This window comes from Desarmillaria tabescens (genome assembly GCF_030435595.1).
Source record: "Desarmillaria tabescens strain CCBAS 213 chromosome Unknown EV420scaffold_4, whole genome shotgun sequence".
Lineage (NCBI taxonomy): Eukaryota > Fungi > Basidiomycota > Agaricomycetes > Agaricales > Physalacriaceae > Desarmillaria > Desarmillaria tabescens.
Genome location: NW_026848303.1, coordinates 1 through 54,174, shown reverse-complemented (window position 1 = coordinate 54,174; position 54,174 = coordinate 1). Strand labels below are relative to the sequence as shown.

At 47.7% G+C, this 54,174-nt stretch overlaps 18 protein-coding genes across 18 annotated transcripts; 9 read left to right on the top strand and 9 right to left on the bottom strand.

The window, feature by feature from the left end:
• Positions 1-5,741: 5,741 nt before the first annotated feature.
• EV420DRAFT_1240735 (uncharacterized protein) lies at positions 5,742-6,171 on the top strand (the record flags this gene model as incomplete). The annotated part of the gene is given in 2 exon segments (XM_060466633.1): positions 5,742-5,977; positions 5,997-6,171. Coding segments are annotated over 2 exon segments (411 nt in total), but the record flags the coding sequence as incomplete, so codon positions are not given.
• A 2,801-nt stretch (positions 6,172-8,972) lies between these two features.
• On the bottom strand, positions 8,973-10,310 carry EV420DRAFT_1709134 (uncharacterized protein; the record flags this gene model as incomplete). Its single annotated transcript, XM_060479582.1, has 6 exons — positions 8,973-9,263; positions 9,311-9,591; positions 9,668-9,746; positions 9,814-10,067; positions 10,103-10,144; positions 10,196-10,310. 6 exons carry the CDS (start codon positions 10,308-10,310, stop codon positions 8,973-8,975), a joined length of 1,062 nt encoding a protein of 353 aa, XP_060336697.1.
• A 671-nt stretch (positions 10,311-10,981) lies between these two features.
• Positions 10,982-12,852, bottom strand: EV420DRAFT_1474695 (uncharacterized protein; the record flags this gene model as incomplete). Its single annotated transcript, XM_060469232.1, has 3 exons — positions 10,982-12,046; positions 12,083-12,360; positions 12,540-12,852. The coding sequence occupies 3 exons, from the start codon at positions 12,850-12,852 to the stop codon at positions 10,982-10,984; spliced, it is 1,656 nt and encodes a 551-aa protein (XP_060336696.1).
• Positions 12,853-15,980: 3,128 nt separating this feature from the next.
• EV420DRAFT_798596 (uncharacterized protein) lies at positions 15,981-18,121 on the bottom strand. The gene is made up of 21 exons (XM_060483486.1): positions 17,967-18,121; positions 17,826-17,904; positions 17,758-17,771; positions 17,610-17,708; positions 17,545-17,554; positions 17,472-17,489; positions 17,388-17,413; positions 17,312-17,337; positions 17,216-17,253; positions 17,134-17,158; positions 17,067-17,078; positions 16,997-17,012; positions 16,900-16,939; positions 16,740-16,846; positions 16,631-16,690; positions 16,554-16,581; positions 16,440-16,497; positions 16,371-16,395; positions 16,179-16,323; positions 16,080-16,120; positions 15,981-16,028 (listed from the first exon to the last, which is right to left on the bottom strand). The coding sequence occupies exons 1-21, from the start codon at positions 18,026-18,028 to the stop codon at positions 16,019-16,021; spliced, it is 939 nt and encodes a 312-aa protein (XP_060336695.1). The 5' UTR covers positions 18,029-18,121; the 3' UTR covers positions 15,981-16,018.
• Positions 18,122-19,429: 1,308 nt separating this feature from the next.
• On the bottom strand, positions 19,430-20,286 carry EV420DRAFT_798379 (uncharacterized protein). Its single transcript, XM_060483485.1, has 5 exons — positions 20,169-20,286; positions 20,001-20,107; positions 19,852-19,947; positions 19,496-19,799; positions 19,430-19,449 (listed from the first exon to the last, which is right to left on the bottom strand). The coding sequence occupies exons 1-4, from the start codon at positions 20,178-20,180 to the stop codon at positions 19,565-19,567; spliced, it is 450 nt and encodes a 149-aa protein (XP_060336694.1). The 5' UTR covers positions 20,181-20,286; the 3' UTR covers positions 19,430-19,449; positions 19,496-19,564.
• Positions 20,287-21,852: 1,566 nt separating this feature from the next.
• EV420DRAFT_1636417 (uncharacterized protein) lies at positions 21,853-22,477 on the top strand (the record flags this gene model as incomplete). Its single annotated transcript, XM_060476584.1, has 2 exons — positions 21,853-22,243; positions 22,305-22,477. The coding sequence occupies 2 exons, from the start codon at positions 21,853-21,855 to the stop codon at positions 22,475-22,477; spliced, it is 564 nt and encodes a 187-aa protein (XP_060336693.1).
• A 951-nt stretch (positions 22,478-23,428) lies between these two features.
• On the top strand, positions 23,429-24,352 carry EV420DRAFT_1474691 (uncharacterized protein; the record flags this gene model as incomplete). The annotated part of the gene is made up of 4 exons (XM_060469231.1): positions 23,429-23,597; positions 23,649-23,838; positions 23,949-24,194; positions 24,280-24,352. 4 exons carry the CDS (start codon positions 23,429-23,431, stop codon positions 24,350-24,352), a joined length of 678 nt encoding a protein of 225 aa, XP_060336692.1.
• A 539-nt stretch (positions 24,353-24,891) lies between these two features.
• Positions 24,892-26,420, bottom strand: EV420DRAFT_1759185 (uncharacterized protein). The gene is made up of 6 exons (XM_060480579.1): positions 26,224-26,420; positions 26,131-26,172; positions 25,850-26,076; positions 25,719-25,797; positions 25,359-25,669; positions 24,892-25,311 (listed from the first exon to the last, which is right to left on the bottom strand). Exons 1-6 carry the CDS (start codon positions 26,336-26,338, stop codon positions 25,021-25,023), a joined length of 1,065 nt encoding a protein of 354 aa, XP_060336691.1. The 5' UTR covers positions 26,339-26,420; the 3' UTR covers positions 24,892-25,020.
• Positions 26,421-27,079: 659 nt separating this feature from the next.
• Positions 27,080-29,528, bottom strand: EV420DRAFT_1261445 (uncharacterized protein; the record flags this gene model as incomplete). Its single annotated transcript, XM_060467066.1, has 3 exons — positions 27,080-28,596; positions 28,650-29,274; positions 29,325-29,528. 3 exons carry the CDS (start codon positions 29,526-29,528, stop codon positions 27,080-27,082), a joined length of 2,346 nt encoding a protein of 781 aa, XP_060336690.1.
• A 297-nt stretch (positions 29,529-29,825) lies between these two features.
• On the top strand, positions 29,826-30,959 carry EV420DRAFT_1636414 (uncharacterized protein; the record flags this gene model as incomplete). Its single annotated transcript, XM_060476583.1, has 8 exons — positions 29,826-29,911; positions 29,968-30,079; positions 30,133-30,170; positions 30,217-30,251; positions 30,319-30,402; positions 30,447-30,562; positions 30,615-30,707; positions 30,750-30,959. 8 exons carry the CDS (start codon positions 29,826-29,828, stop codon positions 30,957-30,959), a joined length of 774 nt encoding a protein of 257 aa, XP_060336689.1.
• Positions 30,960-31,896: 937 nt separating this feature from the next.
• Positions 31,897-33,694, top strand: EV420DRAFT_798336 (uncharacterized protein). The gene is made up of 4 exons (XM_060483484.1): positions 31,897-32,257; positions 32,304-32,366; positions 32,414-33,229; positions 33,281-33,694. Exons 1-4 carry the CDS (start codon positions 32,114-32,116, stop codon positions 33,458-33,460), a joined length of 1,203 nt encoding a protein of 400 aa, XP_060336688.1. The 5' UTR covers positions 31,897-32,113; the 3' UTR covers positions 33,461-33,694.
• Positions 33,695-33,870: 176 nt separating this feature from the next.
• On the top strand, positions 33,871-35,268 carry EV420DRAFT_1636411 (Clavaminate synthase-like protein; the record flags this gene model as incomplete). Its single annotated transcript, XM_060476582.1, has 5 exons — positions 33,871-34,014; positions 34,064-34,126; positions 34,181-34,786; positions 34,841-35,055; positions 35,109-35,268. The coding sequence occupies 5 exons, from the start codon at positions 33,871-33,873 to the stop codon at positions 35,266-35,268; spliced, it is 1,188 nt and encodes a 395-aa protein (XP_060336687.1).
• Positions 35,269-35,777: 509 nt separating this feature from the next.
• On the bottom strand, positions 35,778-38,249 carry EV420DRAFT_1508343 (cytochrome P450). The gene is made up of 12 exons (XM_060471437.1): positions 37,834-38,249; positions 37,448-37,772; positions 37,247-37,395; positions 37,081-37,196; positions 36,926-37,031; positions 36,854-36,867; positions 36,612-36,801; positions 36,478-36,559; positions 36,301-36,426; positions 36,227-36,237; positions 36,047-36,176; positions 35,778-35,998 (listed from the first exon to the last, which is right to left on the bottom strand). Exons 1-12 carry the CDS (start codon positions 38,243-38,245, stop codon positions 35,920-35,922), a joined length of 1,740 nt encoding a protein of 579 aa, XP_060336686.1. The 5' UTR covers positions 38,246-38,249; the 3' UTR covers positions 35,778-35,919.
• A 2,179-nt stretch (positions 38,250-40,428) lies between these two features.
• Positions 40,429-41,243, top strand: EV420DRAFT_1474686 (uncharacterized protein; the record flags this gene model as incomplete). Its single annotated transcript, XM_060469230.1, has 4 exons — positions 40,429-40,623; positions 40,738-40,773; positions 40,940-40,977; positions 41,036-41,243. 4 exons carry the CDS (start codon positions 40,429-40,431, stop codon positions 41,241-41,243), a joined length of 477 nt encoding a protein of 158 aa, XP_060336685.1.
• A 597-nt stretch (positions 41,244-41,840) lies between these two features.
• On the bottom strand, positions 41,841-44,973 carry EV420DRAFT_1508327 (cytochrome P450). Its single transcript, XM_060471436.1, has 13 exons — positions 44,661-44,973; positions 44,285-44,609; positions 44,086-44,234; positions 43,918-44,033; positions 43,767-43,872; positions 43,701-43,714; positions 43,462-43,651; positions 43,326-43,407; positions 43,149-43,274; positions 43,072-43,082; positions 42,891-43,020; positions 42,804-42,830; positions 41,841-42,352 (listed from the first exon to the last, which is right to left on the bottom strand). The coding sequence occupies exons 1-13, from the start codon at positions 44,854-44,856 to the stop codon at positions 42,298-42,300; spliced, it is 1,527 nt and encodes a 508-aa protein (XP_060336684.1). The 5' UTR covers positions 44,857-44,973; the 3' UTR covers positions 41,841-42,297.
• A 2,344-nt stretch (positions 44,974-47,317) lies between these two features.
• EV420DRAFT_1709052 (SCP-like extracellular protein) lies at positions 47,318-48,159 on the top strand (the record flags this gene model as incomplete). Its single annotated transcript, XM_060479581.1, has 5 exons — positions 47,318-47,386; positions 47,436-47,462; positions 47,518-47,673; positions 47,734-47,942; positions 47,996-48,159. The coding sequence occupies 5 exons, from the start codon at positions 47,318-47,320 to the stop codon at positions 48,075-48,077; spliced, it is 543 nt and encodes a 180-aa protein (XP_060336683.1). The 3' UTR covers positions 48,078-48,159.
• A 534-nt stretch (positions 48,160-48,693) lies between these two features.
• Positions 48,694-50,081, bottom strand: EV420DRAFT_797973 (uncharacterized protein). The gene is made up of 2 exons (XM_060483483.1): positions 49,709-50,081; positions 48,694-49,660 (listed from the first exon to the last, which is right to left on the bottom strand). The coding sequence occupies exons 1-2, from the start codon at positions 49,773-49,775 to the stop codon at positions 49,002-49,004; spliced, it is 726 nt and encodes a 241-aa protein (XP_060336682.1). The 5' UTR covers positions 49,776-50,081; the 3' UTR covers positions 48,694-49,001.
• On the top strand, positions 49,906-50,874 carry EV420DRAFT_1508316 (uncharacterized protein). Its single transcript, XM_060471435.1, has 4 exons — positions 49,906-50,081; positions 50,135-50,321; positions 50,374-50,726; positions 50,780-50,874. The coding sequence occupies exons 1-3, from the start codon at positions 49,966-49,968 to the stop codon at positions 50,722-50,724; spliced, it is 654 nt and encodes a 217-aa protein (XP_060336681.1). The 5' UTR covers positions 49,906-49,965; the 3' UTR covers positions 50,725-50,726; positions 50,780-50,874.
• The last annotated feature ends 3,300 nt before the right edge of the window (positions 50,875-54,174 follow it).

Below are 54,174 nucleotides of genomic sequence, written 5' to 3'. Positions count from 1 at the left end.
TGAGGGTTTTTGGTTTATTCCCAAGTGACATAGGTTCAAATCCTGTGGCTTGTGGATGTGTTTCTGTGTTTATGTGTCTCTGGATCACATAGGTTTGAACCCTGTGGGTCTACAAAAAGGTTCGGAAGTGTTTCTGCTTAGAGTGCGAGGCTTTAAGTCATGTTTAGTTCATTTGATGGGTTGTGGCCATCTATGTGTTGCATGCAACATCATTTGAGGGTTGCACATTCTTGTGAAACATTTGTGGGCTTGCAGAGTATTACTTTTGCCTTGAGGCTGAGCGATACATATTGTTCACCTCCTGTCCTAAAAGCATTTGGACTTAGAGAATTCTTTTGAGCTAGCATGCTATTATATCTTGACAAGCACAAGAGATCTTTTAATTTTAGTGTTATTGTGTGCTTGTATTGCACATCTCCCCTGAACTACTGAGATTTTGTGTGTGTATATGAGTGTGAGAGTGGGTGTGTTTAGTGTTTCCACGCTATTGCATTTCTAGCTTGGCATGCACAGAGCCTCTTCAACAGATCTCTCTTCTGCTTTAAAACAGTTTGATGTCAGATCTGCTGTGGTTTGCTGACCACAGGTTTCATTTCTACCTGTCTTGCCTGGATCCCTAGCATGAGCCCTGCCTTCTTCAAGTGGACAGCTTGGCGTGGCTGGTTGGCTAGGGCTCACCTTGTGCCAGTTAGGTCATGAAACCTCGAGTTGTTCGATGAATGAGCCTTGTGGGCAAGACAGGGTTTCATTCTCTAGAGTGCCTGTTGAACCAGCTAGAGGGAGATGGACTGTCAGTGCTCCTCAGGAGCATGCATCTCTTACTCCGCTGTCCACAGTAGGACTTGGTGGGACATCAGGGTCCTCTCTCCTACCTTTGAGCTCTGTTATGCTGGAGAGTCCAACTGACAATCCTGGCACTTCATGAGGTGCCTTTCCCAAGCCTTTAACCATTAGGCTAATCATGCTCGTTTTTGGTTTTCTGACTCAAGGGGGTTCCAACCCTGGTTCCTTGATGTGGGGTTCAGTGTTCTCAGAGTGGTGGGAATCCACATCTATACCATGTTCTTGCAATTCCTTCATGATGCAAGATGAAAGCAGTGTATTGTTACAAGTACCTACAGGTATAACATAAGCATGAGTATTCATAATGTGAGGTGCACCATGATAAGTCTTAGCCAGCAAAGTAGAATTGCTTATTTCTATGCCAGCATCTCTTTTACCTCCTTGACTCCTGTTGAGTCTGCAAGGTCCTCCTCTTCCATCTCAGCCAGGATAGCTCTGAGGTGAGTCATGAGGGGTCGTGTCGATGGTTTTCTCAGCTTGATTAACTATTTTGACTTGTCAGATGGGCACTTGTTGTCCCATCCCAGGTGTCCAATGAGTCTGCACTGGAAGCATCGCCTCTCTTTCTTGAGATGGTTGATGTCCATGGGCTCTCCTTCACCACTGTATGTGGTTCTGGTGAGGTCCTGTTTATCGCTCCTCGAACTAGTTGAGGAGCCCCCTGCAGCTCCAGGCCTGAAGCCTGCAGTACCACTGGGATACCTGCCACCTTGTGCAACATGAACTTGATAGTTCTCATCCATGTGGCTGACTCTGTCCTTCCACTCCCAGTAGGTGGTAGGGCATCAATTATCTCCAGCCATAATGATCTGTTTGACATTAGGCCGGACTGTGAGGGCAATGACTTCCTCCATTTCCTCGTTATTGTGGAAGTGCTCAGCTTCCATGGCTATTTCTTCAAATTTCTCGAAGAACTTCATGGCCATCTTAAACTGCAGCTGCTGCAGTTTCTTCCATTGGACACATTTAATCTGGACTTCCACTACTTCTTGGAAGCATCCTTGGACTTCTTCCTTGAATGCTGCCCAAGTGGATACTTGATGTCTCTGGTTGTGCTTGTCCCAGTAGTGGCACTGCTGATGAACCCACCATTGTTTCACATTTCCTCCAAATAGGGAGGATGCAAAGGTCACCTGGTTGGGACCATATCCTCATGCAGCATTGAATGCAAAATACTTGGGATACATCTCAAAGTAGTATTTGCAATCTGTGGAGAATCACATAATGTTGCTGGCTCCTCTGGTGAACTTGGCAGGGAGCTGTGCCAGAACAGGTTTCACATCACCCCAGGGGTTTGGTTGTCTGTCAGCAATCTCCCAGCCTCCCAGCAGATCAGGCAGCAATGGGGGATTGGTGCCACAAGAGAGTGATTGTAGTCTTGGATCACTGCAAGACAAAGGTGGTGCAGCAGGAGGATTGGCTGATGGTCCTCCACTGCCTCCTCCTCCTCTGCCTGGTCCTCTGCCTCTATCTCCTGATGGTGCTGGCCCACCTGGTGCAGGTTTTGAGGGCACTGACTGCTTCCTTGTCCCTGAGTTCCTTGTGAACTTCACAGGTGGTAGTCCAAGCCCTTTCCTCCTCTGAGGAGTTTGGATGGTACCCATTGCATGTCCTGGATAGGGTTTATCAGTCCTGCACCTATGAGTGATTCCCTGTCTGAGGATTCTATTCCTGCTATGAGGTACTGTTTTTCTATCAGCATTCTTCATTCGGGATGTAGCCTGTTCCAATATAACACAGCATGATACCCTGTTTCAATGGCTCGGATTCTCTCTTCAAGGTCCAAGCCTGCAATTGCCCTGCAAAAGGCTTTGCCTTGTGGGGACATGATCCAGGTCACCTCATATGGTAGGCACCTCCATGTTCAATCTACCATCTGTCTCTACAACAGATTATAGATTTCTTTGTCTGTTAGCTCCTGTGCTGGAGCCCTGGATAAACTCATCTCCGTCGATGTGGCCTCCCCTGCCATAGTCAGGAGGAGCATTGATCTGCTGGTTGATGGCCATTCCAGCTCTTGACCAGAGATCTGTGTTTGTGTGGTCAGCAGAAAAGAGGGTCCAGTCTTTAGAGAAAATTGTGTCTCCATCAACTCAGATCTGGTTCCAATTCCATACATCCTGGAGATACTCTTGGTATGCTGCCCAGATTCTGATGCAGTTGGGATGCTCCCAGACCCAGGGCCATAGTTCTCTGAGAAGGATGAAACCTTCCTTGTATCCATTGGATAATCTGCCATTGTCTGGAATGAGGAGTGGCTTAAGTCCTGGAGAAGGGTAGACTGAGTCATACTCTGTTCAGGCCATATTCTGGAGTTGTCAGCAGATAGCACAGTTACAGTAGGTGTATGGGTGGTCTGACCAATCGAGCTCCTCCAGGATGTGGTTCAGAAGTAGGATTGGGTCCAGAAAGGGTAGTCTCCTGCAAACCACTCAAGAATTCTGTCTCCCTCAGGTCCGTCTCTGGGGGAGATAACCCACCCCCTAGGCTCAGTGGGTGATGGGGAGTTTGAGTGGGCATAGTACTCTGGGAGCTCTTCACTGTTTGAGGAGCCCTCCTCATCAGTGGTGTTGGATAGTTGGTCATGATGGCATCAGTATCTCCAACAATGGTTGACGAGTCATCGGCAGGCATAACAAAGTACTGGAGGTCAGCAATGGTGATGAGGAACCTGAGTAGGACTTCTGAGTCTGGCCAGGCTGGCTCTTGATGCTCGTCTGTCCAGCCAACTCCCTCAACCCACCCATTTTTGTCCCAGCTTGCAACTCTATCCTCTCCCCAACTCGAGCCCCAGCTAGGGATGGGCTCATCATCGCTCCTGTTTGAGCCCATGCAGACAGGGTCTCTAATTCTTAGGTATGGCGAAGGAATGCATGGGAGAGTGTCAATTCTCCAGGCATGTTGAGTCCCTCCTGGCAAGTACCAGGAGGTGGAAGTGTAGGAGTCAGAGATTGGGGAAGTTGGGGCTGTGTGCCAAATGAGCTCCTCCGATTCATCTCCTTGATGTTCTCCGGTGCTGCTCTCTCCAGGAATGCTTGGTACATCTTGTCCCAAGTCTTCTCCCCAGACAGGGAGGAATGGGTCCTTGGCCAGTTTGAAGGTGGTTCTTCACCTTTGTGCTGTATCTGTCACCCTCCAGTCTGTCATCTGGAGGGATTTGGAGTCATCTGAGGTCTTCTTCCTGAAGGGAAGTCCTGTCTTCACATTCTTTGCCATTTGGCTGATCCTCAACTGGATGCTTGAATGGGAGGGTGTGGTTTTCTCTGTCAGGTAGGGGTCTCGAAGTGCTGTTTGTCTGCAGGGCCCTGGTGTGATGGTGCTGAGCCTGATGGTGCTGCCTGTCTGTGATGTTCCTGTTGATGCACCATTGAGCCCACCTACTCTCCCTCTCATGGGGGTTGGTACTCTGCAGTGGTGTTGGCAGGGTCTGGTGAAATATACTGCTGCGTACACAGTTAACAGTATTAAGATACTGAAGGTACTTCTGAAGGTGATTGCAGCACAGTCTGAGAGGGTGAGGAGCATAGAGAACATTGTACCACAATGAATGTCTATGATCTTGAGGTACAGTAGGTGCTGTTTTATATATAATGGGCTGAAGTTTCTTTGGAAGTATGTCTGACAGTGATCTTGAGTCAGTACAGTTACCAGTGAATAGTCAGTGGTAAGGGTAGTAAGGGCAAGCTTCAGCTAAATATTACGCACTAACTCTAATCTGAACCACATGTTGTTCTCTCATACTGACACTCATGTTTGGTGATTCAGTATTGAGAGCAGTGTAGCAGATTGTAAGGGTTAGGGAGTAATTTAGGTAGCAAGAGCAAGAAGCTTGTAAAAGTTAGGAGTGTATAATCTTAGCCGAAGCTGGGGATTATAGCCACAGCTGAGGCTAGCTTGTTGGTCCTACTCTATTAATAGCCTATTGTCCATCTCCTGGTCAGAGAAGTACAGTCTCTAGCGAATGAACATGAAGGGCCCTAAAGGAAGTATGCCTTCAGTGAATAAGTGTAAAGAGGGTCTGTCACCCACATGGTTGCTTGAATGGGACTATTCAGGGAGTCAGTCACCTGCATGGTCATGGGACTTGGTCTGAATAGTCCTCATTCCATGGACCACCTTCGACTGGTGGTCTGCAGTCATTGAACCACTAAGGACTGTGATGCCATCATGAGAAGCATGATAGTGCATGAGAGTCACTGATCAGCTGGTGGTGTGGGCAGGTGATAGCATGTCAGAGGGGACATTGTAGACCTGGGAGATAAGATAGGGTTGAAGATGTTTCAGGAGATAAGGATAAGATAAGATAAAGAAAAATAGGGGTAAAGTCATAACAATAGTAATCATGCGATGTATTATTCCCAGATTCTCCTTGTTTATCTATCAATGTCTTTCATTTTGCCTTATGATAGACTTTTACCAATGTTTCACTGAATGCTTACTTATATGTCATTTATTTGTTGTCATCATATCAGCCACAAGAGTTGAAATGTGCTATTTCAGCATGCGACTATTTGGGCTCACAACCAATGTTGATCATGAGCCAATGTGGCTGCTCATCATGCTGTGTGAAACAAGTGCTCAGCATTGGAAATGGTACTCTGGGACAGTACTCCGAATTCATTGACATCAGGAGCACTGACACCATCACTACAAAAGGCCCCATTCTGCTTATCTTATCATCACAGAGTAACTCTTGTCTCCCTCCCTCACCTCTAACTACAACCACCACCACCCACCACCCACCAGTGCCTTTTCCACTAGATGAATCTTCACTGCTTTGTCATGTCAGTCATCTCTCTCTCCAAGGCTGTCTCCAACTCTTCCATCATCAAGTCTGCTGGCACAGATAAGGATGCCAGTGCACCACTCTCCTCATCCTTCCCTTCCTTGCTGACCTCAAGGACCAACAAGTGTATGAGCACAACTGCCAGCATGTCAAGAAGGCTGCAGATGTCATCAAGATGAGACAGCAGAAGTGGTCAGGTTCACCCTTCTTCAAGCTAGATAGGGGCACCATGTCAAAGAAGTACAAGAAACTCAAAGCAAACAACATCAACCTGCTGGATGGTGTCTTCATCAAGAGCATGCATTGGGATGATACCCCACCTTTGCCCAAGTTGCCTGAGATGAAGCTGTCAGATCTCATCATTCAGAAGCAAGATAGGAAGAAGGGTGGGTCCTAGGTCTGTTTCATTCTGGATGTATTGCATACTTATCACCTTGCATTTGACAGAGTCAGATTTCAAGGTCATCCCCCACATCCATTCTGTTATTGTCCTTGATGATTTTACTTCTAACCTTGCCACAGATGAGCCTTGGGAGCATATTTATGGTGAGAGCAATAGCAAATCTGGCAAACCGGTGAAGAGGCTCTGTGCAAGCCAAGCTCAAAATGCAATAGCATAGATACACTAAACACACCCACTCTCACACTCACACACACACAGAATCTCAGTAGTTCGGGGGAGATGTGCGATGCAAGCACATAATAACAATAGAATTAAAAGATGTCTTGCGCTCTTCAAGATATAATAGTGTGCTAGCTCAAAAGAATTCTCTAAGTCCAAATGCTTTTAGGACAGGAGGTGAGCGATATGTACTCAGCCTTGAGGCGAAAGTAATATTTCACAAGCCCACAAATGTCCCACAAGAACATACAACCCTCAATTGACGTTGCGCACAACACACAGGTGGCCACAACCCATCAAACAAATTACACACGACTTAAAGCTTTGCGCTCTAAGCAGAAAACACTTCAGAAACCTTTCGTATGGTGCAAGGTGCTTAGTCACCACCTCTGATAAGCAGTGGCCAAATTCCCGAAGGGAAATTTTTTGAAAACTTTTATGCTGATTTGCTGAAACTGGCAGTAGATTCAGTGAAAAATATACAGATGAGATACCCACACCAACGTCTGCCCAATTGAGGGAGAAGCCCATTCATCCAGAAAGCAAAATAATGCCTAATACAATGTTAAGTCAAATTTTGGGTCTAGCGGGGTCCCCGGCCTGTCCGGAGCATTGGAATCTCATCCGAGTTAGCATATTTAGGCCTAAAATCGGCCATTTTGCTGGACACACCTTGCTGGGAGCTTCCCGGAGCCTACTTAACAGAGCATCTAATGAGGCTATGGCCCGCTGATTGGTCGTGGCCAAATTGGATGTGGATGACATTCTGTATCCTTCTGTATCTCACGCTACATGTATTTTTATTGAAATTCCTCTTGCCAATTGTCTTATCTTATCAAAAGAATGTGTTTGGCAAGAGCAAAAAAAAATCGGTCAACCCCAAGTTTGGTGCCTGACTTTGCACATTAGAGGCGGTGACTAGGCACCTTGCACCATAGATCCACAGGGTTCAAACCTATGCAATCCAGAGACACAGAAACACAGGAACACGTCCACAAGCCACAGGGTTTGAACCTATGCTACTTGGGAATAAACCAAAAACCCTCAAAGAGTATTGACAAGCCAAAGGGTTTGAACCTCTGCCACTTGCAACAACTCAGAATTCACAAGCATGTTCCACAAACACAAATGCACATTCAAGTTATCACAATACAATATTTCTCCGAGTTGAGCACAATCAATTATTGTCCAGAATCAAGCTAAGTGTCGCGCATGAGCAAGGCATGCCTCATGACCTCTCAAGAGTTTCAAAATAATTCTAGATCCAATAATATTCTCTTGCTCGAAGCTACAAACACAATTCCTTTGGTTGCACACTAGGCTCTCTGCTTCGTGTCACAACTGTGGGGGTTCAAAAGCTTGCTACCTACTTCTAATTACCGCACTTTTATCTACAGCTAATTATATAAATAGAAATATCGAAAATAGATACGCTCTACCCTGGAGCCATTTCCTCTCCGTGATGCATGAACCGCATGGTCACTAATTAATATCCTGAGTCAGTCATCCGAGTTAGTGCTCGATAACACGCTGCTCTTTCTTCTTGGCAAGGTCTAGAGTTGCCACATCATGTGGAATATTTCTCCTAATTGGCCCCTTGTTTTTAATTCCTCTGTCGCGCACATCGCTAGTGAGTTGGTATTTATATTTGGTTGCTGCACAACCTTTTCTTAGTTTAATATTTCATTCTGGGTACAGGGTTTCTCTCGTGTTGGCTGAAGCCCTCTCAGGAGGCTCGGACTGGGTGGTCCTCAGTTCTGAATGACGTCTCTCAGTGATTGCTGGATTGGCAGGGTTCATGCATCATAGATCAATGTCACGTGAAGCTCCATAAATATATTATCTTTTCAGTGTATTTTATTTGAGCAAGATGCTGCTGAGGAATGCATAGGGTGTGAGTCAGGGCACTGAGACTCCACACTTAAATGACACCAGTGTGCCACTCTAAGTCTAAGCCATGCGCTCCACTCGGATTATTTTATTATATGCTGCTTCTGCCTCAACAGGTGTCACTCCATGCTGGGTATGCACTCTAATATTACTTAGTGGATTGACGCACGTTTGGATTCACAGGATTCGCAAAATTACACGTATGAACGTGAAGCGCGCGTGTCACCGGTTTCCAAGATGCTTTCCTATGCTTAGGTTCTTGTTTCCAATTAATTTATGCAATATACTATATAACCATATCCTCCCTTGTTATCTTGCCATTGCTACCCAATCAACTTAATTATATCTATAAGCCAGGACTAGATTGTAATCTACTTTATGCATGCCATCATTTATGCACTCCTTGGACCATTTGTGTTGCATGTATGATTATACATATTTTACTAGAGTCGATGTCATGATATCTATGAATTACATGAGCTTATGATATGTCTCTTAAGGTTAACATTGTGAAGGTATCAATGTAGAGTTAAAATCTTGAGTTTCAGAAAACAAACTTTCTTCAGTCCAAGTCAGGCTTGGTCTTACAGATGGATGATTTTATTTGTCTGTTTGTTATACTGGCAGTGTCTGATGTTAGTGACAACTATGAACATATCATAATGTGAGAATCTTTGGCTGAAGATGATCAACAATGCAGTCAGTATTCATGACAATTTAATTTAATGTACTCTAAGTCTCTTCTGTTGGATTACTAGCCTTTCCATGTTATCAATTCTATCTAAATGGCATGAGGAGCCAGCTCCTTGCCCATAGGATCTTTGTGTGTGATCAAACATGTTCTATGCTGCTGCTCCCTGTCTGCCTGGAGTTATTTCCACCCTTATCAATGATACCTTCCTGAGAGTCTATCACAGTCTGATGACCATACTCATCATCATGATAACTCTCCTGCTGAGCTTCAAGGTCTACACCTGTCATAGAATCCTGCTGATCAGAGCTCTGACTGTTGGAATGCCCTCCAAAGCGAAGTGACCCTGATATCACACTGCCCTCTTGAGAGTCATCTGGGTGGGTATGACCTGCTGCTACTCGTCCAACAAGAAGTGTTGGAGCAACTCCCTACAATGCTTGTTAGATGTGAAGATAGGAAGATAATAGGAACATACCCTTGAAATTGCTGCTAGACGATCTAAGTAGAGCAATATGACATCATCAAGGGCATTAAAGACCACAAATATGATCAAGATTATGGAGTAGAGAGCTGATGATTCAACTAGAATCTTAATGACTTGATGGTAAGCCCTGAGTCTATTCCCTGCTGCAGCTCCTTGTGCAACAGTGACAATATGGTAAATGATAAGCAGGGTACACAATACAGTTGAAGCAAGACTAAAGGATGGATAAAGTGTATCATATGTGTGATAGTCCCCATTTGGATTGATGTACACTTCATATACACTAATAATTTTGATTATTACAAGCCTTGGGTAAATTGGCAAATTGATAGAAGATCTAGATCTTACCAATTGCAGAAACAAGAAGAAGAACAGGAAGTAGAACAACTCGCCATTGTTGTCTCCAGATCATCCAGCAATGCCAAATCTACAGTCCAAATGACAGTAAGTAAGAGGCAGTGAGATGTCTCAATTGACACTCAATTGACACTTACCATGATAGTGTCTGCAAGAATAGTACAAATGATACTTATGCCACCTTGTATCACTCCTGATTGTAGGCATGGAATGGAATAATATACCATATAGATTGTCCAGAAATTCCATCCATCATTGAAAATTGAAATATAAAGTTGTGACCAAATGAGAGCAAAGGAAATAATAGAACCAATATAGAGCATAATTATAACAATGACCATGGGTTGTCTGATGGAACGAGACTTGTTCATGACTGTGCAATCCACTTTAGCTTGTATAATATAGCAAGGAGACATGTCTCCTCACAGATACTTCTTATTGTGACAGCAGTGATTCCAGTGTATATTCCTACATGCAGCCATATTAGACACTTGTATCTGGATGAGTAAGTGCACATACCAGACAGTAAAGAGGCAAGGATTGTGGAATTCAGAATAGCATCAAGGATATGAAATACAATGGCTTTATCAGCATCAGTAAGATCTGGTGGAATACTACTGGTTGGAGTAGCCATCAAGAAGTCTAGGAGAAGGTGGTATAATAGGAGAGAGGGAGTAGTCTGGAGATAATAAACACTAACCAGTCATTATATAGCATATAGGAGAATCAGAAATGAATATCTGACAGCATTTAAAAGCTTAGTAGGGAGGCAGACAAATATCATGATCTGCACCAAGATGATCTGATTCTATTAAATATCATTTACATTGTCATAGCAAAGAAGGAAGTCAGATATAACAGTTACTCAACATAGGTGACCTTCCTGGTGATAATCAGATAGAAAAATCACATACCAACTCAACTGTCTTCCCAAACAATAGAGCATAGCAACCTAGTATATGTGTACTTATCTTTGGGCTGACTATTCCCAAAGAGTCCTACCAGTCAAACATTCCCAGTAGAAATTTGATCATCTTAGCATTTCCTGTTAGTAAGAATTGTGGAATTACCTGAGCAGTGATGTAAACCTACCTTAGCACACCACTGCTTGCTTTTGGTGCCCAGCAGTAGGATTATATGGATTTTACTTTCAAGTTGTGATAATGATGAATTACATGAGCTTATGTATGATACGCATTAGCACCACATTTCGAGAGCATTCAAGACATGAATAATTATATTAAGATCAATACATAGATATCAATAGAAAATATTAAACAGTCAAACCTCAATAAATACCACCCCTCAATCCAACTCGGGTAAATGAACCGCCCCCAGCCACGCCAAAATAACCTCCACCCTCGGTCTATGAAGTGGGATATTAATCTGCAATAGCTTCTTCTTCGCACCTGCAGCCTTATCAGCAGTGGCCCTCTCCACGCGTTCCCGTTGGCGGTTGACGACAAGTGCCAACAAGATCCTCGCACAGTCCAGAGCTTCGTCCGCGTCCTGGCGGCCCGGAGGGGACGGTGGTGGAGACCCGGTACCAGATGACGGACTATCATCACGAGAACTCCCAGCCCCAGTTGAGGAGGACCCTGTGTTTATCAGGATGGGAGAAGGCGGAGGCGGAGGGGTTACCGGTCGAGCCTCGATAGCCAGTCTTCCCTTCGCCCTGCCCTTGGAGAGAGAATGAGGCTGGATACCGTTCTTCCATCCACCAGCGAGTCGCTCCAGAACCTCTGCTTGGGCCATGGATCGAGGGGGGAGGAATACGGGGTATCCTTCAAGCCCATCCACGAGAGCTGCAGTACGGATGAACCTCTTCAACAGCCCCAAAAAGTCGGCAAGCATCAACTGACAGATGAGAACGCTGAAATGGCTTTCTACGAGCAACGGGTTGTACGTTGTGAACATTGCTGGCGTATCAGATAACGGGAAAGGCGAGGATCCGTTCGAGTGGTTCCCAGGCCGGATGGACTCTGAGAGTAAGAACGCATACTCGACCTGCTTCGCCAAGTCCCCTTCACTATCGAACAAGGAATTGGGCGACTCGAGGGTGTCAAAGTGAGCTAAGAACTTGCCATGGTCCCGGATACTCTTCTTCAGCAATGAAGTGACCTGGTCCTTGAACCTGCCTTCTCCAAGTGCATCCCTATATGCCCTCGCCTTCGCACCTCCCATCTCCCCAAGCGGACCATCAGGGTGCCCAATCTCTACTCCACCGTATTTCCCGTTCTCCAGATAACACAGCCTCAGCTCATCACCATCGATGGACGGAGCCTTGCGTATCCCTTCGAGCTGCAAGACAGCACCTTCAATGAGGTGGACCGCGTGTTGCAGATATGCCGCTCCGCGCAGAAACAGCAACTATGGCCCAATCAGATCCGGGGCATCTGGGAGAACAGATGGGTGGATCAGGAGCGGCTCCCCATCTGGTCCGTCAACTGACGAGTCTATCGTACTCGTACCGCTCGGTGGGGCTTGCCCATTGGTCTTGCCACCCCCGCCCTTCCTTTTCTTCGTACTCTTTGTTCGTGATTCGGAGGGCCCTCCACGGTCGGTATGGGCTACCTTGGCTTTACGCGCAGCTCGAGACTCCTTGAGAGCGTGTGTGAAGTCTCTGGTCGCCTCTGGGTACTCATCACGGAAGCAGCGAACGATTCCACGCGTACGGTAGAATTCTAATCGTTGAGGCTGAGCTCAGATAAGCTCGTCGAGGACTTGGGTCGTAGTAGATTCCGCTAATTGATGAGAAGGTATTTTCTCGTGAAAGAAATGGACGTATTTCGCGTCCGCGTCATTGGGGTCTGTTCATTGTACCTGTAAATACTAGAAAATAATATAGATGATAGGCACGCACCAAATTTGAGCACTCGTTCCGCTACATCTTCGAACACGCTACCACCTTGCATGACCATGACACTCGACGCGATCTCGTCTGCCTCGTATGCCTGTGCGAGCTTCTGCACCGCCAGTGCTCTCAATCTGTGGATGCGCATTGCAGACATTGCAACATTCCTCCCATTACCACCCATGTTGCCTAGGGGATTGATCCCGAGCGTCTGAGCAGCAGCCCAAGGGCTCCCACCAAGTCCTACAGAACCGCCGCGCATGGAACCCAATTCGGCTGCCTCGTCGATAAGTCGACGTATCGAAGTAACATTACGAAACATCCCTGGGTCGATAGGCGGTGGGGTTGCCCTGCCTGGTTTCGGTGGAGGAATTGGCGGCGGTAAGGGTGGACTGGCAAGTGATGCTCGTGGAGAGTCGGGAGGCGAAAAGTCATTCAGGTCTGCGGTCTCGGATATGGTTGGTACTGGAATTAGGCGTCGGGGAAATTGACGGTATCCTTGGCCCTGTAGCTGACAGCGTTGCAGAGCACTAACAGTTTTTCAATAGGCAGTTGTAGCCAAGGTCCCTATATTCTCATAAGTTCGAAAGAAAATATAGCAGAACAAAGCGACGCACATAGCTGTTGTATCTTCAATGCTTGTTCCTGCTAATACAGAGGACAGTCTTCATCTGAATCCACCGTCAGCCACTAAACACTCTGAACAAGAAGCATGCTCACCCTCGCTTTACCCAAATCAAACCTTTCCCTCCCTCGTCGACAATGCTGCGGGCACGATGTCAATCACAGCAACATCCGCCCATCCCTACTTATGCATAGCGATCGTCTTCAAAGAGTGTGTGCAGGTGAGAAGGTCGGGCAATGAAAGGAGGCGTCCCTCCGGCGATGGAGGTGTCTACATGAAAAGAGCATGAGAGCTGTACCGGCTCGGTCCGGCACTGCCGCGTTAACACAAGTACATGCCCCGACCGAGATGAGTATATGAGAGGAGAGAATGTATGAAGAGGAAGGAGGAAATTGCTAGCTGAAGTTCAATCGTGGTGGAAGGATAAGTGCTGACACCGGAAACTTCACAACGCGTCAGCCACGTAGTACCACTTCCTTCTGTTCTTAGTATCCATGCTCATCGATATTCCCTTCTGCCTCGACGCTCAGTAAGCTACTCGTCAAGTCCATTCTCATCAATGCAAGAACACGAAACTTCGACATTTCAGCAAAATGGATTTAAGTGTGGTGTAGACTGTCAAACGAACTGCGGATGTCAACTTGTTGGCTTTCTTCAATTCATATCTCTGCCTCGTCCTTTCCTAACCTCCGGGTCAGCATCAGGTTCGCATGCTCTGGATTGCAACCAATTACTTTTCGACCTGCCAACTTCATGCTTTTAATCGAAGGCGCCGTTCCAACATTGAATCTAATACCGTCGCATTTGGGGAGGCCGTCTCATTTCACTGGTTCGAATTTCGGAGAACGACATTTGTACCCTGCTCGCCTACGTCTAGCCATTGCCCCAGGGGAAAGGCAACATGAAGAACCATTAGGTGGCGGATTCCGAAGGGGATACGGTGATGAATGTATGCTGCTAGACTGAGAGAACCCCAAAGTGAGTTCTGTTTCTCTCATGACATGCAAATGGCTCGTAGTTATGTTTTGATCCATTTGTTGAAGGAAAAGCCTATTTTATTCGCAAAATTTGCTATACGAGACTGTTTAATGATACTACGCTCCCTCTTCGCCCCCAAAAGTAAGCTTCTGTCAAATTTCCGTGTCAAACATTCCTAATTTACATTGCCTACACGTTCAGACGACTTCAAATTCTCACGCGCGGACCTGGAAATCTCTAGGTGAAGCCGGGATCCAATGACTGCATCTACCTCTATCGCGAACGGATCTTTATTGGACCTGGATGTCTCTCTGACCATGCCCTATCTTCTTCGTTGATCATTAATGTCGTTTGAAGCAAGAACCTGCAAATCGGAGTCAGATATCAGCGTCCACGATGCTCAAAACTCACTCGTTAGAGCGCGCACACCCCATACTCGCAGCACTCCTTCGAAGGAAACAGCACTACGGGAATATTTGCGGCTCAGCATTTATCCATCTACATTGATACGTCGAGCCCTGGAAAGGCCACAATCTGCCGAATACATTGAACGTAAGCAGCATCTCGTGTAATTTGGAATTGAAACTGACTTCTGAGCAGGAGAACAAAACGGGAGTGTTTACGCTCGTTTCTAAGCGTCGCATATGCCGTCAGAGGGATAATTTGATCAAGACGTACTGCAGACTCAGGGGCTCAGTCTCCCATCAGCGCCGCGTCTGACTTGGCCCCAGAATATTGATAGTAGCTCTTCCTTGCTCTCACCGCCCTCGACAGTCTTCAAGTTTGGTCCTTCGAGTCGACGTGGGCGTTGATGCTCAGATCGGGATAGACTCGTGTGGGCGCACTTCCTTCTTTCCTAACCTCTTTATGGTAGGCCTTTTCGTTCTTCGTTCGCTATGTTCTAAGCTTACTTTCACTTCTGTAGACTATTGCCCATCCTGCACACGACTACACTGTTCGTCTTTGCTGAGCCGTTCTCTCCTTGGACGCCCGGGCCTCCAGAAGGCTCAAATTTTCATCTCAGATACCACACACCGAGCCAACCCTCCGCGTCGTCGCGTGAGGAAGGAGGGATCTTGCGTCCACTTCTCAAGGTCAGTCTATTCTTTCTCACGTACTGTTTGGAAGTGAACTGAATTATAGTCTCTACTGATACAACTTCAAAACTGAAACCCTTCCAGACAGCCGTGGTCATATCAAGAAGGCTTTCAATGAGAACCAGATGCCGCGTCGTCTTGATACCACATCTTCGAGCAGCCGTGAGTCACACATTAAGCCGTCTGCATTCTAATCATTATCCATATACTCATCATAGAGAATACAGGATGGTCTAGTGACGACGTATCGCCGTCCGGTGAGCGAGGTAGGTTCTCAGATAGTCTTGTCCTCCTGATCGTTCTTATCATCTTGCGTAGCTTAAAGATCACCCTTGCGGAGCTTGTCGCGTGCTCGCAAACTCGTTTAATTAAGAGACGCCTCCTCGCTAACCCAGTTTAGATGCGATGCCAAATACCTGTTCCCCAGGGTCGACGACTACGTAGAATGTAAGCCTTTTAGGATTTGTCGAGAGTTCACATCACTCCCATGGAATAGATATCTTGGCTCTGTATTTCCTACCACTCCTGAAATGTCTTTTGCATTCATTGAATGGAAATAGGCAAACCAGAAAGCAGTGAATCTACGGGCAATCAAACAGAAGGTAATTTCTCAGTAGTCGTACAACCGCTCTCGGTGAAGACGGAGAATAGCTTCGCAAGAATAATGTCGAAAACCCCAATCGGAAGTAAGGAAAGGTTCGAACCGACCTGAACAGACTTCGTTTCTGAATATATTCATATCTGTTATACATCGACAAGATCCTAATCTATGCCTGGGACATTCGAACTTAACAAGGACTATCCAGAGTCTGAGCCTTTATATCTAGCACATGCATCGGTTCCACTGACGATCTACTGGAGCGTAGCTCGGCCATTGGTACACTGATGTCCTATAAAGAAGTTATGAGGCCTCCGCTCCCGGCTGAAAGATTGGGAACTAGTATTCACCTGCTCCTGAGTTTGTATATCAGTAGCCACCGTACTCCGAGCTTTGAATCTCATAGATTCCAAAACCGTACTTGGTAGGGACCTGCTGGCACCGCCGCTCGTAGATATCACGATATTTTCTTGGTGTGTATTTCGTAGGTTCAGCCTAGGGCAAGCGTAAGCCAGGGTACGTGCCGAAACAGAGTTATGTACATTGCTAGTAGTGAGTTGAGATAAACTTGAAAGTGTTAGTAAGGACAGACATATAACTGGAAGGAATACCTCTTGGTAGAGGAGTCGCGATTCCTGCAGCTACGAGTGAGTTCGGCATAGACACAAACTATGGGGTCTTTGCGTCAGGTTGTCAGATTCATGACAAGAAGAGAGTATAATAACCGTAATAAGAATTGTCAATGCACATATACTGGGCGGCTGTCAGTCAGGGTTTTAGAGATAATCTGCTCAAGACTTACGTAGTAGCCAATCCGGACACAATAACAAAGCGCGATAGTATCAGGAGCGGCTTCGTCGTCCTGCATTGATTGTAAGCATTCCACGAATCTTAGACGAGAGCAGATCAACCTGGAAAAATTCAAAACTGATCGACTTTTGAGTAGATAGTACGACATGGCACCGCATATAATGATATCGACTGCTGCAGTTGTAGCCAAGAGCGCTTCAATCGATTTCTATTTTTCTTTTAGCGAGTTGAAAGAGATGATAAAGGTATGGATTTCCGCACAGAGACCGTCTCAGCGTCCAGGTAAGTTTTGATCGTAAATCTGTTCAGTCGCAAGATTGAGTATGCTAGTATAACCGGAGCAGATGAGGGGCCTTACATAGCATGGATTTCATCTTGCGCGAAAACAGTGATAAGTACCAAGTATGCATCCTGAAGGAATGACTCACTGATAACAACAGCTACCGAACCAGAAGGGTAAGACACCGATACCATGATGAGTTGACGGCGACGTACCGGATGTGCCTGCGATGACAACAGCCTGAACGAACCCCGATCAGAATTGAAGTTCCATACAAATTGGGATGTTGTGACTCACAACCAACCATGGGATTGTCTTATGGAAGAAACGTCCTACTAGAAAGACAATTGAGTTATAGTACCGTTCTGTAAGTAACTTGATGGGCACACGCACACATCCATATTCTCACCGCGTAAACACTACAACGAAGTGGTTAGCGCTGGCCGTACGGACGATGAGAGACTCGTACATATCTACGAGAAGGATCTCCAGACCCTGAACGAACCAAGTTAGCGGACGGGGAACAGTGTCCAGAACGAATCGGTATAAGTACCAAGAACATGATGTCTGTCTGATAAAGAACGCATCAGACGATCAAACAGTTTGATAGACGCATAGTTGATCACCTTAAAGCTCCTTGAATGTCCTCCAAGTCAAAATCGGGGGCAAGAAGAAGAGATGGCGAACGTACCACACAATAGTCAAAAGTGCTTCGGGATGCCCAAAGTTTTTGATCAGATAGTAGTAGAGAGCATGCGCATAGAAAATGAGATAAAGCGTGTCGACGATCCTGGAAAACGCATTATGCTGGTATACCGTAACCTTACAAATCGACGTACCAGAGAAGGCCAACCTATTTCGTTAAAAAAATCAAATTATGAGACGAGTAAAAGTAAAGATGCCCTACTGCGAACCGATAGAACCACCAGTCATTTGGGAATCTGCTGAAATATGTCATTGACTGCATGGCTGTGAGACCCCAAAGCCTGCGGCCGGGGTAAATGATCGTAAGCCAAGAGGTCGAAGGCAGGAGATCATAATAACATACGCTGTAGCCACTGTAGCGCCTATGTAGATCGCTCCCATAGTCGAAGCAATATCAGGAGACATGACGGATGATGTTGATAGAGATCAAGAGAGCTCCTTTGGTATTTATACTAGATCACCGGAGTTACTGAAGTGATCATCAAAAACTCAAACGACTCCGCCTGATGACTGGAGAGCGCTCGAGCACGGCCATATCTGATTCTTGTTTCATTGGCGTTACGTTCAGCAAGGACGTCCGGTCATAAGGAGATGCAGTTGTTTTCTTTTGCTGAACGCCAAAAGTGGAGGATTGCTGAGACGACCTAAGTCAAGATTCGGTATCCGGAAAGGCTCTTGGAAAAAGATAGACAGACAATTCAGGAATATCTTCTGATTGTTTTCTTCTGTGCACCATGTGGACAAATCCTGAGAATGCGGCTAGTAGACTCATTTTCAAGCCTAATGGATCTCTTGAGCATTCGGTGGCGTGTTCCTGTCACGAGAAAATGGAAACAAATGATAATCTCCACAATCCGTTTCGTCCTAAGAGATCAATATAAGCTTTTGATATTGGCCACCTCCTTGGTATATAAAAGACATCAGACCTGGGGAATTATACTCCATGGTTAATCGAAATTTGCGGCTCCGTGTTTCGTTGGCGTAAGTTCGCTTTGCTGAGTTCCTGAATCCTGCGAATGTAGCTGGAAAAGCCAAGTCAAAACCTTGAGAGCGAGTAGGGATACCCACCGTCTCTGTATAGCAGCGAATATGGACACCGTACCGTCAGACCCTCAGACTTCTGGTTTACGGTGTGGCTTATGGTACAGGTATGGCCGTATGTACGGCTTCGGCTTTATGGCCGTAATCACGGCATCTCCTTTAGGCAATGCAAGTGGCTGTGCACCACTTCAATTATTTTTCCAAAATGAAATCTTCGGAACCTGGTCCTCAGAATGTAAATGCAATTTCCGAGGCTTTTACTTCCTGTATATTCATTGACTGCCGTCTTTTCTTGCTTGCATTTAGTGGATAGCACCATAAGAAGATGCATCCATGCGATGTATGAAAGCTTTTACTACCTATCTTCCTTCCAGAGAAAGCAGAGAGCTAGTTCACATACTAAGTTGAAGCGATCTGATCCTCGCAGGAAGATGCTATCACAACGCGTAATAGTGTAAATCACCTTCTCGGAATGTGGATCGTATTGACAACCATCTTGGTTGTGGGTATATTCGTAGTCCCCTGACGTTGTATGCAGGTGACTGTTTCACGCTAACCTCGCAGATAGACCTTTACCATGAGAGGACGCAAAGTATTTCATTTGTTGTCGTAGGTACACCTCGTAAATTGATAGACGTAACACGAAAGCGCGCGCCTAACGAACTTGAGTGAAGCATCACCGAGACGACCAGCAACAGTAACGTCCAAGCCCCCAGTAGCTTCGTATGATTCTTCCTGTAACTTGGATCCCTGGCTGAGCCGAGGCGAATGATACTTGGCCTAGACTGCAGAACGTATCAGAAACGGCAAGCGCATACCAACATAACATACCTTTGAGTCCGGTTTGATGACGCTCTCAGAAACAAAGAGTACTATCTTCAAATAGCACTTCGCGGCCTTCTACGCGCTACCTAAGAATGTACCAGTGCCTTCCACCGATGTTTGATCGTAGTAATGGTATTCCTCTAAGAGGCGGTGGTTGATCTGTTGATATTGAGCGTCAGGTAAACCAGAGCCGCCGCCGCGTACCTCCGTCCTCTGTGTGATTTGGCAAAACTTTGTGGTCTCTGTTGGAAGAGTAGGGTCGATGATCGTCGCCATCACGACCCACCAGGACGACGAAAATCGGTTCCGGCTTGATAGTCCTCATTAGTATCATCGACTGCATGCAAAATATTGGCGCCCACGTTGATATTTGGGTATGGAAACAGTTTACAGAGCTAGAACGCGTAGACACGGAGTTGTAGGGGAATGTAGGGCGGCGTGGATCAGGTTGCTGGTGACTATGGGGACATATGAGCATATCATGATGAACTCCCAGCGTAGTGAGCCTCACCTGACATCAGACATCCAGACAACGAGTAACCCAACGCCCGTAAACCATGATTTGCAGGACAAGGGTATGAGGGCTGGCTGGCGAAGATATCTCGGTGTGTGAGGCAGCTACGCACAATACGAATCTGAACTCTTCGCACCCGAATGCAAAGGAAAAAGAAGGACGCACGATGGTTTCCATGGTTATCCCCCAAACCTGCCTTGAACTACACTTCTCGCCTCCGCTGAGACTTCAACTGACTGACCAGCCAAGCCACCGTGCTCACGATCGTAGGTATTTGCCGGATGGCACGTCCAGTAGCTGGTTGCTACCCAAGGCGCTCTAAAACTGGCGGTAGTACATCGATCCTTCGTACTGGCAGAGAAGACGGGTCTTCGCTATTAGCGTTGGTAACTATTCCTTGTTAGGCCCACGAAAGGAACGGAAATCGCGATTGAGGGCGAAGATGAGGACAGAGTCGTAGACGCGATTGTCAGTGCTGACGAGAGACCGTATTCCAAAGCTTTGGATCTGGGAGTAACAGTATACTGTAAGAATACGTGGAAAATATGCGAAGAGCAAGACTCACCAAGGTGCTTTCGAAAGGGAACGAAAGAGGAGAACAGAAGTGCCCGGCGGCGGTCATGATGGCAGGACGGTCACTTTGATTGTCACCGGCTTGCTCTCTAACCACGACCACTGCTCTGGCTCATCTTCTTTCTAATTCAGTACTCGTCAACCTTTGGGGAGAGACCATTCGATATCGACACGACGGACGTACAAAGCTGTATGGAATAATGTTGACGCGAGACCACGTAGTCCGGCTGGGCTTATTAGATCAATGAAGGCGACGACGAGCGAATGAACACAGGTCAAAAGTACGCCCCTCGTGTGTTTGAGCTATTCAGTGTGGTATTGACGCGCATGTATTACGCCTAGTCCCGGTGCTGACGTAGCCTGGCGCCAGGACCCATCGAACCCAATAAGCTTCTCTTCCCTCTTCGTCCATCTCTCTGGCCCCCTGCTCGGCGACCCACGTCTATTAAAGTGCTAGACATGCGCTCAGGGCGCGCTACATGCAGCCTGGGCAATACGGTAGTCGGAGTCGGCAATAAAATGGGATCGATGCAATGAGTGCGTGCTCCGTAGTGCCATATCGTCCAATCACAGCTAACCGTTTAGCTTTTCTCCAGGCCACCGATGGATCGTGGAACCGAACGGAAAAACGTCTTGCACCGATTTTTTCGCGGCTCTTATCTATGCATTTTTCTCGGCGTCAAAAGCGGCTCTGTCATGATACGACTTCGACGGGACGAATGGGCTATTTATCCGCTTTCCTACATTCTCCGGTGACAACCCTTCTGGCCTAATAGCAGCAGGTTCTCAAAAATGGTGTAGCAGGCGCCGTATACCCGCACAGTAATCATGCAGTGTATTGTTCCCGGAATCCTCTTGTCTATCTATCAATATGTCTTTCATTTCGCCTTATGATAGACTTTTGCCAATGTCTCTGAACGCCCACTTGTACGTCATTGATTCGTCGTCATCATACCAGCCACAAGAGTTCAAACGTGCTATTTCAGCATGCGACCATTCGGATTCACAACCAACGTTGATCACGAGCCAACGTGGCTGCTCGTCATGCTGCGTGAAACAAGCGCTCGGCATCGGAAACGGTACTCTGGGGCGGTACTCCGAATTCGTTGACATCAGGAGCACTGACGCCATCACTACAAAAGGCCCCCTTCTGCTTATCTTATCATCGCGGGGGTACTCTTGTCTCCCTCCCTCACCTCTAACTACAACCACTACCATCATCACCACCACCACCCACTAGCGCGTTTTCCATTAGACGAATCTTCATTGCTTCGTTATGTCAGTCATCTCTCTCTCCAAGGCCGTCTCCGACTCCTCCGTCGTCAAGTCTGCTGGCGCAGATAAGGACGCCAGCGCACCACTCTCCTCGTCCTTCCCCTTCTTGCCGACCATCAAGGACCAGCGGGCGTACGAGCACAACCGCCAACGTGTCAAGAAGGCTGCGGATGTCCTCAAGATGAGACAGCAGAAGCGGTCGGGTTCCCCCTTCTTCAAGCTAGATAGGGGCACCGTGTCGGAGAAGTACAGGACACTCAGAGCAGACGACATCGACCCGCTGGACGGTGTCTTCGTCGAGAGCGCGCATCGGGATGAGACCCCGCCTTTGCCAAAGTCGCCCGAGGTGAAGCTGTCGGATCTCATCGTTCGGAAGCAAGATAGGAAGAAGGGTGGGTCCTAGGCCTGTTTCGTTCTGGGTGTATTGCGTGCTTATCGCTTCGTGTTTGACAGAGCCGGATTTCGAGGTCATCCCCCACATCCGCTCCGTTATCGTCCTTGATGACTTTACTCCCGACCTTGCCGCGGATGAGCCTTGGGAGCATATTTATGGCGAGAGCGATAGCGAATCTGGCGAACCGGTTTCCAAGACGCCTTCCTATGCTCAGGTTCTTGTTTCCAATTAATTTATGTGATATACCATATAACCATACCGTCTCTCGTTATCTCGCCGTCGCTACCCAATCAACTTAATTATATCCATAAGCCGGGACTAGATTGTAATCTACTTTACGCATGCTGTCGTTTATGCACTCCTTGGACCATTTGCATTGTATGTAGGATTATATGTATTTTACTAGAGTCGATGTCATGATATCTATGAATTACATGAGCTTATGATATATCTCCTAGGGTTAACATTACCTTGCTGAAAAGTAAGGTCAACCCACAGTCATAAAGTTTCCTTTTCCGTCGTCTGCCAAAAGCAATTAAGTACAAATAGGTGGCTGTGCTCAATCCAGCAGTCCTCTTCCTACTCTCGCATCTGCCAAAACCAAACAAATACAACGTAGCCGTGCAGCATGTCAAGACTCAGTACTCAGTACTCAGCCGTTTACCATCTCGACTCTATCGCACCTGCAGCACTAGCTTCAAAAAGTCGCCTCGCACATTGAATATTGAACGTTTGAACCTGAACATCTGGGGAATTGCTTAAGAATTGGATCGTGAGTGACTAATACCTTCTCCGTATTTCCCTTCGCTGATGCTCATGCGTCGCACTTTATAGTCTGTTCCACTTACGAGGACTAGTACTACTCGCTGTGCTGTCCTAGCACAATTAACACTGCATCTGTCCTTCTTGCCACCAACAAGAAGCACACTTTCTAACTTCGTCTCTGGACACTTGCAGAGGGAAAGTCTCCCTTTGGCATCCCATGCTCAATACACGAGAACATTGTACCCAACAAGATCATTATCACGTATATCAGCCCGCAAGACGAGGATCGGTACAAGCTTGTAAAAGGACCACAAGGTGATAGTCGAGGTACTAAAGGAGCTCGTCCAGGGGGAAAATACAGGAAAAGGCGAGGCAGAGTGGAAACTGAATGCTTTTCTGGCAGAGGGAATAGCCAAGGATGACCAGGACCGCGGAGCTAGGTGTGATCGCCTGGACCACCTATCTCGTAAGCCTATATGGGAATGAGCTCGCCCATCTACTGTTCATGGTCCTGATGAAGCTTTCAGCCGCCATCGATATATTATATTCAGGTTTGCGCATGATGCACGCAGTCCAATATGATACTGGTGAGTACATCTGTTAGTGCTCTACGCCATTGATCCTTATCCGTTCACTAGATTCTGCTATTCTCTCCTCCCACTTGCCACGTATCTACCACACTATGACAAATCGACATCAACCCCAACCCAACGACCCATCCCCACGACCCTCCTTCAGTCGGACATTCCCTTCCGATATTGCGTCATCCCCTACCACTCAACGACGTCTACCTGTTCCCGCTGCGCTGGTCTTTCAATGGCTAGTAACGTGCGTTGTTGGAAAGTAGAAGAGGACGTTGCCTCCTGTCTGGTGCGAGGAGGGAGTGAGTATGCCTGGAGACTGCGCGAAATATGACCCCACCCCATCCTGGTGTGTAGGTGTCCGAGTTTTGGCTGGAGACAATGGATCGTCTTCCGGCAAGCAAGACGTCTGCGCCTAGACGATGTATTCAAAACCGGTGAACACACCCACGGCGAAACTTCGCATAGGGTAGGGACGGCAGGTAGTCTTAGGAGGGACTGGTTTTACCTCGACGCCATGTATCGACGTCCGGCAAGCGAGAGCATGGCGTCGGGGTATTGTTGGGGATACAAGGAGTATAGGGCTAGGGTAAACTGGACATAGTACGCACGTCGCACGATGTCGACTGTCTTCGTTACGGATCGAGATCCTTTGCGTCTAGCTGTTATTGTACACCTCGCACCCCAGCCTCTCCCTGGACGACGACTTTTGCGCGGACATGACGTATCGACATCTGGCGAACGAGCGCACGGCGTCGTGACACCGGTCGGAATTTTGGAATAGATTATGGGTCTGAGTTCGGGGACTCTTATTAGAGATGGTTTGGCACTATGCAGTGTGGATTTTTCAATGTACAAATGATCTGCGAGGTATACGACTGGTATATCGGTGTTCAAAGAAGCAGACGTGCCACGCAAACACTTCGTAACATATTGGTATGACTTACGTAGATCAACCCGACGAGGAATCGTCGCTTTCAGTGTTTCCTTACATGTTTTGAGTCGGGAGCATTGCCAATGAAAGGTCGACTCGAAAGAGACAGCAATAGGGTTCAAGGACAAGATTCAGCAAGGTCGTACTCGCCTCGGCACGCGGCAGGCACTTGTTGTGAAGGTGTCAGTATAGAGTTAAAATCTTGAGTCCTGGAAAACAAACTCCCTTCAGTCCAAGTCAGGCTTGGTCTTATAGATGGTTGATTTTGTTTGCATGTTTATTACACTGGCAGAATCTGATGTTGGTGAAAGCTATGAACATATCATAATGTGAGAATCTTTAGCTGAAGATGATCAACAATTCAGTATTAATGTTGACAATTTAATTTAAGGTACTCTGAGTCTCCTACATTGGATTACTGGCCTTTCCATGTTAACAATTCTATTTAAATGGCATGAGTAGCCAGCTCCCTGCCCATAGGATCTTTGTATGTGATCAAACATGTTTCATGCTGCTGCTCCCTGCCTGCCTGGAGTCATTTCCACTCTCATCAACAACACCTTCCTGAGAGTCCATCACAGTCTGATGACCATACTCATCATCATGATAACTCTCCTGCTGAGCTTCAAGATCTACACTGATCATAGAATCCTGCTGATCAGAGCTCTGACTGCTGGAATGCCCTCCAAACTGAAGTGACCCTGACACCACACTCCCCTCCCAAGAGTCATCTGGTTGGGTATGACCTACTGCTACTTGTCCAACAAGAAGTGTTAGTGCAACTCCCTACAATGCTTGTTAGATGTGAAGACAGGAAGATAATAGAAACATACTCTTGCAAATGCTGCTAGATGATCAAAGTAGTACACTATGACATCATTATGGGCAAAAAAGGCCACATATAAGATCAAGGTTATGGAGTAGAGAGCTGATGATTCAACTAGAATCTTAATGATATGGTGGTAAGCCCTGAGTCCATTCCCTGCTGCAGCTCTTTGTGCAACAGTGATAATACGGTAAATGATGAGCAGGGTACACAATACTGTTGAAGCAAGAATGAAGGATGGATAAAGTGTAAAGTATGTCACATAGCTCTCATTGTTTGTATTGATGTATGCTTCATATATACCAATACTTTTGAATACTACAAGCCTTGGGTAAATTAACAAATTGATAGAAGATCTAGATCTTACCAATTGCAGAAACAAAAAGAAGAACAGGAAGTAGAACAACCAGCCATTGTTGTCCCCAGATCATCCAGCAATGCCAAATCTACAGTCCAAATAACAGTAAGAGGCAGTGAGATGTCTCAATTGACACATACCATGATGGCATCTGCAAGGATAGTACAAGCAATACCTATACCACCCTGTACCACTACCAATTCTATGTTAGGATTGCAATAATATAAATAGGTTGTCCAGAAATTCCATCCATTATGGAAAAATACAAGTTGTGACCAAATGAGAGCAAAGGAAATAATAGAACCAATATAGAGCATAATTATAACAATGATCATGGGTTGTCTGATGGGATGAGACTTGTTTATGACTGTGCAATCCACTTTAGCTTGTATAATATAGCAAGTAGACATGTTCTCCTCACAGATATTCCTCACTGTAACAGCAGTGATTCCAGTGTATATTCCTACATGCAGCCATATTAGACACTTGTATCTGGAAGAATAAGTGCATGTACCAGACAGTAATGAGATGAGGATTGTGGAATTCAATGTAGCATCAAGAAAATGAAATATACTAGCTTTATCAGCATCAGTAAGGTCTGGTGGAATACCACCGGTTGGAGTGGCCATCAAGAAGTCTAGGAGAAGGTAGTATAATGAGAGAGAGAGAGAGACAAAGAGTAGTCTGGAGATTTGAATAAACACTAACCAGTCATTATATAGCATATAGGAGAATCAGAGATAGATATCGAAAAGCATTTAAAAGTTTAATAGAAAGACAGACAGATATCACAATCTGCACCAGGATGATCTGATTCTATTAAATATCATTTACATTGTCATAGCAGAAAAAAGAAGTCAGATATAACAGTTACTCAACATAGGTGACCTTCCTGATGATAATCAGATCAAAAGATCACATACCAGCTCAACTCTCTTCCCAAACAGTACATCCTAATAGAGCACAGCAACCTAGTATACATGTACTTATCTTTGGGCTGACTATTTCCAGATAATCCTACTGGTCAAACATTCCCAGTAGAAAATTGATCATCTTAGCATTTCCTGTTAGTAGGAATTATGGAATTACTATCTCAATCTGACACATCCTCTTCACAGGTGATTGACTCTCAATGAGCACTATATATGATGTGAAACTACCTTAGCATGTCCCTTCATGCTTTTGGTGCCCTGCTGTAAGATTATATGGATTTTACTAAAGTCATGATAATGATGAATTACATGAGCTTATGTATGATATGCATTAGCACCAGATTTCGAGAGCATTCAAGACATGAATAATTATACTAAGATCAATACATAGATATCGATAGAAAATATTAAGCAGTCAAACCTCAATAGATACTGCCCTCAATCCAACTCGGGTAAATGAACCGCCCCCAGCCATGCCAAAATAACCTCCACCCTTGGCCCATGAAGCGGGATATTAATCTGCAACGGCTTCTTCTTCGCACCCGCAGCCTTATCTGCAGCGGCCCTCTCCGCGCGTTCCCGTTGACGGTTGACGACAGGCGCCAACAAGATCCTCGCACAGTCCAGAGCTTCGTCCGCGTCCTGGCGGCCCGGAGGGGACGGCGGCGGGGACCCAGTACCAGACGACGAACTGTCGTCGCGAGAACTCCCAGCCCCGGTTGAAGACGACCCTGTGTTCACCGGAATGGGAGAAGGCGGAGGCGGAGGGGTCACTGGTCGAGCCTCGATAGCCAGTCTTCCCTTTGCACGACCCTTGGAGAGAGAATGAGGTTGGATACCATTCTTCCATCCACCAGCGAGTCGTTCCAGGACCTCAATGAACTCTGCTTGGGCCATAGACCGAGGAGGAAGGAATACAGGGTACCCTTCGAGCCCGTCCACGAGCGCTGCAGTACGGATAAACCTCTTCAAGAGGCCCGAAAAATCGGCGAGCATCAATTGGCAGATGAGAACACTAAAATGGCTCTCCACGAGCAATGGGTGGTACGTCGTGAACATCGCTGGCGTGTCAGATAACGGGAAAGGCGGCGGGGTCCCGTTCGAGTGGTTCCCAGGCCGGATAGACTCTGAGAGTAAGAACGCATACTCGACCTGCTTTGCTAAGTCCCCTTCACTATCGAACAAGGAGTTGGGCGACTCGAGGGTGTCGAAGTGAGCTAGGAATTTGTCGTGGTCCCGGATACTCTTCTTCAGCAATGAAGTGACCTGGTCCTTGAACCTGCCTTCTCCAAGTGCATCCCTATACGCCCTCGCCTTTGCACCACCCATCTTCCCGAGCGGACCATCAGGGTGCCCAATCTCAACTCCACCATATTTCCCGTTCTCCAGATAACACAGCCTCAGCTCGGCGCCGTCAATGGACGGAGCCTTGCGTATCCCTTCAAGCTGCAAGACAGCACCTTCAATGAGGTAGACCGCATGTTGCAGATATGCCGCTCCGCGCAAGAACAGCAACTGCGGCTCGATCGGATCCGGGGCGTCAGGGAGAACAGATGGGTGGATCAGGAGCGGCTCCCCATCTGGTCCGTCAACTGACGAGTCTATCGTACTCGTACCGCTCGGTGGGGCTTGCCCATTGGTCTTGCCACCCCCGCCCTTCCTTTTCTTCGTACTCTTTGTTCGTGATTCGGAGGGCCCTCCTCGGTCGGTATGGGCTACTTTGGCTTTACGCGCAGCTCGAGACTCCTTGAGAGCGTATGTGAAGTCTCTGGTCGCCTCGGGGTACTCATCGCGGAAGCAGCGAACAATTCCACGCGTACGGTAGAATTCTAATCGTTGAGGCTGAGCTCGGATAAGCTCGTCGAGGACTTGGGTCGTAGTAGATTCCGCTAATTGACGAGAAGGTATTTTCTCGTGAAAGAAATGGACGTATTTCGCGTCCGCGTCGTTGGGATCTGTTCATTGTATCTGTAAATACTAGAAAAGAATATAGATGATAGGCACGCACCAACTTTGAGCACTCGTTCTGCTACATCGTCGAACACGCTACCACCTTGCATCACCATGACGCTCGACGCGATCTCATCAGCCTTGTATGCCTGTGCGAGCTTCTGCACCGCCAGTGCTCTCAATCTGTGGATGCGCATCGCAGACATTGCAACATTCCTTCCATTACCACCCATGTTACCTAGGGGATTGATCCCGAGCGTCTGAGCAGCAGCCCAAGGGCTCCCACCAAGTCCTACAGAACCGCCGCGCATGGAACCCAATTCGGCTGCAGAAAGTCCGGAGGACGCCCTGACGGACAATTCGGCTGCCTCGTCGATAAGTCGACGTATCGAAGTAACATTACGAAACACCCCTGGGTCGATAGGCGGTGGGGTGGCCTTGCCTGGTTTCGGTGGAGGGATTGGCGGTGGTAAGGGTAGACTGGCAAGTGATGTTCGTGGAGAGTCGGGAGGCGAAAAGTCGTTCAGGTCGCGAAAGCTGCGGTCTCGGATACGGTTGGTACTGGAATTAGGCGTCGGGGGGATTGAGGGTATCCTTGGCTCTGCAGCCGACAGTGTTGCAGGGTCGAGATTAAGCACCAACAAAGATTCTAGCAGTTCAATAGGCAGTTGCAGCCAAGGTCCCTATATTTTCGTAAGTTCGAAAGAAAATATAGCAGAACAAAACGACGCACATGGTAGGAGCTGATGTATCTCCAATGCTTGTTCCTGCTAATACAGAGAACAGGAGGACGGTCTTCGTCTACTAATTTCGCTGCCTCTGGCTTCGCTTTAGCAGACTTCTTGGATTTCTTCTTCTTTTTCTTCTTCTGCGCTGATGCTGGAGTATCTGGTACTTCATCTATACCGTCAAGGGTAGGGGAACTCGAGCCAGACATAATCGAAGTTGGGGTCAACAGGCTCGAATCATCAACATCCGGCGAGTCCAAGATATCGGTTTGGGAGTATATTTCATCCATAACAGCAATCAAGGCGTTGAAGAGAGTTCCTGGCAGAGAATTGCCAGAATATGAGTTCGACGATGGTGGTTAAGTGCAAGCTCGGTAAAAATCGAAATACCGTAAATTCTTACCGTGGGAAATCAAATGATTAAATAACCAATTGCTTCATGGGCGGGTCCCGCAACGGCCCGGCCTTCCGTACTCGAGCATACGGCCTGACTAGCAACCAACACGATGGCCGTTGTCGTGCTCCACGGACCCCGCTTACTAGCAGCTAGTCATCTAGACGGAAATTCCCCCTCTGATGTATCTGAAATGAGGTGACTCAGCGCACAGAAACAACTAGGTAAACTTCAAGACAACCATTCATTCTCAGTCTCCACAGTCTTGACATGCAATTCATCGTTATGCCGCGGCTACAGGAAAGCCGTACACCTCCATTTGACACCGTAGGTGAATTCATTGAGGCATTTCGACAAATGTTTGAGGTACGTACTGACGCTTGTTACTACTGCTGCGTGTTGACTAAGCTTATAACTAGGGCGTGGAATTTATGCATAAGAATTTTGTTGCGCACAAGTCAGTATTTTCTTAGTAACGCCTTAGCAGTTGATTAATCAAACAGCGTTGACCATTCCCAGAGATATCAACATCTCGAACGTGATGCTAGACGCGACTGAGTTGTATCCGAAAGGCTTTGACATCCTGTTCACCAATCCCTGAACAGTAAATACAGTGGTTTCGCGTCGCATACCACACGTACCAGGTGTTGGCCTCGCTATTATATCATTGATTTTGGGTATTCTCGTCGGTACGTTCCGAGCGAACTTCCATTCGATGACATCCTAGCTGCAGGCGATAGGTCTGTGCCAGAGCTTCAGAAACTCAGTACCGACCCGTCTGCTAGGTTGAATCCGTTCCCTTTTGATGTTTACTGCTTGGGGAACATCATGCGTAAAGATTACAGGATAGTAAGTTTTATGACGCTCCTCATATATCATATTATAGTAACCTTTCGCTCAGGATTTATGTCCACCTCTGCATTTTCTTCTTCCTCTTGTTAGTGATATGACTCAGGAAGAGCCTTCGTCGCGGCCAACAATGAGCGAGGCTTCAGTGCGCTTTGCAAGGCTCCGTAATTCACTGACAACATTACAGTTGCGTGCCCCTCCGAGCGTCTACGCCGCTGGGTTTGGTCACCGCTGTCGACGGCTGATATACACGGTGACTGGCGTAGCTCCCCTACCTACGAAGGAGTTCTCGGAGCCTGTTACTGCCACTGATTCACGCCTTCGGTCGTTCTATACCTTCACGCCTGGACATGTGGAAGGAGACGCCCTGCTTATAGTTATTCTGGCTGTACTTTAAGTAATTGAAATGAAAAGGGACTGGAATGACCACTGGGACAGCCTCTCTGTGATTAAAATTTTGTCTTCCGGTCTACGTCATGGAGGACGAAAAGTCCGAAAATGTGCCAACCGGCATTGTGCGTGTACAGTTCGACTTGGGACTCCAGTCCCAGTTCCTTCCCTCTTCTTGGTCCATATTTCCTCTCCTTTTACTCCTGTGGCCAGAACTTGTACTTGCCCACACGTTAATGTCGATGCAACTTTCCCGGACTGATGCGTACAGCGCCAACAGTTTTTTCACTGAGGCCTCCATCGATCGAGGGACATCTCGTTCGTTGGCCGGCCTTCTCACCCGCACTGCACGCTTTGAAGTAAGTAGGGCCGTGTATGTGGTACTGTGATTGACGTCGCCTGCAGCGTTCTCGATCTCGGCGAGGGAGGGAGAGTTTGAGTTGGGTAGAGCGATGGTGAGAGTAGAGGGGCGCATTGGACGACCAACGGGGGTATAGTCGTCTGGATTATCTCGATACAATAAGGATGGACAAGGACGTTCTGAGCTCATGGAAGAGATTCGGCCAGAGCTGGAGAAAGTCGCCGCTCCAGGAAGGTGAGTAGGATAGGAAGAGCTCAAGGATTTCATACAAGGACAACGAAAATGGGGAACAGGCCCGTTCCAGTGGGCAAGGCTGAAGTTATGGAGCCATTTGTAGACCAGATCGAGTTCATGGCACTTGGTCATAGCGTACGCGTGCGCTAGACTCGAGCCAGTCCACACCTCGGTTGATGACAGTCGATCAACCGGAATCTTTTCGTCACATAGAGATGTCGCTAGCAAAAGCGAGCATCGTTGTCAAAGTAAACGCAGAAGTAGCAAATGATGCCCAGTGGGACAGCATCGAATTGTGATAGTCGTGGCAGGAAGAAATGAAATAGCACGCGTCTCTTTCCTTCTTTCCATCATGACGACTCCGTACTCTTGCACTAGCCCACCCCTTCGTCAGGTCATATTGGTGCAATCTCGGCACTGTGCTCGAATTCTGCAGGTTCGATAATTCATCCGTCTATCGCAATCAAGAAGAGGACCGTGCTTCATCACTTTCGTTATCTTCTCCGTTATCTCCTTCTCACTCGCCATCCCTATCATCAACGGTTTTCCTACGCGTATAGCGAGACATGGCCATCGGATTCGCTCCTTTGCCGTTGCCCGACTCTGCAGACGCGTCCAGTTTCTTGTCGTTCGGGCGACAAGTGAAAGGTTTTGACCCGACCAACTTTACTCAGGAGGAATTCGCAACGATTGAGGATGCCCTTTACAAGGTGCGTATACTATTTTCTGTGCTCTTCGTCGCCTGACATTGCCTAGCACGACCTTTTGCTTTTTCGCAATGCCGACGTGTCCCCGGAGAAACAGTACGCGCTCAACAGAGTGAGCATCCACGCCTCAAAAATCTTTCATCCGCTGACCTTCGCTAGGCCTTTGAGTTGGATGATCCAGTCTGCGACGACTTTGGGCACGGCAACAACGAGATAGACAAGAACAATAAATCAATCTTACATCCTGACCTCAAGACCATCCCCCGCGTACCCCAAGTCCAGCTTCTTGGCAACGGGACTATATACAACCACGAGGACATCTCCCAAGCTACGCTCAAGCACCCCTCCCACACGACATTCCACAAAACTCGTGTGTCTCCCGAGGACGAAACGAAAGGAGCGACCCGTTTCTTCAGATGGCATATCGATGCCGCCCTCTACGACAACCGACGCACACCCAAAGTCACCACCCTATACGCTATCAACGTTCCCAGGGGCCCCAAGCAGGTGTGCCGGTATGACGACGGAACGGGTGACGAGCTACCTGTGCCCCTGGGTACCACCGCCTTCGTCTCCGGCAAGACCATGTTCGATATCCTCCCTCCCGAGCTCAAGAGTCTCGCCGTGCGCTCCAAAGTCAAATACGCGCCTCTTCCATACGTGTGGATGGCTCCGGCGCATGCAGTGTCGACAGGGTTGGGATTGGGATCAGAGGGACTGGAGATCCCGTACAATAAGCTCCCGCCGTGGGAGGAGGCAAAGCGGATGGTGCTACCTGTTCTGTGGAAGAATCCGGTTACAGGCGAGCTACATCTCCAGGTCCATCCGTGCGCTGTGGCGGAGCTGTTGGTTGACCCGATATTGGAAGGAGGCAAGAAAGAAGGCGCGTTGTACCCTGATGGCGCGCATCTCACGGATTTGATGGAGGTCAGGGAGTTGTTGTACAAGATGCAGCGACCTGGTATTGCCCCCAAGGTGTGTATCATCTCTTTGGAGAGTCTATCGTTACTTACGACCTGCTTTCAGCTTGTTTATCCGCACGACTGGAATGAAAAAGATCTGGTTCTCTTTCACAATCGAGGAGTCTTGCATAGCGTCGTGGGTGCGTTCAACAAGGATCAGATCCGCGTGTTCCATCAGTGCAACCTCGCCGCGTCGGATAACCCTGCTGGACCAACTGCGGAGGATGCGAAGAAGTGGTCCTGAAGGGGACCGGAAAGCTCTGCTTCTCAATATTTGCTGGACTCGGACTTAGCTTCAAGCTTCATCACCGAGGCTGCTGAGGATCGCTCCTTCATTTCCGGCGCAAGTGGTCCTGTGTCTGATCTCTGCTTCCGCAGAACGCAGTGACAGTGATCCTGGTTCGATATCTGATCGAGTACGCACCTCTGACTCTGCCTGTCCCTGTGATGCTACTGGTACTGTAGACCGGCGACATTTCTATTCTTGCTTGATATGATTGCTATATATGATATCTACCATGCCATCTTCTGCCCCTTTTTTGAATCCAGATGAGCGTCAGATACGATAACTCGTGATTCATTCCCAGGGTACGGAAGCACCAGGTACAATGGTCTATATAAAGTCTTCGGCTTGACTTTCATGATCCATGTATAATGACGATCGATCTAGTCCCTCTACCCCTCCCAGCGTCTGCAGATCCAGCAAAATTGGATGACTTTGGACGAGAAGTCAAAGGCCTCCACCCATCCCATCTTCAAGGAGCCTCATTCGAACAAGTCAAAAAGGCATTATACACGGTTCGTCCTGATTCCCGTGCTACAGCGTTCTTATCAAACATACACACAGCACGGAGCGCTCTTGTTTCGCGACGTCGACCTAACACCAGAGGAGATACGCGACTTGGTCAAGGTAAGAGCTCAGAAAACCCTTCCTGTCCGAGCCTTCCCTAAACGTCCACAAAAGGCCTTCGACCCCAACTCCACCGCTTACGGACATGGCAACAGCAAAGTCGACCAAACCAAAGCGTCCATCCTCCACTCGTACCTCAAAACGATTCCTCGCGTCCCACAGGTGCAGCTCATCGGGCACGGAACCGTCCGAGACCACGAAGGCATCCCCGAAGCCGTGCTACAACACGCGCACCATTCGAGCTTTCACAAGACGCGCGTATCCGATGAGGACGAGGCGCGAGGTGTAACGAGGTTCTTCCGTTGGCATATGGACGCGGCTTTGTACGATCTCGATCCACCAAAGGTGACGGCCCTATACGGGATTCGTGTGCCCAGAGGTCCTAACCAGGTGGTGAGGTATGATGATGGGAGCGGTGACGAGCTGGAGGTCCCGTTAGGAACTACGGTGTTCGTGTCGGGGAAGGCGATGTTCGATGTTCTTCCGCGGGAAATGAAGAGCGTTGCGGTGAGGGCGAAGGCTAAATATGCGCCGAAGCCTTTTGAGTGGATGAAGGAAGCGCGTGCGGTAGAGACGGGGCTGGGGTTAGAGTCGGAAGGCCGGGAAAAGGGTATGGAGGAGTTGGACTGGGACAAGGAGAAGATAAGGATTTATCCATTTGTGAGTTCGGACGAGCATAGTTTGCGCAAATGTTGCTAACTGCTTTACCAATAGCTGTGGAAAAATCCGGTGACGGGAGATCTACACCTCGAGGTTCATCCTTGTGCAATCATGGAGATCTATCTTGATCCAGTGCCTTCCGAGGCGAGACGAGAAGGCACGTTGTATCCAGATGGAGCGCATATAACAGATTTGAAGGAAGTGAGAAAACTCTGCTATGCGATGCAACGGCCTGGTATTGCCCCCAAGTTCGTCTATCCGCATGTCTGGTAAGCTTCCCGCTGAGTGCTTAACAGACTTAGAGTTGACTTTCTTCCCTCAGGCAAGAAAAAGACTTGATGCTCTTCCATAATCGCGGTGTCATGCATTCCGTGATTGGCGTCTTTGGACGAGATCAAGTACGCGTCTTCCACCAGTGCAACCTTGCTGCGTCGGACGCGCCAGATGGGCCAACCGATGAGGATATCATGAAGTGGGTGTGAATAGGTGAATCCTGGACGCATTTGCTCTCGCATGGTTTGGACATGGCACGTCTAATGAATTTACAGGCCTGCAAAATTACGTAGTACTGAGCAAGCCTTACGACGCGACACTGAGTCTAGGTTAGTTAGAGAGTATTCTTCCACGGGAGAAGGAATGCACTTTGGGCGACATGTAAATTAAGTATAGCCAAAGACATGCTGTGCCGTTCTCGGTATACTCTGGTGGAACAGGACCTGAGATGTTATGATAACGCAGGTAATGTGTGACGGATTCTTCAAGTCCAACCTGAGTTACGGAGCCTTAGGCTGAATATCAACGGAGACCACCGCAATTGCTTGCTTAGGGGCTTCTCGCCCAACAGGCCTGCTCTGGTTCCTTCGCTGGCATCTATCTTTCGACTTTAAGCATGTGGATCAGTTACTACTGTTTCTGGAGGTTTCGCAGTTCTGACGTGACGAGAATATGATGCAGCCGCCAACGTTAAAGAGCGCACATACTGTATGAACGGGATACGGATATTGAGCATTTGGAACAGGAATTCATGACGTTGAAGGATACTTAAAGAGTTTGATTTCATTTATCTTATAACTGCGGCAGAAGTTCGTGCGCGTAAATGCTAGGAATACGAATCGGCGTCTCACCGGCACCGCTCATTCAAAACCCGCGTTAATAAGTTCTAACACCTTTTCGCTTCTCGGTTTGATTGTGCATTTGAACGACGACGGATGGCTGAAGACAACATTTAGTAGTGCCGCTCAGGAGCCAGGAGTTTCTTACCTAACAGTCCCAGCGGTATGCTCCATGTCCGGCTCGAGCACAACCCCATTTTCAGAGTATTTCGATATGTTAAAAACCGCCAGGACCATAGCACATGAGATGAACAACGAGGAGTCCGCAAGCAGTCTTCCTGCATCTTATGTCAGTGCATATCTAGGCCAAAAACTCGATAAAGAATACCAGGGCAAATTCTGCGGACATTTCGAGTTTCGTCAGACGTTCCTGACCATACTACCCGAGAGATGTCGACTTACCGACGACCGAATCCGAACGCAACTTTATGGGGATCCATTTCAGGTTCTTTCCCTTTTGTTCGCATAAACCTTTCAGGCCTGAACTCGAATGGCTTTTCATAGACCGTAGGATCATGGAGCATGTTCCTGCGAACGGTAATCGTGAGTCAGAGCATCAATGGGTACAGATCTTCGTACCAGACGTTCGCTAACACAACAGATCCCTTTGGAATGAAATAGCCCAACTGGACGTCGTCCTCGCTCACAGAGTGGGGTAGAGCTTGATACCGGGATATCGTGAGTATCGGAAATGTTGCATACCCCATACTCACCTAATGGTCCGACGACGTGCCAACGACTGACCTCAAGCGCCAGGGCATTGATATATGGCAAACGCCCTCGGTCATCAAATCGTGGAAGTCTATCGTTCCCGACAATCGTATCGATCTCTGCTTGTGCTTTTGCTTGAATGTCGGGGTACATAATCATAGCTTTGAAGAACGCGGAGATGGCTGCAACGGTCTAACCAAGGATTAAATCAGACTTTTGAACACGCAGAGAGGATTGAACTTACCGTATCGCTTCCACCTGTCGCATGGAATGTGGTCAACACGGTGTGCATACAAATGATTGTCAGTGAATTGACCAATGTAAAGAGTTGCAGCAGCCCACTTAATATCAAATTCCTTGTCAATACTCATCCCATCTTCAAGCTGACTTGAAGTGAACGAATAACGAGCATCCCCAGCAGCCTACATAAGCATGTTATGGGCAAAGACCTTGAGATATAAACAGGTTTACAATTCGCTGTTTGACAAAGTCGTGCGGTCTTTCCACCACCTTGCATAGCGTCGATCGCCATTCCTTAGCTGTTCGCTTGAACTCTGCTCCAGGGAACCAATCCGGGATATGTCGCACTAAACGGCAGTTGGGGTTAGCAGTAAAGGTGATGTGTTACCTAGCTCACATATAGGAATAACATTGACCAAAAAGGCGCCCGGAGTGGTGGACAGAGCAAAGTGGTGCGTCGCTTGATCCGCGAGCTTGACAAATGGATCGTTTTCCTCTTGAATCTCATATCCATATGAAATTTGCATGATATTAGCCACATTCATCCTTGAAAGCGTTAGTACATGTTCAAGTTGGAATATAAAAAAAAACTGCTTACTTCCGAATATGTCGAAAGAGTTCTTCAGGATCAGCGGAGATTCTTTTCAAAAACTGATGCGCCTCCAATTCTACAACAGGCAGGAACTGCTTGAAGGACGCATTTGTTCCCAAGACCTGACGTACCCGTCGACGTGAGTCACAGAAACGGGGGCCATATGGCATCAGGCTAAACCCATTCTTCCAGCCGACGAGTTCCCCGCCCATGGCCACGATCGGTCTATCAGAGTAAATAGCGCCTTTCTTGTCCAGCATATCGATAGCCATCTGCACAGAGTTTATCACTACTATGCGCCGTCCAAGGACCGAAACCGATGCAACGTTGCCTTCGAAAAAGAAAGTGAGTAAGACTATAGTTATTGAATGGGGGCCAACTAGCCGCCGTACCATGTTTTTCGCCCCATCTAGCGAAGGTGAGCCATTCCTTATCAGAAGGCATGTCGAGAATGTTCCCAATAAGAGGAAATCCCTTGGGACCGGGAGGGAAAGGCGTGCTGCGGCGAGTCGGGTAAAAGAGGCGGTAAGCGACTACCAGACCGAAGAGCGAGATAGCAATAGCAAGGGCCGTCAAAGAGCTACTCATATCGAAAAATACATGATACTTGGGAGACGTCGCGTCCTTTTGAACCACTTGGCTGCCTATCCGGACGGAACCATCTACTGTCAACTGATACGACAACTTGTGGACTGATGATTGCACTGAATCTGAACTGACACAATGAGCACCGAGATGCCCACTGGCATTGCGAGAGGACGGATGGAACGGAGTGAGGATCCGAAGATTTAAATGACGGATCATAGCATCGCGGGATCCCTTTGCCGGCCTGTCAAAGGGCGGCAAAGGTGGAGATTGGTGTCCCGGAGCGAGGGCATCGGACCGCTATTCAGTAATTCTCTCAACTGTACGGCCAGTGGTGTCGAATATCAGATGCTTGGCACTCTCTCGTCAATCATCGAAGCCACGCTCGGGGACTTAGCTACGACGCTTCTTCTTTAGATTTGCGTGTGCAATTTGTCAATAATATATCCATCGCTTAGCCATGTCCTCGTTGAAGCGACAGTTACCGATTGTACAGGATTCGAAGTTGATGGCAGCAGGGATTCTGTTGACATTGCAACCTTCTGCCAACGATTCGACACGGACAGCGTGATAACTGAGGGCGGTAGAAAGAACAAGGCGTAATACCATATACGAGCATTTTCGCGAGCCCATCCATGTTTGCGCCCAAGCATCTCCTCCACTGTTCACACGAGCCAGCCCCTCCCTCTCGTCTTCCTCTACTATCGACGATCGTTCCATGTCTCCATTACAGCCAACCAACCCGGACACGGCCTCATCGGATTGTGTCAGCACCAGGCGACAGGGAAGAAGACGGCGATCTGGAGTCAGGAGGAAGGGATGACTTGCAGGCGTGTTTGAGGCTACTCTCGAAGCTTCTGTCATCTTGTTGGTATAAGGCAGATCGGACGCAGCCCTTGCGCGTGCATGCCCAACGTGGAACGTAAATTCTGTATTTCCTACGATATCGCATTAACTGTGCGCGAAGCCTTGAGTTTGAAGCTAGGCTACATACCTTTAGGTCGCGGATCGGAGCACTACAAGTAAACGCACCCCAGTCCGGTCAAAGCAGGTACGAATTGTTCGTTTCCCCGTGAAACCACCCTACAGCCTCCAAAGACGCCAAACGCCACGTCTACTAACAAAAATAAGATATCAAAATGTCACCAGCGACTCCAAATATCTTAATTATTTAAAATGGAAGGAAAGATGTGGCCTACCATGATGGCCGTAAAAATTGAACAACTGTTTCCTTTTTCTCTATGTTTGCTTTGCCAACAACCTGATTGGCTCTTGGAAAGATATTCAGTAAAATTATAGAGTCAGGAAACCTCATATGCCTCACCTAGACTCCTGTTCCAAACAACGTGAGTCGAGCGAAGTGCTAGAGTGCATAAGCAAAACTGAATTGTGAAGGGTCGAGACAAGGCTGCACATGTAAAATCAATCAAAAAAAAATCAATGACCTCGAAATGAGACCCGGACTTGCCTGTAATTACTCTGGAACTCCCCCGATGCCGACGTCGAACTCATGCACGGGGTAGGAAAGTTAGACCTGTGACCGATCCCCCTACAATGAGCAAGCGCCCTGCATCGAGCTTGCTCATTGTAGGGGATCGGTCACAGGTCTATAGGAAAGTCAAATGAAGATAAGCTAACCATGATTAATTCATGATTGCAGGATGACGGTCCGAAACCCGTAGTCGCAGACTTTGAGACGATATGGCTAAACCTGTCTTGTCGACCAACCTGAATTTTCCAGCGTCAATTTTTTTGCTGTCGACGCCGACAACCAACCCCGATCTCATAGACGAGGTCCAAGTTTCTTCGGTGCGTAGTTGATGTGGCTTCTTCGCGTTCTTGTCTGATACCTCAGTTAGATGCCCAGGACGCTGCGTTTAAAGACGGAAATCAAGTAGGGGCCTGTACCGAAGAATATTTTGGTGAGGCTGTCGCATGTTGCTCGTAGCTGAAGTGGCTGATCATGGGTTGACGTAGGACTTATTAATACCGCCGTTTGTAGCCACTTCACCTGTAACTGAAGATGCATCTATAGGCCTTGTCCAGCGAAAGAATCTAGACAGCATTCAGACAGAAACATAGATAGTTCACAGACACGTGGTGTTTGGAACATAGACAAACAATCAAGAGCATATTGGGACAACGATACAGAAATGCAAGGACTAATGCAACACGAATCTTCGTCATTTCATCATCGAGATTGTCAATACACAACACCTGTGAAGTCAGCCATGGTTAGTCCTTTTCGACATGCATAGACACGATTGACTGTACAGTGAAAACGGTTACGGAGCTTGGGTAGCCGAATCTATGATAATGATGGTTGTCCCTTTAACGACAGCTGCGGTAGGTGCTAGGGCCCTATTGTCCTGGGCAGGATCTTTCCACGGCATTGCGGCAGCATGAGCTACGGTCAAGCTGAGCGCGAGAGCGTGTGGCAAGAAGGCCTTAGAAGAAAAGAACATTTTTTAGGTTGGAGATTTATCGTTGGGATAGGTGGATCTGCCGTTTCGTTGTTTACCCTGTGGCTTTTAACGGGAACAATGCTGAGAAGGACCGCGGACGAAAAAAAAGTCCAAGGATTTGCATCAAGAGAGGTCATCTCGTAAACTGACCGCGAGACCTAGATACAGGCGGTCGTTATGTAAACGATACCGTTGAAGACTACAGCTGCTAATGACCGGGACTAAGTTAGTGCCTTTACATGAAAGATAGGAGATATTTACACACAAGGGACAAGGCTGCACGTAAGTGGAGAGGCTACGACTAATACTTCCCTGCTCTAATTCAAGGGCAGCATTCTTCAGGTAGAACCTGGATAATTCGACGCGGCACTGAGATGAGGGAAATAGGGTCGAGACCATCATTCCGCTTCAGCTGATTTTTTAGCACTACTCCAGATACATAAAATAGGTACGCACAGCCAAATGCAACGTAATGGCCGCTGCCATGTGAGCTTCTCGCTCTTCTTCACTGTTTAAACGTTTATCGCCTGTAATCCACCGCCAGCCACATTGGGCTATCAAATGTTGATACTGGGATCGTCTTCAACAATCCTGGGGTGGACAAAGAGTCGGACCGCATCTCTTATACTACGCGTTTCCTATCAGTCAGTTGTGGTCGTCTGAGACTAGGGGGATTAGGGGACGTAAGTTGGCTTGACTCCGAGGCCCTGATTCCTTTCCGGTACCTTGTCGCCGAGGAGCTAGGAAAGTAGAAGGGACTTCTATGTTCTTTGCGACGACATTTTGCATAAGATACCTGGTAGAAGAAAGGTAGATATTACTTATACAAGAAAACCAAGTTACTTGCCATGACGTTTGTTTTGTGGGATACAAAATTCAAATAACCACAGTCAAACACGTATGTATCCCAAAGAATCGCGCTGGAATCTAATAAAATTCAAGAAGATGACTGAAAGAATGGCTGTATATTCGTACCAAACTTGAACCTCAAGTCTCAGAACAACCACCGTCGAGTTCGGAAAGGCTGGTTCAGACAAACGACTTGCTCTAGACTCTATAAAACGTCAAAGAATTATCTTTCGTCCTGACGCCGTTCAATTGAGCCCATCAGTACCCACTGGCATCCGATGAGGCGGTGAAGATGGCTGCCGAGACTCATGGTTCAATGGAGTCAATCAGCAGCGACTGCCCTCCGAGTCCCGAGTCCTGAGTCCCGACTTCCTTCCTTCCTTCCGACTGATCTGTCAGCAGCTGGATACCGGCGTACAGTGGATGTACGTGCCTAGCTCTGCCAGTGTCAGCCTAATACTAAAAAGGCTACGATACCACCTAGTCAGTACTTACTACCTTCTAGTCCCAAATGAACAGCACGAAACATGCAACAATCGTAAGGCCCTAGCCTGTACTTTCAGGTCGTATTGGATCGTCCCTAACTGGACCTCTCTTTCGATGAGGTGGGGCAAGGCTTATCTTCCCGTGTTTCACTCTGACCAGGAGCTTCTTCTCAGCGTGCAGCCGATCAGCATCCTGGTTTTGCCTTACTGTATTCAACAAAATGGCACGGATCACGTCGCTCTTGATCAGATTCGAGCTATGCCTCTCTGGATGGAGACTCACGAATTCAAAGTGCAGGGCGTGTACAGCAGTGCCGAGGTGGTAGATAGGATTACATAGCGTGGTCTGATGGGTACTGTTGGCAGCCGACAGGTCATATGAAGCATACTGCAGCTTCGAGTTCTATGGAACGAATCGGATAGATGTGATGACCCGGTATGCTTCGTGCTAGACAACTATTCCGGCAGAGATTCATGCGAACCTCTCCTCGTTGATGAGTCCCAAGGCCTTTTCGCTCCTAGGCTTACCGGGTTTCTACAAAATAATGAAAATCGATCGAACTTTTTTTCGGCTGCCCAATATAGTAATTCATAGGTACCGGTTTTCTTTCAACAGCGACTCAACACCAAGAGCAACAGTAATGATAGAATAAATGGTTTAGAATTGATTCCCGAAGCAGTACACAATGTTTTGGTGCCATCAAGTCATGCAATGGAGCCTGCAGTGATGAAGAAAATACCGCTGATTTGGGATTTGACAGACCAGATTAGCGGATTCATGAGGATCACAAACCAAAGGCCCGGGTGGTGATATCAGAGCCTTTGATGGATAATTCGGAGGAATATAGCCCAGTTGTACGTCAGGAAGGTATAATTCGCAGTGCTTATGCATTTGGTGGAATCCAAGATGGGGAATTACTATATTGGGCAGCCGAAAAAAAGTTCGATCGATTCTCATTATTTTGTAGAAACCCGGTAATTGTACATTTGAATGGTGTCGGGTGGCTGAAGAAGATAGACTACAGGTTGAGAGATATCATCTGAACCCGGAGAAAATTAACGCACCTCACAGTCCCAGAAGTAGTTTCTGTATCTGGTTCGAAAACAATGCCACCTTCACGGTACTTCGAAATATTGAAGACCGCCAATACCATAGCACAGGATATGAAGATCGAGGCGTCGGCTAGAACCCTGCCTACATCTTGAATTTAGTACACATTGCGAGAAAAGGTCTGAGAGAGCGCACCGGGGCATATCCTGCATAGTTATAGCCCGTTAGGCTTGAAACTGGCAGTTCACACTTATCAAGGCGGAAGGACCCACCGACGACCGAATCCAAATGACACGTTATAGGGATCGAATTCCGGCTCTTTGTCTTCAGTTCGAATGAACCTTTCGGGCCTGAACTCAAACGGCTTATCGTAGACTGCGGGATCGTGAAGCATTTTCCTAGTGCTCATGAGACAAGGTCAGGAGATGGCATGATACGCATCTTCATACCATATGTTCGCCAATACAATAGAACCTTTCGGAATAAAATAACCGGAATGGACATCATCCTCAGTGACACAATGGGGGATACCTGGAGTTTGAAAGGTAAGCAATAAGTATTACAGATGAATCACTTGTTCCAAACCTGTTGGTGCGATGGTATGCCAACGAGAAACTTCGAGCACTAGAGCGTTGATATAAGGTAGGCGCTCTCGGTCATCGAAGCCAGGTAGCTTATCATTCCCGACGACTGCATCGATCTCTGCTTGTGCTTTTGCTTGGACTTCGGGAAACAAAAGCATAGCTTTAAAGAACGCGTAGATTGACGCGACGGTCTGAAACCTGATTCGGTCAGGCGGTCTGTGGGGGAAAGGAAACTCGTACAGTATCAGCTCCACCTGCGGAAACGGAAGATGAGTCATGGATAAATGCGATTCTTCGATTACCGACCGGCATAAAGAGATGCTGCGAGCCATTTAAGATCCACCTCTTCCTCGGCATTCACACCAGCATCAAGCTGCTTCGAAGTAAAGGAAATGCGAGCCTCCCTGATAGCCTGAAGGCACTGAGAATAACCATGGGTAGAGTGTTATATTCTCACCATTTTCTGCTTCACATAATCATAGGGTTTTTCCACCATATCGCTTAGTGTCGATGCCCAGCGTTTAGCGATCCGTTTAAATTCTGCGCCCGGAAACCAGTCTGGAATGTAGCGTACTACACGTACTGCAATTAGCGAATGTGAACAGGTCGAGGTCAAGTAACTTACAGGATGGAACAAGGTTGACCAAAAACCCGCCAGAAGCCACGGAAAGAGAGAACTGGTGCATTGCCTGTTCTGCCAGCTCCACAAACGGATCTTCGTCTTCTTGGATCTCGTATCCATAAGTAATCTGCAGGATGATAGCCCCTGCAGTTCTTGAGAGCATCAGCTATCAATGATACAGTTTAAAATCAACGTCGCCTACTTCCGAATGTGAGTAGATAGATCATCCGGTTTATCAAGCAGTCTCTTCAAAAACCTGTGCGTCTCGAGTTCCTCCATCGGCAGGAATTGCTTCATTGCTGCATTGTTTCCGAAGAGTTGATGTGCTCGCCGGCGATAGTTGCGAAAGCGCGCGCCATACGGCATGAGACCTAGGATTTTCTTCCATCCTACCAGTTCACCACCCATAGTGACGACCGGCCTGTCCGAAAAAATAGAGCTTTTCTTGTCCAACATGTCCATAGCCACTTGAGCCGAATTTACTATGACAATACGCTGTCCAAGGATGGAAACCGATGCGATGTCACCTTCAAACAAACTTCAGTGAAACTGCAAAGTTGATGGCGAAGACGTCTTACCATATTCCTTCGCCCATCGAGCGAAGGTAAACCATTCCTTCTCAGAGGGCATATCTACGAGGTTGCCAATGAGTGGTAGTCCCCTAGGACCAGGAGGGAGTGGTGCATTGCGGCGGCTACGGCGAAAGAGGCCCCAGACGAATATCAAAGCAAAGATAACAAGGAAAAAGTCCTGAGCGCTGAAGAAGCCGAACATTATTGGACTGCCTGGCTGACTCGAGAAGGAAGAGAGACCCTCGTATTGGCACAAAACTAAGGGGAATCCCTATTTATATTATCATCAATGCTGCGGTACACCGTTTTATAACCGAGAAATCATCAACCACCTGTAATGGAGTGCAAGCTCCCAAATTGTGCAGGTAAGAGTATTAAAATAGAGAACTCTGATCATAGTACAATTCCGTACATCATGCCGTGGTGTATAGGTGCGCTTCTCTGTCAGAACTGAATACCGATGAACAGCTGAGAAGTGATGGGTAGATGGCGAATTAAATATAAAGATGGCATACCACTCGAATCTGGACTAAATGCATGTCCACTGGCCAGTGCCACAGTTGCGGGACGAAATGAAAATGCGACCGAGTAGTCCGAACGGGGAAAGGACAAACTTTTAGCAGAGAGCAGAGGCACAGCCACAAATCTGTTCTTAAGTAACTTCGACGTGCACGACGAACGACGCGTTAATGCGAGTTCCTGCTGCTCCTCGGTGCCATTCCTACGAGTCAAAATATGCCTGTAATACAATCGAACGCTCCGTGTCGGTGAGCCCTTGCTCTATTGAGGATGCCGGAGTATCGACGATACTCCGAAAGCGCCTTAGGTTAGATTATGATCCTTCATAAACACTGTTTTTGGCGATAAGGGAATAACAGAACTGCATTCAATCTCGCGCTTCTGCACTGGATGGATATCTTTGCACGTCAGGTTATATTCGAGAGAAACCTGTCTTACGCTCCGCTGGGGGGAGGTTTAGTTTCTGTTCTGACCGATTGCCCTATGAAAACGGACTAGAGCTTGTGGACGGACCAACTGGCATGAACGGAAACAAGGAGACGATATACTTCTGACCCAAACTTGAAGGCCGATTTCGCTGATGGCGTTGTTAAGACGGGGCAGAATAAAAATTTATCTAAACAAATGGGCTAGAATCTTGCTGGCGACGAACCTTGGCTTTTCAGGAATCTTAGAGTGGAATTTCTCTCTACCAGATCATGTCTCGACGTTGCATGCATTCTAGCGTCACTACGGTATGCCGGATTAACCATTTTGGTTGGTACCCGTGGCACGTTAGGATCCACTGACTACGAGGAAGCAGTCGGGTTGGCATTTTCTGTCACGTAATTTGCCAATGCACACCGTACCGATGTCCGAATAGAGTCTTGGTCTCCGTCTCTTCAAGTCGTCTTCGGTGGATTAGTTGGATATTTCCGGGACATGACCATGGTTGCAGTCGGACTGCAGTTCTTGGCAGTGGAGCGCGGCAATAACTCTTACCAGAATAACGCCTGCAAGGCCCACATCAGGGGCAAAGCCTGCTACGTTGACCCCCCTTGAAACCTCGTTTTTTATATAATTATGATAGTTTATAATAAACCAAGCTTATGTATAATTGATTGATCCTGCGAGGTTTACTGGCTATAATTCCTGCAGGAGAGATTGAATCAAGGCCCAAGGGTTATTCAAATCTTGGCTTGCGGAAAAAAAACGAAGTCATAATCAATAATAGTTAGCATTCAAAAAATAGTAGTATGAATGAGAGAGTACTACCCCTTGAAATGATTCACTCAGCAGTGGTGGCTTCTGCTGCTGAGAGAAAAAGACTCGCTCGGTGGCGGCATTCTGCCGCCACCAGCTCGCATTTTCTCTCAGAGTCAGAATCCTTGGCAAGATCGGCCGAACAACGCCGCAGAAAGCGTGATAGTAACAGAGGGTCACATGTAAACAGTGACAAGCGGTGACTGTGCCACCCCGAAATTCTGACTTAAACGGAAATTTTGAAGCGTTGGGCCGTGAATTTCTTCCACAAGTAGAAATTTTTATGACATCGGACTTCGGGTTAAACTCAAAACTCGGCTACCACCATCCCTCTATAAGACCTACTACTAAAGTAGCAGGAATATCAAAATATCATTCTATCGGATGTATAGGTGGAAACGAGGCTACGACACTGACGGCGTCCGGACTCCTTCGTCTACAACATTCCAGGCTAGTAACTGAGTCTCTACCCTGGCATCTTCTATATCCCCGCGTACCATGGTTGGCGACGATTCTAGGCAGTCATTCTAACCACTGCCAGTGGACTCCACACAAACTCTTTCCCTCGAAAGATCAACCCACTGGAGCTCAAGTCTTTGACAGGTCTGCATGGATACAAACTTTCTACGACGAAGATGCTACCTTCCGGCACCGAACCGTGGAGAAATGTCTACCCAAGTCGCATAGAAACTGGCGGGGTTGTTATGCCTGTTCTTTACATTCGACGCGTTTATCCGAAGCCGCGCCTAAACTCTGCGCGCAGCTGAGAGTCTGGCAACGGTTATCATGGAATATGTATGATGGATTCCATATGGGCGAGGTCTCCTACCATCGTTTGGTAATTATTCCTTCCGGTCGAAGGTATAAGAGGAGGAGAAAATTACTTTCGCACCTCATCCAACATGTCCTTCGCCCGCCTCTCCGTCTTACTCTTCGCCTGTACCGTGGCTGTCCAAGCCGTGAGTGATTTCGTCTGTGCTGCCAGTCGTTTCGTTCGTGCCAGCTGACAGCATGTTTTAGAAAATCAGCACGCAAGTTGCTCGCGATGTACTCTTACTCTCGCTTTTAATAATGCATTGGCGGTGCTCATCATCAATGTTAGGACTCTAGTTGGACAGACGACGATGCATTCCAGTCAGCTATCCTCAACACTACCAACTCGTACAGAAGCGCACACGGTGCCGACTCGTTGACTTGGGACGACACCCTCGCTGCGTATGCACTGAACCATAGCCAGTCGTGCGTGTTTGAGCACAGTGTTCGTGATCCTCTTCATCCCCTTTTGTTGTCACTCGTCTTTATGGCTTATTTAATTTAGGGAGGGGACTACGGCGAGAACCTCGCTGCAGGATACGAGTCACCAGAGGCTTCAGTCGAGGCTTGGGGTGACGAAGGGGATTCCTATAGCTGCAGTGACCCAGGGTTCTCAGACGATACCGGTCACTTCACGCAGTTGGTGTGGAAGAGTACCACGACCGTTGGGTGTGCACGAGTTAACTGCGATGGAACCAATGATACACCGGGGTGGTCAGTTCAATCGCTTTTATCTAGAGCCGAAGACTAACTTTTGCTTTCGATAGGTATGTCACTTGTGAATACGACCCTGCTGGTAACATTGTTAGCGATGACAACCAGTACTTTATTGACAATGTCGAGTGCTGAGGGGATCATCGACATCTTTCCTCCTTTAAATGCAATAGATCTGTTTTGGTATCTCGAATCCAAAAATTGATACATTCATCTCTACGTTTCCTCGTCTTTTCCACCATCTAGATGAACTGATATGAGCTATGTTGCCTTTCCGTCCGGAGGTGTGGTGACGACCGCTTGCATTGCATTTACAGCTCTTATGTCTGCTGGCATATATTGTTCGCAGGAGTTGCACTGATGCTGATTCTGCTTGATGTCAACAATGAATGGACTCATCCTCAATATCTTGTTAGGATTTATGCCATTGCAGGAGCCGATCTGCGTCTCTCGAATGGAAGGCGAGGTCGGACAGAGAAACTCACATACTGAATACCAGATACGTGCCCAGATTACCGGTCGTTGGACTTGGTACTTTACCAACATATTCAGGAAGTGACTCTGCAGATGAGTTCAACGGAAGCCGCTTTCAAGCTCTTGATTTCGAACATTATTACCGAGTTCCCAGACTCTGTTGTTTTCTGGCCTTGTAACTATATGAGTATAGCCGATGTGAAGAAGGCTGGGATCTTAGGAATCTTAGCACCTGCTTTCTTCGAGCGTACAGTAAATGCTAGCATGATCTTGTGTTCAGAAGATTCGAGAGCTTCTTGTCTATTGTCTGCGGCAGGTCAGCGCTTGAGATGCAGCATCTAAGTACAGACCCAAGAAATCTTATTCCTGCAGCGAGACACGAGCCTCCCCTGGTAAGGTTATTAGCTTTGGAAGAAACCTGCTAAAGTCCACCATACGCCCTCCGTCATGGCAACCAATGATATCTATGTTTCAACGTGTCGACGGTATCGTGTATTCTATGAAATGTCTGCAATGGTACATAGTAAGTTATCAAGGACGTCTAAAAGGATAACGAAATAGAAAAAAAAGGTACAGCGCATATAATCACGGTACAAGAGCCTCTTCGTCCCAAGAACCCTTATCGTTCCTCCAAAACCTTGTCCTGCGATCTGGCACAGGTCCCAGCTCGAGATAGTCAACGTCCGTCGGGTCGACCACCAGCAAGGCGAAATGGCTTAACGCTGTCTCCCAAAGGCGCTTGTTCTCTTCACTGCTCCACTCTCCTTCGGCATTAGGCTCCTCCAACTTGAGAGGCCATTTCTTCGCCTCTTCTTCTCCGCCTACAAGCGGTGAACCAGGGGTAGGCCGGCACCACGATGCTTTCATGTAGGGACTCATGCTTTTGAAGACTTCCTGCCTCTTCGCTTCCCAGTCAAAGCCTTCTTTGAAGAGTATTCCCATGGAGCCGTTGCTGTTTCCAGCTTGCGTAGAGTGGAGGAAGTGCTTGTACAAGCTGTTGGTCGGGGCAGGGATAATGGTCGCGAGACCTGCGACGCGATACTGCTCTTTCGCGCCCTCGATCCACCATGCGAGCTGGACGTGAGGATTCGAGATTATTTGCGAGGTTTTGGGCGTGCGGCTGTCGGTTGTGAAGAGTAAGAGAGGGAGTTCTGGGTTCGTGGTGGGGTTGATGAAACCTCGGAAAATGAGGGAACGGACATGGGGTATCGGTGTCGTAGGGTCGATGGAGGCCAGCTGAGTGACTGCTTGGGGTTAGCATGAAGAGAATGTTGAGAAAGGCGACGCCGCACCAATTGATTTCTCGTTCGCTGCTAAGGCGTTTTCGATGGCCCGTTTCCATCGAGGACCTGGAGCCATACTGCGAAGAATGGAAGAAATACGGCAGAAAACAGTGATTCGAAGGACCGTGAATACAGAGGGATTTACTGTACAAGCATAGTACAACTTTTTACACACATGGTAGTCGTCGTGATAGAAGTGTAGTTGACAGGCGTTCGACAGCCGACGCGATGCTTACCACTCTTGGTCAGCGACCACCACCACCACAATGTTACGATGCTTGCTCTTGCTCTACCTCTCTATTCTCGCCGTTGCCAATACTGAGATAGCCAATTTCTATGCGAGTTCAGCCGTGCAGGCGCCGATAGTTGTTGGCACGGAGTGGTGAGCTGATGCAGCAGCAAGTCGCACGCATATACTCACTCTATCATACCCAGGGCGGCCCTCAGTGCCAGCGACAGCCAAAGGCAATACGAGATTGTACCAGCGCCATTGGGAACGCCTCTAACGGCCGTGTGCCCAAACTCGCCTTGCCCACACGAACTCTGGCTCAAGCTGGACCTATCGAATGACGACTGGCAGCGATTCACGAAATTCACGTTACGAATATCCTGGGCAGCATACGTGCGTAGCACCAAAATCCTTCAGCTTGGCGATGTTAAGAAGACATGGACAGGATCCAACCGATTTTCTCATTGATATCCTTGACGGGGACTCCATCACCAGCGCCAAGTCTTCCGACCCACCGGCGCGTCTTAAATACGCTCGAATACGCCTCGTCGATACTGGCGTACTTACACCGGGCATGTCTGTCGACAGGCCTACTGCTGTACCATTCACAGTGGTCCTCGAACCGCTGTACTTCGGAGTCCTTCCGGCGTCTGTCATACCTACCCTATACTTCTTGATCGCAGTCGTGCTGCTGGCGGCTGTGGCTCTACCCTGGATCAATGCTTATCTAGAAGATGTCGCTCTGAAAGCTAGGAGGGAGATACGTCTCGCTGCCATGGGCATAAAACAGCGATGAAGGTGGGTATTACTCTGATTATTTTCGCTTCGCGGTTGACGCGACGCTTCTGCAGGTCATATGTTATATTTCTTAACATCTACTTAGCTCTGTTTTCCTGTATTATAGTCAACTCTGCCGCAAGATACCACGTTCGGAATTGTAAACAAGCTATCCAAAGAAGCCACGCTCAAATATTCTCAACCGATCCGTACGTGTATTATCTTGCGAGCTTTTGGTAAGGGTATCACACTAAGAACCACGCTTTTGAATGGAAAAAGTCTTGCGTAAAGTGGGATGGTGTCATGGAAGCAGTCTCCGTTCGGCTAGTCCTGCGAAGTACTACCTTCTTCGTCCTCTTCCTCATCAGCAGGGCCAGGCTCCTGCAATACTTAGTCACGCTTAATACAGAAGCGGCGCCACTTACTGCAATCATTAACGCCGTTAAGTTGGGGCCTTCTTTTTGGTCACCATCGTCGTCCTAAGCCTACGTTCACGTCAAACGCGTCAACCAGGGAGAGTAATTGCTCACTTCAGATTCATCGCTGCTTCCCTCCCCATCCGAGCTGGAAAATGACGAAAGGGAACTCCCGTCGGAGGTGGTGGGCACAGTGTCCCTATCAGAGAATTCATAATCCGAGTCTTCTTCAGAGTCCTCGTCTGGATAGTCATCCGGCTAGGAGACATTTAGTGAAAGATAGACATAAGCTGTAGGGAGGGCACGCACGTTCTTCAACAGCAGCAAAGTCAAATTTCCCTAGTCGTTGATAGTCAATAGTAAAATATCGCGATGTGTTTAGATACTCACTCGCTCGTCGCCATCTGCATCTTGGTCGTCCTGAAAATTCGCGCGTCACCCGACTTTCCGGCGCGTAAAGTAGTTTCGGCTGACCTCAGACGACTCCGAACTTGATAATGAAGAGTCGTCCTCCGAATCAAATGATTCATTACCGCCATCCGAAGGCACGCCACTCTTGTGGATGGCCGTGTCGAGTTTCTTTTTGTCCTGACCCAATTGCTGGGTGGCCTCTTGACCCGAAGTCGATGGAACAGACATGGTGGTGATACAAGTGAGGAAATATTCGTGGGTTGTCGTCCTAGTATTGGAACAAATCGAAGGTGGAGAGGAGTTGGTGGTTCGGTTATTACACGCGAGGAATGGTCGTGGGAAAGCGGAGATTTTTTGTCTTATCTTATCTACAAGTGAGTCAGCATGATTACAAGCCACCCTATAGCCCTTAACCCATCGATTTAATCGATTATTCTTCCTTCTTTCCGTCCTCCCTCTTGCCTGCACCGAAAATTTCTGTTCCTTACTTGTGTGGACAAAGCGGCATCTTTTTTTCTGTCGCTACTCGACTAAGTATTGGACCTTTTGTTATGGGGAGTCATTGACATCAATCAACCCCGCCCGGGCCCCGCGAGGTTCTCCTCAACAATTCTTCAAGGATAACTTCACTTGGTCTTTATGATGCCAAGATCTACTTTCAATGACCCTAGAATGCTTGACCGATAACAAAGATACATTGTACATCTTACAACACAGAGAACAACGGTATTTAGTAATAAATCAGCACATTCTAACAATTCTTGACTTCCTTCCAGCTCCCATTCAAGCTTTAACTTTCTTCGCCCCAACATCTTCGCCTTCGTGTGCCTCGACTTCATCTATAGCCCTCTTCTTAGCGGCAGCAGCCGGTGCAGGGACCTCGGCGTACTCCTCGTCTTCGTCTGCTTCATCAGCTTCCTCTTCCTCGGCGGCAGCTTCACCGTTTGGCTGTGAACATCACGTTGGATTGGATGGGAAACAAAACAAATCAGCGCACGTTTTCCAGTAGAAGTGCTGTCAAGCTGGATTTCTACAAGAGGAGTGCGCGCGTCAGTAAAGCCCCTCGTTGAGCTGGCGCAAGGACGTACCCCGGCGCCGTTCTGTTCCTCTTCTTCATCTTCCTCTTCGTAATCGTCATCGTCGTCGTCCTGCTGTACGGGATATCAGCGCGATGCACGGCACCACGGCTCCGATGACGGTACCTCCACCTCATACTCGTCACTCTCCTCCTCCTCGTCAAAGATGACTGGGGGGTCGTTTTCAGTGACAACTTCAGGCTCTCCCTCCTCGGTAGGCTCTACTGTGGGCTTTTCCGACATCGTGGGTGTGGTGGTGGTTTCTGTTTAGGTCTGGTTCCCAAGCGCGGCGCGGGAGTTGGGGGTCACCGTCACGGTGTGAATTCAACGGCTCAAAGTCACGTGGTCGGATATCGGCTTGACGGAGGGAAAGATGCTGCTTGGGGAATGTATACGGTCCGAGGCGCCGTTTGCCGTTTTCTGTGGGGAACTTGGCGGGTTACCCAGGTCTGTCTTTCACTGGGACCATGCCTTCCTTTTCTGTGGCTGACTACTCAGTTTCAAGGAACTGGTAACCATTACTTTTGACGAATGGCCCTTCTCGATATGGCGTTTAATTGTGTGTGGACGAATTTAACATCGAATATCGCAAATTCAAACCCAAATAACGGGGTGTAAGGCAAAGGTCATAGTATGTAATCAGCCCAGTAGCTATTAAAATCTTGGTTCTTCCACGCGGCTGTTTCATCCGTTTCGATTTCATCTATCCTTCTTTCTTGGGATTAGGGCCGAGGATTCAGGGTAATAGTATCTCCCATCTGTTTCCGACACGGCAGGTAGGCTATGTTCGATGTCGCAATCAGTACGCTTAGGGAACAGGAAGCACACTACAGTTTTCAAAGGAGTATCGTTTTAAAGACTACTACGGGCACGTTAATGCGGTTACATTAAGGTCGAGTTAGAAGGCCCTTAACAATGGAACTTCTTCATTCATCCTATGAGTCCGTCAATCTCCGCTATGTCGTGGTCTTTCGCGTCAAACGTCCTCCCCCTTCTTACAATATCTCACACAATCAGATTCGAGGGCTATTTATACAAGGAAGTTTGTTTCACAACGCACGCTTTAGTCAGACTCCTCGGCCTCATCGCTCTCTTCGTCATCTTTATAGACCATCTCGTCAGCATGGATGACTTGCCCGTCCAGTTTACCAATCAGCTCGTCTTCTGCTTGCGTTTGTTCGGTCATCGTTGTGGCTTTGGTTCAAACAGAAGCACGTGTGCGCGTGTGAAATGACATGGTCGTAATTATTGTCATATGAACATGCCTGATCTAGGCGCGCTGGGATGAAACTGGCTTTTGGAGGGATTTTGTTGGAATTTCATTGACCATTAAGGAAGAAACGACCTTGGAGAGGAACACGGCACGGCCGCCCAGGAACCCCGATCACCCAAATTTTGGGCGTTTTCTGATTTCCAAGACGACATACGACCGAAGCATAGCGAAAGCGAAAAGCGGCACCATTATGGTCTCGATGCCTGTATTGTGACAGTCGGGCCCGCTCTTCTTGGTGTAGCGGAAGTACTGTCAGTTGGTCCAAAACGATATGCACTCTCCATTCTGTTCGT

Bases quoted from the DNA above. Each gene is read 5' to 3' on its own strand.
- EV420DRAFT_798596 (XM_060483486.1), bottom strand. From the start codon at position 18,028: ATGTCTCCTGATATTGCTTCGACTATGGGAGCGATCTACATAGGCGCT. The intron at 16,582-16,630 runs GTAAGTCTTGAG...ACAGCCGCCCAG, and splicing joins GTGTCCGGATTGGCTACTAC to TATATGTGCATTGACAATTC. The intron at 16,396-16,439 runs GTATTCCTTCCA...AACACTTTCAAG, and splicing joins CGCGACTCCTCTACCAAGAG to TTTATCTCAACTCACTACTA.
- EV420DRAFT_798379 (XM_060483485.1), bottom strand. The intron at 19,948-20,000 runs GTGAGGCTCACT...ATGTCCCCATAG, and splicing joins GTCTGGATGTCTGATGTCAG to TCACCAGCAACCTGATCCAC. The intron at 19,800-19,851 runs GTGGGCGCCAAT...AGGACTATCAAG, and splicing joins TTCCATACCCAAATATCAAC to CCGGAACCGATTTTCGTCGT.
- EV420DRAFT_1759185 (XM_060480579.1), bottom strand. From the start codon at position 26,338: ATGGCCACTCCAACCGGTGGTATTCCACCAGACCTTACTGATGCTGAT. The intron at 25,798-25,849 runs GTATGTGTCAAT...TTTGGACTGTAG, and splicing joins TCCTTGCAGATGCCATCATG to ATTTGGCATTGCTGGATGAT. The intron at 25,312-25,358 runs GTATGTTTCTAT...CAAGCATTGTAG, and splicing joins ATCTAGCAGCATTTGCAAGA to GGAGTTGCACTAACACTTCT.
- EV420DRAFT_798336 (XM_060483484.1), top strand. From the start codon at position 32,114: ATGGCCATCGGATTCGCTCCTTTGCCGTTGCCCGACTCTGCAGACGCG. The intron at 32,258-32,303 runs GTGCGTATACTA...GACATTGCCTAG, and splicing joins TTGAGGATGCCCTTTACAAG to CACGACCTTTTGCTTTTTCG. The intron at 33,230-33,280 runs GTGTGTATCATC...ACCTGCTTTCAG, and splicing joins GACCTGGTATTGCCCCCAAG to CTTGTTTATCCGCACGACTG.
- EV420DRAFT_1508343 (XM_060471437.1), bottom strand. From the start codon at position 38,245: ATGATCCGTCATTTAAATCTTCGGATCCTCACTCCGTTCCATCCGTCC. The intron at 37,773-37,833 runs GTACGGCGGCTA...TCTTTTTCGAAG, and splicing joins TAGATGGGGCGAAAAACATG to GCAACGTTGCATCGGTTTCG. The intron at 36,427-36,477 runs GTACGAAGATCT...TACCGTTCGCAG, and splicing joins GTTGTGTTAGCGAACGTCTG to GAACATGCTCCATGATCCTA.
- EV420DRAFT_1508327 (XM_060471436.1), bottom strand. From the start codon at position 44,856: ATGTTCGGCTTCTTCAGCGCTCAGGACTTTTTCCTTGTTATCTTTGCT. The intron at 44,034-44,085 runs GTAAGTTACTTG...CAGTACGTGTAG, and splicing joins GGTCAACCTTGTTCCATCCT to TACGCTACATTCCAGACTGG. The intron at 43,408-43,461 runs GTTTGGAACAAG...TTCAAACTCCAG, and splicing joins GCATACCATCGCACCAACAG to GTATCCCCCATTGTGTCACT.
- EV420DRAFT_797973 (XM_060483483.1), bottom strand. From the start codon at position 49,775: ATGGCTCCAGGTCCTCGATGGAAACGGGCCATCGAAAACGCCTTAGCA. The intron at 49,661-49,708 runs GTGCGGCGTCGC...AACCCCAAGCAG, and splicing joins AGCGAACGAGAAATCAATTG to TCACTCAGCTGGCCTCCATC.
- EV420DRAFT_1508316 (XM_060471435.1), top strand. From the start codon at position 49,966: ATGTTACGATGCTTGCTCTTGCTCTACCTCTCTATTCTCGCCGTTGCC. The intron at 50,082-50,134 runs GTGAGCTGATGC...TATCATACCCAG, and splicing joins ATAGTTGTTGGCACGGAGTG to GGCGGCCCTCAGTGCCAGCG. The intron at 50,322-50,373 runs GTGCGTAGCACC...AGACATGGACAG, and splicing joins GAATATCCTGGGCAGCATAC to GATCCAACCGATTTTCTCAT.